This window comes from Aplidium turbinatum, chromosome 3 (assembly GCF_918807975.1).
Source record: "Aplidium turbinatum chromosome 3, kaAplTurb1.1, whole genome shotgun sequence".
In the NCBI taxonomy this organism is placed as follows: Eukaryota; Metazoa; Chordata; class Ascidiacea; order Aplousobranchia; family Polyclinidae; genus Aplidium; species Aplidium turbinatum.
In genome coordinates, this window is record NC_137474.1 from 12,296,957 (window position 1) to 12,369,045 (window position 72,089).

General features: G+C 38.0%; 3 protein-coding genes and 1 pseudogene across 3 annotated transcripts; 1 reads left to right on the forward strand and 3 right to left on the reverse strand.

The window, feature by feature from the left end:
- Positions 1-5,473: 5,473 nt before the first annotated feature.
- LOC145766552 (intelectin-1a pseudogene) lies at positions 5,474-9,465 on the forward strand (annotated as a pseudogene).
- A 2,292-nt stretch (positions 9,466-11,757) lies between these two features.
- On the reverse strand, positions 11,758-24,182 carry LOC145766553 (5-hydroxytryptamine receptor 2B-like). The gene is made up of 7 exons (XM_082578273.1): positions 24,074-24,182; positions 21,190-21,393; positions 14,837-15,094; positions 13,984-14,584; positions 13,622-13,763; positions 13,279-13,397; positions 11,758-12,336 (listed from the first exon to the last, which is right to left on the reverse strand). The coding sequence occupies exons 1-7, from the start codon at positions 24,180-24,182 to the stop codon at positions 12,087-12,089; spliced, it is 1,683 nt and encodes a 560-aa protein (XP_082434399.1). The 3' UTR covers positions 11,758-12,086.
- Positions 24,183-37,788: 13,606 nt separating this feature from the next.
- On the reverse strand, positions 37,789-46,700 carry LOC145766554 (intelectin-1a-like). The gene is made up of 4 exons (XM_082578274.1): positions 46,637-46,700; positions 46,086-46,268; positions 38,786-39,423; positions 37,789-38,019 (listed from the first exon to the last, which is right to left on the reverse strand). Exons 1-4 carry the CDS (start codon positions 46,698-46,700, stop codon positions 37,789-37,791), a joined length of 1,116 nt encoding a protein of 371 aa, XP_082434400.1.
- An 18,455-nt stretch (positions 46,701-65,155) lies between these two features.
- Positions 65,156-66,937, reverse strand: LOC145767549 (intelectin-1-like). The gene is made up of 2 exons (XM_082579392.1): positions 66,410-66,937; positions 65,156-65,426 (listed from the first exon to the last, which is right to left on the reverse strand). The coding sequence occupies exons 1-2, from the start codon at positions 66,920-66,922 to the stop codon at positions 65,196-65,198; spliced, it is 744 nt and encodes a 247-aa protein (XP_082435518.1). The 5' UTR covers positions 66,923-66,937; the 3' UTR covers positions 65,156-65,195.
- Positions 66,938-72,089: the final 5,152 nt, after the last annotated feature.

Here is a 72,089-nt window from a genome sequence, read left to right on the forward strand (position 1 = left end):
ACTGCTTAGTGGTACGTGCACAGAAAAAGTTTTGAAATCACTGGTTTACATCAATGGGTTGCGTCAACTACGCTGCACAGGTATTAGTATTAGCAGACGTGGCGTGTTGTATGTCGAGACGCTTGCTCATATATGGCCGTCCGTGCGACGACAACACCCCTGGGCACAATGATGGCAAGGGGTGATCAGAATACACAGTCTTCAATATTCCACGTTCTACAGTTTATTTCGAATACCAGGTGTGAAGACGAAATGCAGCGCCATAACCACAATGTTAACAAGCAGAACTGAACTCAGTGAAAGGAATACAAAGCAGAAATAAGCAAAGGTTGACCGATCCAACATCGAAGTTAAGCCATAATCGTTTTCAACCGGCCACAAAATGAAACCACTAACTAACAACACCAGGACTAAAACTAACAATACTAAAGCCAGAAGCTAGCAATACTAATTAATGCACAAGTGGTTGCACCTGCTTAAGAACCCTGTTTTAATTATAGGTGGATCGCTCAAAGCATTTCTAATCAAGATACACAGCTTACAATGCGGTAGGTAAAGGTAAGTCCCATACTTGATCCAAGCATCGGAGAGATGAAAAGATAAGGTTCTCATTGTACTAAGGCTTCGGCACTAACGAAAGTTGGGTGGTCAGTTCGTTTCTCTCGACCGCCTCTAGAGGTGAGCGGTGTTTGTCAACAACCAGCATAAGTCGGGAGTCGAATAAGGATCGCATGATTGGAAAGCGAGCGCTGCGCCATCTCACTACACAAAAAGAACGCAAAATTACGTACATATGTGTATCGAGGTTCTGATTGCAAGAATACGATTAATTATTATGCGCCAGGATTTCAAATTCTAACAGTGACAGGAAACAACAAGAACGTCGTAAGAAAATGGAAATGACTTACAGCAAACCTAGAGGCTGTGCACTGTGCAGGCTTCACAACAGCAATGAGCATGAGAAGCAACAAATGTGAAAGTAAAAAATGACGTGAGCAGAGCTTGCAGGAGCTACAGACACCCCACAAGAAGGAAAACGGTGCGAGCCGTTTGACTGTTGATGAGATGTGCGAACTATTACTAATTACAGTACAACGATACGACAGTACTGAGTTGAAACGGTGCAAAACGGTGAACACGATTAATGGAATAGCGGGATCTGATCCCCCCGCAAGGCGAGAGAGCTAGCAGTTCCTCTATTTCCAGTAGAGCGGCTGGTCAGTTCCAACAGTTGGGAGAGGGAGAGGTCTCTTGCAGCGGACATCCGGCCAGCAAAAGAGCGGACATCTGGCTAGCAAAAAATTAGCGGACATCCGGCCAGCAAAAAATTACTTATCAAGATCATTTTTTCTAAACTTGAAAATGAAGTTTTTGATCAATGATGTCGCAAAAAAAGTTACTGTAGGCAACCTGGTTAAAGGTAGTTGGTATTAACTACTTTTAAATGCTGCTTTTAACTACTCGATTGCTGGCCTAATAAGTTAGTTTTTGTTTGTCGTATCCAGGCGTACACCCAGTGGGTGAAGATTTAGATTAAGTGGACGGGAAGGCAAAGAAGCCAATTTTCGTGACCTCCTTCAGGCATGTCTTTAAGTGTCTTGCCAGAGAAACCTGAGCGGTGTCGAACCGGCACCCCTTTGATTGCCGTTCCAGAGCTCTCACCACTCGGCTATGCAGCCGACTATAAGTTAGTGACTGTTGCTAATAGCCCTATCAATCGTTGTCGTAGTTTGCTTAGAATCGCAACGTCACACCCAAAGCCGAGGATACAATTACAGTTCTGATAAAGTCACAAAATGTGCAATTAGTTTTATGCTTTTTATTTGAAAAAAAACACACCTTTGAACTGCATTATTTTTCACCAAATGTTTGTCTGGTTTATATGGAACGCTTTTATTTATGTAACTAAGTAAAAGTAATAAACTTTCTTTGGGTTATATTAATGTTGATTGCACCATTTACCCATCTGGCAACCTTGATATTGTTGTCTGCTATCAAAAACGTTTAGAGGTTAGCGGTTCAGATAAACCGCTCCAAACGAAAATACAAAGCTATACAAAAAAGAGGCAGCATATCTTTTTTTACATTTAATATGTTTGTTTATACACAGACAGTAAACAATTCTTGGTTTGGTTCAGGTGAATACAACATTTTAGCTATCGTCAGCCGTAATGTGTGTTTGTTTTAAATACGGCGGCCAGTGAGTTTTACGTATTTTTATAAATTTACGATAGTATAGGAAAAGGAGTTATTCAACTATAATGACTCCCTTGGTCTTGCATGTTTGCAGATAAAACTGCAAAGTCAAATATCTCCGCTAATACCATTAATCTTATTTGAGACTCCAGATTGCCGTCTAACAATCTAGTTCGGAGCTGGTTCTTGACTTTTAAAAATGCTGCTTCGCAGACGTAACTGCTTCCAAAAGGAACGAGAGTTTTTCTTGCCAGTTTTATTAGCATGGGATACTCGATTGCACGTTTCCATGTGGTAAGCAAATCTTCTTCGTATTTGAACCCGCTTCGATAACTGCTCGTTATTTTTCAACTCCACCAGCTCCATTTGGAGATGAAATGGACGGTAACGACTAGAACATCACACAAGTAAGGCGAAAGAGCCACGCAGCTTGAGTCCTGTCTTTGTCATGAGTTACCAAGGGGGGGTGGGGGACTTGTATACCGGGGACTGGTATACAAGTCCCCTCCCACCCCCCTTGGTAACTCATGACAAAGACAGGACTCAATGGACATGGCTCTTTTGCCTTAGTTGTGTGATGTTCTAGTCGTTATCGAAATGGACAACTCTCGATTGCCACCAAATGTGGAAAAGCAACGGGTGTTAATGTTTTTGAAATCTTTTCAAAATCTTGAAAGGAATTGAAAAAATCCTGCAACACCGCCTCAAAAACTTAAGAGTTCAATAGAAATAGTGTCACCTTGAATTTCATTGCTAGCAATTAGAGCCGTCAGTTGTTCAAAATGGAAAAAAAATACGCTGCTGGAGATCAGTACTGCACGAAAATCCAGTACTGTTTTGTACATGAGACAAACTGTTGTAACTTTTTCTTGCAGACTTTTATTCAGATTGTTAAGCATTGTGACTCTTGTCTTTTGCGTTCGTCTCATTTTGCTTCAATTTAGGCTAGCATGGCCGCCAAATCCTATATTTCAAACGACTTGTGGAAAGCCGCACATTTTTTAAATAACGGCTGCATGTTGTGCACTGCTTGCTGGTTGATTTGCTGCAATAAACTACTTTACATGACCAAAGTCGGTTATAGAGTCCAGTTGTTTAGCACCGCCATTCTAAACTTTTTTAACATCCAAAATTGCATAAAAATGCAAATGTGTTTTTAAAATTCACAAAACAGAATTGTGAACAAAGTTGAATCATTTTTTATCATAGGACTGCGTCAACATACAGTATATACGGAAGTTGACTTATTTATTATAATTTAGTCATTATGACTAACACAGTAAACTTTTTCAATTTTGAAATGGCAACACTGACCAAATTAGATTGAAACATGGCGACCAAGATTGAAACTTCAAATCGACTTTTCTTGGACACGTATCATGTTAACAGTAACTTTATCTTAGTAATTACCTCTTATTACTATGTTTCTGTCTAGAAAATAAACTTCAATTTTTAAGTGCCCATCATGCCCATCTCTATCTATAGCATGAATTGCATCTGGCAGATTAGAAAAAAATACAAATTTTTAATGCGGTCACGGGTAGGATATAAGAAGCAGTTTTGACTGTTATCTTGGGCCGCAGGTTGCCCACTCTTAGTTTAACTGCTAAACATTCAGTTATAAAAGTCGTTATATTTTATATAAAAACTATCGTTTGAAAAACAACTAAACTTTTGCCAATTACCGTATATTGCAATATCTATTTGCTAGGCTTCCTGGTGGTAATGCGTAACTATAATACGGAAGTGTGGGGTTGCTTCTTTTACTTGTTTTCATCACTGGAAACTCGCAAGAGCACAGGATAGTTCTACAATCATTCAAGACAGTGCTGATAGATCTATCATTTTTGACGTTAGTGTGATTTTAAATAACGTTAAAAATGTTAAAATTAAGACCTTGTTAGCGTTAAGTGAGAACTCAACTCCTACGCAAGTTATTTTAAAATGAAGAGCCAGATTGCATTAATTGATGATCTGTTAGTAATTGGTTCTTTTCAAATCTTAAAAAAGCAGAAATATGTTGTATAATTTTGGAATTTTTTTTTAGTCCTGGGCAAAGATCAAAACCCTAACCTTAATCCTAACTCTAACCCTTCCTAACTTTAATCCTAACTCTGGCAACAACTGAGCTGATTATAACCATGGCAACAAGTGTGTAAAAATAGCCATTTTGTTATATTTTTTTTGCTCCAAGTTTAGTTCTAAGCCGCAAAATTCGAAAACTTCAAGGTGGAGGAAGCAACAAAAAGTAAATGCAGGTGAATAGTTAAACTGATAGGTAATAAATTTATATTGTCTTATTTAAATTCGTGCCTGCTTTAACGATTACCGCAGTTGAAAACTCCAGAATTTAGCAAATGCTACTGTTGACTGCTGAGGTCATAAATACGATGCAGATTAGTATACTTTGTATGTATCACTGCACTACATTATTTTCTATCTGTTTGTGTAGAAATCCTACCCCAATCAAGGAACTTCAAACATCCTCCGAAACCAGGCAACAATGAGCGACTTGGCAGTCGTGACACCCCCCTTTCAAAGGTTAATATGCTTGCCTGTGGCAGCAGGGGACCTGGAGCCACCGGAAACACATAGGCTTAACAAAGTCGGCGTTGCAGCAGTATTCATCATCTTTGTTTAATTTTCCAAAAAATGAATATATACGGTCTTATAGTATTGGCGATTCCATGTAGCTTTATGATTTTTAAATGTTATAGTGAAATGTTTACGTTACGTTTTATCAATGTTTGCATAATTTTCCTTACCATATACTCAATTGGAAGGGGCTATTTTTCCACACTTAATGCCATGGTTACAATCAGGTGTTGCCAGAGTTAGGATTAAAGTTAGGAAGGGTTAAGGTAAGGGTTAGAGTTAGGAATAAGATTAGCGTTTTCATCTTTGCCCAGGACTAAAAAAATTTACAAAATTCAAGTTTTTGTTTTCAACAGCTTTAAACTTTTCTCAAATTAAGGCAGAATTCCTTATCTGGCAACACTATTGAGGTAATTATTACACTATATGGTGTAAATATAGCCACAGCTTACTCAATTTTGTGCTGAGTACCCGTAAAAGTTGTTACATGAAACAGAAAGACGTTTAGATGTTATCTTTTGTCGATTTTTGTTTCAGCGGTAGTAACCCTCTTAAGGCCCATGCCGTTTTTCAGTCGGAAGTCCCCTTCTCTGTAGTCCTGGACCCCTTAGGCAAAATCACACTAGTACTAATCAAAGTGTTGTGACTTGTGCCTGGCCAATGGAAAAGTCTAGCAAAAGTAATGCTGAATTTCGCTTTGGTATGTCTCTTGGTTTGCGCTGCTGTGGAACATTGTGCTTCGCAGTTAGACCCATGCAACAAGTTTTGTGGAAGGGAACTACCTTCTGTATCTAACCCCCTTAAAGGGAATTCAGGACCTCCTGGGAAGCGAGGGGCTAAAGGTGAGCCATGCTCTCCTCATCATTGTGATTGCAGCGTTTCTAGTGGATCAGTTTGCGACAAGATTTCTCAACTACAAGCCCAAATAGGTAACTTGTGTACTGTATTGAAACTGAATAATTTTAATTAATAAACAATTAAAATTTGAGTTATTCTGGTTTATGCACTAATCTGTAACTAATGCATGTGATCACATTTTATTTAGTTATCTTTGTATCAGACCCGGATTTAGGGGGGAGGGGCAGAGGGTGCAGGTGCTCCGGGCTCCCCTTTTAAAGGGCCCCCGACGTTGAAAAATGTGATTTTGTGTTTTTTTTCTTTCAGCCTTTGAAGTTTCTGCAAAATGCTGTGCAGTGCTGGATTAATGCTACTGTAGATGTAGAGGTCGGCGGCGTGAAATATTTTTTGTACGGGGGCTCCCCGATCTAAAAGTGCCCCGGTCCCCCATTAGCTAAATCCGGCCCTGCTCTGTATCACGCAATTTGTTAATAAAATGTAATGCTGAAAAAAAATTGATTCGTTGTGCCAAGCATTGTGGTGATTTTAAGTAGGTTTCTAACACAGTATATTGTATAAACTTTTGGTCCCGTTTTTTTTTTAAAGATTCTATCAATGCTAACAAAGCAAGCCAAAGCTGTTCTCAAATCAAACAAGATTCTCCAGACAGTGGTGATGGTTTGTACAAGATTCGAGATCTGAATGGGAACGATTACAATGCTTATTGTGACATGACAACAAATGCAGGAGGATGGACTTTGGTCGCATCCATCCATGAAAATAACATTGGACAAGGAAGCCAAGGAAAATGCACAACTGGAGATAGATGGTCCAGTGAGCAGGGTAACAGTGCAGCAAGGTTGAGCGGAGATGGAAATTGGCAAAACCGAAATATATTTGGATTTGTCACAGCCGCCACAAGTGATGATTACAAAAATCCTGCTTATTTCGAAATGGAAGCAAGAGATGTCATGATCTGGCAAGTTCCAAACGACACACCCCTTCGACATTTCAATACATCTTCTTATCTGAAATATCGTACAACCAATGGATTCCTCGCTCAGTATGGAGGAAACTTGTTTCATCTTTACAATAATCATTAACCATTAAAAGATGACGTTTACAACTTCCCTGAAGACAGTGGTCCCGCCATCCCTGTTGTGTTTGATCGAGGAGACAGTAGAACACTTCTCCAGCATTTCCCTCCTAATGCCAAACGATGGATCGAACCTGGGTACATTCAGGTAACAAATTAAATGTTTTAAACACACTATTTTATTTTGTTCAGTCAAATCCAATGACTTACTGTTTGATGAAGGATAAACTTGTCCGAATGGTTTCATTCAGCGTTATGACTTTTTGGTTTTGGATATTATCTTTACACAATGGTTAGACAGAAAATTGATGGAAAATAAGATTGAGGGTTCACGATCACACCAGCATCACACGCATCGTCTACGCATGATTTATTTTAGTGTTTTACTAGCATCGCAAAGTAGTTTCGGATAATAAAGTTTGCAGCTTCATCCTCATTAAACGAGAAAAGTGTTTGTTGAGAAGTTACTCGATTGAGCAAAATTTACTCCATAGTCTGTACTGTAGATCTGGGAACTTCCGAAAAGTTTTGATTTATGAGAAAAGTTACTTCAAATCAGCTTTTCACCGAATTTTCTATTTCAGTTTTGTTTTTTGGTCACAAATGTAGTCTATAAATTTGAAATGTATGTTCAAATCGAATTCATGACATCTTTTAGAGATAGTTTGGATGCAAATCATAATAATAAAGCACAACATTATTTCAAAGATTGAGATTTGTTTTTTTACTGTCACTACACAGAAAAGCAATCTTGTTAGAATAGTAAAAATATGCAATAATCATTTCTGACCATCACACTTCATAACCAGAACAAAGCTTGTCGTAAAGCTTGTACACCTTTACTGACGTTTCGCGCACCATTACAATTCGCATCTTCAGAGCAAATAACATACAAAATAAAATTTACAAAGTTGTATACTGCAGTGTGGCTGAAAGCAAGAAAAAATGAAACACACTTTATTTTAAAGGTTGGCCAAAGATGTGTGAGTGGTTACTTGTCACGTTAAATTACGTAAAAAATTTCAACATTAAACATAAATTCGAAGCAGTGGAGACCAACAGAAATTCGAGACGAAATTAAATTACAACAACGTTTTCAACTGTGTTCAAATAGGCATGAAAACTGAGTATCAAGACAATAAAGATTCATAAACTTTCGGTAATAGATTTCCATCGTTCCGGTTGAGTACATTGCATTGTTTTGACGTAATGTTGATGAAGCAACTTTCTGCCGTGGTGCGTTGATAATAATAATTTGTTTCTTTTTTCAAATATTTTGTTTCTGACCAGTTAATTCTGTGATCTTCTTTTAGCATGTGTGAACAAAGAGCTAGCTTTTCATCTATAATATGGAACTATAACTAAATAAGGAAGATGTAAGAGTCAGCTTTTTGTTGGTCTCCACTGCTTCGAATTAATGTTTAATGTAGGAAGTTTTATGTAACTTAACGTGGAAAGTAACCGCTCACACATCTTCAACCAACCTTTAATATAATGTTGGTCACAGCGGTAAACCATAATCTCTTCGTGGGAAAATTGTAACATAAGATTCTCGAATCCGTTCGTCTGCATGTAATGACCGAAAAAGAAACACTCCTTTGAAACGCCTATTCAAAATTGTATTTCTGTAAAATTAGCCACCTGGCTGTCGAAAATGGGATGTAACGCCGTACACCACTAAAACTTGTCACTACAGAACAGATTACTTGGATAAAAGACGGAAATTTTCGTCCAGCTGACAAGCACTAAGCAAAACAGTTAAACGTGCGACTAACTCTCAAGCAACCATTTCACGAATGACCAGAATAGATATCAATATCTCAAACTCACGTACGCAGTACTGTGACGTAATAGTGAAAGACATTGTCACGCAATTCAAACAGGTGTTCAAAGGTGATGATGCAATATTTCATGTTTAAACAGGTTTGACACAAGTCTTACGAACGATGGTGCAATTTTGGCTCATTTTTAGGAAAAATTCCATGACGTAATACGCTAAGATTCAGTAGACCTGAACGGTTTTATATGACGTTTGATTAGGTGAACAATTGTCTGGAACAAATGTGTGTTTCATTTTTTCTTGCTTTCAACCGCATTGCAGTATACAACTTTGTAAATTTTATTTTGTATGTTATTTGCTTTGAGGATGCGCATTGTAATGTTGCGCCAAATGTCAGTGAAGCGATAAATCAATCTGTTTGTTGTTGCTTTTACTTTCACTTTCATGAGATGAACTTTGCAACTATAGTGCTCGATACGAGGCTATAGCAAATTTCAAAAATAAGGTGGAAGCGACACATTTCGAAAGGTAACATGTGATTGAAGCAAAGTATGTTGGAAACAATTTGTTTGATTAAAACATAACATAAACTTAAACATAAATTTAAATAAAAAACATAAATTTAAATAAAAACTAAATCAAGACAGAAATTTTGCTTTAAAATAAAGTTGCATTGTTGTTTAAAAGCATTAGTTGATGCTAAACCTTTAATCTTGATATTACATTTTTAGTTCCGCGCAATTAGCATGCACCAAGACGCCTTCGCTTTCTGTCCTGGGATAAGAAACAAGCCTACTTTCAAATATCCAGCACACTCATGTCTTGGATCTACTGGACAAACAGCATCGCCTTTTACTGTGGAGATTTTTCTGGATTTGTCCACGACGGTAGTGCCATTGGTGAAGGATGGAGTGCTGACGAAACAATGATTACTTCAACATTTCTCATCTTTTATCGATAAGATGTTGATCAAATTATCAACAGTTTGTAAAATAAAATTATTGATCATGTTGAACCATTGTCTTGCCATCCTCATCATTAGCTTACATTAAATAAGTTTTCAAAACTTATCACAGCATTGACGCGTGATGGTGTGATTGGCAATGTTTGATATTTCTTATTGTTTACCTATCAAGCATTATTCAAATTATCAATCTATTGTAAAATGTGATTAATAAACACGATCAACTGTAATATTGGCTTTCACCTGAAAATGTTTTTCCTAAGACAACACAAGTTGATGCAAAATAGTGTGAGCTGGTGTTTCTTGTTCTCAGGATTGCGTACGGTACTAAAACGTTATTAAAAATAGAAGTGTTTTGTTCTTGTCAGTTTTTATGAAAGTTGCCGTTTTAATTTGGATCGCAACTAAAGTAAAATCATTATTTTTTTAAATATAAAAGCAAAAACTTAAGAAAAAATCTGGCAACCCTAAAAAATCTGGCAACACAGAAGCCGGAGTCGGAGTCGTATATTTTTCGGCCAACTCCACAGCCCTGATTTCTTGCAGCTTACTCATAGCGTTAGTTGATCGATCAGTAGGCTATATAGCAATGAAACTGAAAGTAGAACAACAATTGGCTTCTCTTTTACATGATTCTTAGAAACCATTCACTTTGTCGCCCTCTGCTTTAAGATCACATATTTTCAGAAAGTAAAGTAGGGTGTTGCACAGCACACTCCCCATGATATTTAAATTCTAATCTAAACTTACTTGACTTTTTATGTTTTGTGTTAATGAATATTGATCATAAATCCAAAGTTTGAAAAATTTTTATCAATGTTTACCCGACCCACTGGGACAGTTTTTGCGACCGAGTTTGTAAAAAAAATCAACGAAATCAGTAAATCTCACTTCTCCAAATTTTCTTTGAAAACCGACAACGTGTATAAAAGGAGAACCATCGTCTGCAGCAAAAACGTAAGGTGACTCATTCGATTGGGGAAGTACTCCAGAAGCAAAAATATTTAACTTGACATGAAAATTTAGCTTTGCTTTAAGATTTTTTTGGTTTATGCCTATATAACATTTAAAATAAAGTTGTACGAAACAAAAATATTTCGAAATGAAACAAAATACACAAGAATTTGGGAATTAATAAAGTGTCGAAAACTCATACTTCAAAGTAAATTCGCATAAGTTTCTCAAAACTTGCGTTGAGTTGTTTTTATTTGTCTGAAATCGCACTTTTGTTATTACTGTGAAAAACTTTGCAAACCACTCTTGCTTCCCTAGATTTGAAGGTTTTTGAACTTTACTTTCTTTATCCTGCATCTACCCTAAAATAGCACACCTTGGATTACATTTAGAGAGCGGTGGCATATTCATGTTTATGTACAAGCAGTCACTTGATAGTTTGACGTACTTGCAATTGTCTGCAAGTGGTCTAATGTTTCACTACGAACACTCAAGTTCACTGCGTAGCCTAAATGACCCGATAAAGGCCCAGACCGACATTATTACATCATAGATCAGACAATTTCAAACGAAATTTATTTTACACTGATTGGTTTTTCAAAAAAAAAAAAACTGACAACATAAAAGAAATCTGCTTTGTGTTTTGTATGCCCTATTAGGTCGGTCAAAAAAGATTTATTTTATCACTGCGCATTTTGCAGTTCGTCACTGCGCAAAACGGTTATCACTGCGCCGTAGAATCAGGTATGTATCCAAGTCTACAACCTACACCCTTCATCCGCGACTGAAGCAGCGTCTTCGTCTTTCTCTAAAATTGAACTTGCTATTGTTCGCACGATATCTGTGTTGTTGTTTTTCTTGCTTGCCTGCTGCTCGCCTTTCTCTGATAATCACGTGACTGTGATTGACCTAAGTTACAATATTTGACCACACGCTGTCCAATGATGAACAGGTACCATCGCTTGACGAACAGTCGTCCTTGTCATTCAAGCACGTCTTGTCGCGAGGTAGACTTGCCAATCTGCATTACATGTTGGGCATCGAAAAAATCATACTGTATCTCAATGAAGACTTTGACTCTACAAATTTTCGGAATGAATTTACACAGCTCTATAAATTACATAAAATACAGTATGGCACGGTGTGAGATCATCTTACTTTGCAACACAAATCGAGGTAGGCTATTGGAAAATGCAAGCGCACATGTTGTTACGTATGTAACGTATTAACATTAAACGTACTTATCAATTCATAGAATTTTATATAAAGGCTACACAACTTCTGCAAAGTATCGTATCTGCTGTTATAGTTTGTAGCTTTAATTGAGCGTGGCTATCTTTTCTGTTTGTTGTAGAGACGACATCGCTTTCTAAAAATATTTTTCTGGGTTCTTGATTGGCTTTTTTAAATCTGAGTTCATAGGATGCAAACTAATTCTGTTTAATCGTTCCTCATTGGTCGTCATTGTATAGTCAGGTGACGTTCGTTGTTGTTATGAGCTCTCATTGACGATTGCCAGACTAGGGTGTTTTCCCATGGTTTTAGGGATTTCTTGTTTTGTTGAACCTTTTTTTCCAAGAAGGTATCTTCTCACTTATCGGAATTTTAGCGTTATTCAACCACACATAATTTTTACTTTTACATCGTGATTATGACTTATTTCACTAATGGGATGCTGCCAACCGAAAAAAAGTTTTCGAAGATCGTCTTTGACCTGAGACTACTAAGGATCTTGCGCTACGCATGGAGGATCTCGAATTGTGGTGGCTTGAAACGTTACGAGCGAACTTTTGTTGATTGATCTCCCCGATTCTGCATTTGAGCAGCAGGTGGAAAGTGTCGCGAAATCGTCGACTGAACATGGTATACACGATCGGGTTAACCCCGGAAGAGACATATCCCACCCAAACAAACCTGCAACACAAAGGATAGGCAACGTTAAGTCTTTGTCTTCATTTAGCTGCCTGCCACCTATCCACAGTAGACAGCGGTGCTTTGACCAAACTTGGCAATTGCATCTTTGAAGGCAAAAAGATTGGCTTCCCAGTCTTCTAGTAACTAGTTGACTTTATGTAATCTTTCCCCAACGGGCATTAATTTGATGGGTGATGATAGGAAAAATAGTATTAAACCATGTCGTAGGTGTACTGTACACCTACGGCTTGATTTTGTATTTTTAAAAATTTGTCACTTTGGTTTATTTCTGCTTCGTACTTGAACATGTCTACAGAATTAAGCACTTTTAGCAAAGCTGTGGAGTCGGGCAAAAATTATACGACTCCGACTCCTCGATTTATAATTAATTGACTCCGAGTCCGGATTCAGTGTTGCCAGATTTTTGAGTGTTGCTAGATTTTTTTAATGTTTATAAGTTGTATTTTCATTTTTACATTTAATTTCACTTAAGTTGTAATCGAAATTAAAACGGTGACTTTTATGACAGGAAAAACAGGTCTATTTTCTAATAAACGTTCAAAGCGCAATACGGTGAACAAGAAAAAATATTTTGAAAAAGAACGACTCCGACTCCGTAGGCTACACGCTAAAATCCTTCCGACTTCGACCCCACGACTTCCACTCCGAATCCACAGCCCTGCTTTTCTATTAACAAAAATTTCTCGTTTCATTATTTTAGCGTAATAATGGTATGATAATGAACAACCTTAGAAAGCTAGGTTGGTGGAAACACCCCTTGGCAAATGAAGGTCAGTAATCTAAAAGTTTCTAAACTAGTCAAAAAGCTTTATACTTTAGCAGCAACAATGTTGTTATCATTTCAAGTTGATTGAACATTAGTTTTAAATTAATTCTACAGTTTTTAAAACTTATCGAAATCTTGGCTTTCTGATGACTTACCAATTCATAAGTTGGCCCATTAGTTCTTGATTGCAGGTGGAGCAAAGGCGGCTTAAAACATTGGTTACGAAAAAAGGACACCAGAACAAACAAAACAAAACAAAAATCAATCCAAGAACCTGAAAAGCACAACAATGACCGATTGATGACAGTTTAATGACCAACAGTGATCAATCACTGCATAATTATTGTATGCAGATTGCAGTGCAAGCGGAAACGCACAGTATAGTATCCCTTTCATGAATGACCTCCATAACACTAACTGCGAGTACATTAATAAGTTAATTGACAAGCACAGAATCTTATGCTAGGCTCTTGTATTGCAATGTTTGCACCATTTTACCTTTGAAGCTCTTTCTTCTTTGGTAATGCTTGCCATGGCTTTGTTTTTAAATGAACTTGAAACCTGCCTCATTGACAATTTTTGCTTCCGAGCAAGAAAAGTTCGTTCGCGATCTGAGGTATTTTGTTTCGGAGAAGAGGACCTGAGACAAAAGTTACAATTTGATTTGGAGTGATTGAAGAAAATAATTATATTTTTGCTGTGTATAAAGTATTAACTACGTTTTAAACTGAAAAAAAGTTTTACAAAAACGGACCAAGGTTTTCGATTTTTATTTTAGGCTACTTCTTTTTCAGTTTGATTTTATTTTATTTTCATTTACGCACCTTAGAGTGTTCTCGACAAACTATGCTATTACTCACTGCTGTGTATCTGCATCTCCTGCAAGATTTGATGGAATTTCCGCTTGGCAAGTTCGAAGGTTCCCAATTCTCAGAATTGATTGTATTTGCCGAAGCGCTTTTGTCACTTGTTTCCATTCAATCGAAATGGAAGATGTATTCTTAGCACCATTTTCTTGACTTAAACCGCAGCTTTTGCACATGGATTGACTATTTGGCAACTGTCGATATACCGCCTCTGTCTGTCGGTTGTTGGTGGGAGATTCTTCTTGCTGATCCGGATCGTGTTGCTCGAACTGGCTTGTCGTCGATGCAGATTTGCCACAATCAAAGTTGTCCGAGCTGGCAGGCCGATGCGCATGTCGCCTGTGTGACAACTTTCTGCTCAGGTAGTATGATGAGTGTTTGTAGTTATGCACCAGCATGCCCGACACCAGTTTTGCTTGCTGACGCAGTGTTCGTATTGTGAGAATGTACATTATAAACATAGTAGCTAGAGGCAAGAAGAAAGCCAACAAGGAGCCAAAGATTTGAAAGTTTGGTATGTTGATAGTGCACATCTTTCCATAGAACAAATTGTCTCGATTTATCATGCCCAAGATTGGTAACGGAATAGCAATACCTAAACAACATAAATAATTTTTGTAATGTTACATCATAAAGCCATTAAAATGTATTCAAAAAACCACTACCAACCAACAACGCTTGTTTCTATTATTACTCATCATCATCATCGGCCATGCCATGTTGAGAGATTTTTTAAGATTTCCAAACGTGGACGCCCCCGGTGCCTCTGAACATTATTGCTAACAACGTTTAAAATGTTTTCTTGTTCGTTTATTTTAATTTTAAAGTATGGCCAGACCGTACTTACTAAGGGCTACAACCCAGACAAGAAGGATTTTTACGGCGGCACGTTTTAACGTCCTCGCCTTTCTCTGTACTAAATATTGCAACTTTCCCATGCGAGCATTGCCGCCTCCAGATGTATTTCTGTAGTGGAATGGACGTGCGAGCGCCACGTAGCGCTCGAAAGAGACCATGCATAAATGAAAAATTGAAGAAGTGCTGAAGAAAACGTCCAGCATCACCCATATTCCACACATCACGTCGCTGAACGGCCATTCGTAATCTAAAAGAATTTTTCTGTGAGGAGTAGCAGGCCTAACACAAGCTCAGTTCATGCAACAAACATTATTTTAAAGGCCTCTTAGTCGACATAAGATTGACAACAAAAATTGAACGGTTTATTACAAGAAATCTTTTTGCGCTTCCATTTAGGATTACAGCATATATCTCTTTCTGTTGGTGTTGCTTTTAAGTACTGGTTGGGTGTTTTTCATTCTGTTGTGCAAGTTTGTGTCTGTAATGTTCTTATGGCGTTTCTGCAAAAAATATGTTCTACGAAAATTATCATTCATGCCTTATCTCGGTCAAAGTGTATTGGCGATTAGCTATGACTGCAGTGGCGCCGGCAGGGGGGGGGCAGGCGGGGCAGCTGCCCCCCCAATGTTTTGGGCATCATCTTTTTAATTTTTTTTTTTTTTAATACATATTAATATTATTTTTTTAATATTTGGATCCCAACCTCAAGTAAGTCAACTCAAGTTGCAAGGGGGGGGGGGGGGGGGGAGGGGAGGTAAAAGCTCTCTCTTTAAAAAAAAAGTATGGAAAACCTTGATGACTAAAGTGTACAGTAGATAAAAAGATTTTCTACAGAAGCAAAGATATAGACTTTTTAAATTTTTAACTAACGTCACATTGATGTAGAAAAATAACAACCTGTTAAATTTTTGATACCTCACACTCCCATGACTTCTTCCGCGCGCATTTTGGCATTGGTTGCTTGCAGTGATTCTTTCACTTAAACAAAACGTTTGTTTCAACAGTTTTGAGTTGTTCGATTCTTAAGTTGTAAAGGAGACTCAATTTCTCCAATATTTATCATTTATGTTTCTTCTTTAATCTCAGCAGAGTATAAAACTTGTAAAAGTTTTTCATCCATACGACGTCATGAATGAAATTATATCTCAAATCGGCGTAATGACGTGACATCATCTAAACATTTTACCGAATAATAAATTAACAAATTCGATCGTCAAAAGTGGTTTGGTGGTGGTAAATATTACGTAATGAAAAAAATGTGATAAGGTTGGAAGACATTACGTCATGTATTTTCAATACAAATATGAAGTTTAAAACTTATTCTTTTGTTCATAGTCGTAATCCTCCTTCAAAGCGGTACTACAAAGAGCCATTTTCGATAAGGGGGGCATCAAGAATAATTTGACATGACTTTTAACCCTTAGAAGGTTGGGCTCCTGGAGTCTTGTTCAGTTTGGGGGGGGGGCTGTCAATTCTTCTTATGGTTTAAAAGTGATATCTCTGTTAGTTTGGCACGGTTTCAAAATTTGGGATTCACTTTGTAAAATTATTCACGCTGAGCATATCCGAAAATTAAAACTATGTGAGTCTTAGAACTGCTCATATACGTTGAAATGTTGAGGTCACTTATGAGTGTAATTTGTAGCGTGAGTTTACACATTATTTTTTGGTAGAGTAATGAAGAACGTGCATAGTAATGTTGTGATTAATTTTTTTACATTGTTTTACATACAGCCAATGCCCTTCACGCTGTGAAACAGTTAGGATTAACGAGACATGGACCAAATTAATTACTTGCATCCAGCTGGTGGGAAAATGTTTCACAATAGAATACGAAATATTTCAGAGGATGTGCTGAGAAATGCCTTATATCTTTCAATTTATAACCTTTATTTGCTCAAAACTTCAGCTCAATAGAGGTGAATAAAAGTTAGAAAAAGTCAAGAAATCTCGTAGTCGCAGCCTCAGTGGTTTTAGATATACAACTGTTGATACAAAAAAGTTGAATTGACAGGCCCCCCCCAACCTTCAAAGGGTTTGCATTGAGTCAACAGATCTATGCCTTAAGGTTTACGTCAGCTCCGGAGATCAGTAAAATATAAGGTTGTCATCTTCAATGCAACAAGACCATTGATTGATTGGTTTAGTGAGGATTCGTAGTCCCATTGCTTTCATTTTGAGTGGTCATATTGATTTTCAATTTATTCCTACAAGACGTTACGTAATGAAAAAATATATAGCCTAACTAAGGTTGGAAGACATTACGTCATGTCTTTTCAATTCAAAATGAAGTTTAAAATTTATTCTTTTGTTCATAGTCGTAATCCTCCTTCAAAGCGGTAATACAAAGAACAATTTTCGATAAGGGGGGCATCAAGAATATGTCGACATGACTTTTAAAGGCATACTAAAGGAAAATTTCAAACCGGAATTAAGCATTAAAATGAGTAAACTGAACATTCAAGAATACATTTCAAAAACAATTACCCAAAAAAATTTGTTTTCAATGGCGCTGGCAAGGCCCAAAGTCCAGTGTTTCATTAATTTTCATTTTTTTCAAAATGACCAAAACGTGCAAACACAGCTCAAGAATACGTCATAAAGTCCAGCAATAACAAAAACCACGTTACCAATCTGATGTTTTGAGCAAACTGTTTGCTGTTTTGATATTAAAATGTGCTGTTTTGATGTAAATACATACATAGCCTACAGTCAAATCGCCCGTAGTAACAATAATTGCGTGATCGGTTGATTGCTAGACTTTATGACGTAGACTTTATGACGTTCTTTACAGTCGCACGCTTCGTTGCTCAGGCCAATCTCGTTTTGAAAGCTCTGACAAAAGCACGCGCACAATGGTGGTCAGACCGCAATGGGGCAAAATTTTATTGAAAATCGTTTTATGGTAGCATGTTAAACACAAAGAACGTGGAAAATCGCCAAGTCAGGTTTTTCCTTTAATACCCCTTTAAGGTTTACGTCAGCTCCGGAGATCAGTGAAATATAAGGTTCTAATTATCGTGATTGTAAGCCGCGGGAAATTTTTCCTCTAAAAAACAGATTCCCGGGAAGCTAAACAGTTTTTCCAGCCCTGGTAGAAAACAAGAGAAATTAAATAATATACCACTGTCTTGCATGTCTTGCACCAGTGGCGTAGCCAAGGGAGGGGGGTTCAGGGGTTTCAACCTTTCAAATTGAATTTACGGATGTTAATACATTGTTTACAAGAAAAGTTTTAGCCTATGATGTAATTTCTCGTCAAACTGTGCAAGGATGCAAGCCATCTGCAACTGCTCACTGCTGAGATCGCTTGTTCGATCTAGATTAACATCTAAACAGCTATTCGTTACACAAAACTTGAATTTATCAGAAATAGCCTAAAGTAACTTCATTGTCTCAAAGCTTTTTGTTTGACACTCATCAAGATGTATGACCTCTATGACACATTACATTTTCTAAACTTTGGGTTGACTTCAGAGCATAAAAGCTAGTTACTTACCTGAATAAGATCGTTTTTTGAATCAACCAAGGAGAAAATTGATAAATAATAAAACTGTAATAATCTCGCAAAAAAAAGCAATCAACCTATGTCTCAAAAACAAAGTTTGCCTAATTTTAAACGAAACTGCATTAAAAGAGCGAGTTTTGCCAATACCAAACATTCAAATATCTCAGTCTGGAATTAGCAACAAGAAAACATAGAGACTTAGCTTTATTTCCGAAAAATGCCGAAGAAAACATGATCTTATCCTTTTGCTATGCCACCGGACAGCACCATTTTATAGAAATATTCATACCCACAATTTTGTTGAAAATGCTCTCAAAATGCACCAAACTGAAAGTAATTTTTCAAAATTTTCTGGGGGAGGCCCCCCAGACCCCCCGCCGCTAAGTGTCGCCTTCGGCGAACACGCCATCGGGCTTCGCCCGCCGGCTGTCAACACCCCTCTTGCAAAATTTTTTACTATGCTACTGTCTTGCACTGTCAATATTTTGCCCCCCCAATGTTGAAGGTCTGGCGGCGCCACTGGCTATGAGTCACAAACCTGGCCAATTATTTTTGTTTGGACCCCAAACTAGGCAATGAAGTTTTTTGCCATCAGACAAGAACTTCCCTTTCCCAGTCACTGAGTTTCAAGCTTGTCTTCGCAGATCATGACAAGTTTGCTTATGTGATTCGCGTGAGTGTTATATTAATTTCTTTGTTTATTATTTACGTCAAGATTTTTGTCAAGCAAATTTATGGATTCAAGGAAATGAAGGTTGTACCAGCAAACAGCTATAGGATTGGCCCATGGTACAACAGAAGGATCCATAGAGGATACAAACTGATATGCACAAATCAACAACTGAATAAAAAAATAACAGTAATGTCACAAGTAGGCTACATGTAGCTCCACACAAAGTGAAATTTGTATGACTTTTGACTCTCTTTTTATTTCTTTAAAAATAATGTCTACAAAGACACTATTAAAAGTAACTACGGACAGTGACCAGTGTTTCGATCTTCCGATCTCTTCATCGTAGTAAAGTGAAAGTAAAAAGTTGCTTTGAAGTTTTGAAATGATGGTTTCTATGAGTGATTTTAATAAGACAATTAAATTTTTAATTTCGGACTTCAGCGAAACGTAATTTTATCGCCAATTAGAAAGTGTGATTTTTTGGGGAAAAGTTGTGGTAAGTATTGATTGAAATTTGTTAAAAATAAAAACTTGAGAAAAAGACAGAAGTTTGTCATTAAGCTAGCACATAACAATCATTTGAGATGATGATTGTTATGTCCTAGCTTAGTGACAAATTCCTGTCTTTTACTCAAATGATTCAAAAATCCTACCTATTCAATTTTCACTTTTTTTCAATTAATCAAGGCAGTATTTTTTCACAGACATCGGAAAAATTAAACTCATCATTGCGAAATTAGCGATTTTTGTCCTGAAGAGTATAATAATGAATGATACCCTGATGCATTATCAAATTTGGCTGCCTGGGAAAAGAGTTTAGACACCCCTACTCTAGCTATGTTAATGTGATTTACAACCATTTTTTGTAACTGCAATGTAAAATTTACTTCTGAATAGCATTAACGCAAGCTAATTGCTCGACAACTTATTTTTTTACACAAAGAATACCTTCTTTCAAGAAACTTTTTCAAGTGAGTTTGAAAAGCTATTTTTGGTTCCATCATTATTTTCACACTGTGTTTTGAATATTTTAAGTGTGATGGTTTAACAGTAGAAACAAACATTCTTATTAAACAAGAACAACGATTACCAAAATATGTACGTCATCAGTGGTAACAACTTGCCTTACCAAATAGTGACTATACCATGCTAATTAGGAAAACATGTGAAAAGTAATGTGAAAAATGTAATGTGTAGTAAAGTAATGCAAAACAACCTTTTAATGTAAAAGGTCAGGGAAAGTGTTAAAGATGATATCGGAAATTGCTCAGATTTGTTACTGTCTAAAAATCCGGGCTTAGAGCCCAATGTAAGCTTGCGATTATTCTATAGCGATCTGCATACACTGGCCTTGCCTACGTGCAAGTTGAAGGCAGATTTAATTTCGATTTTAAACTCTCAGCTAAATTTAGCCTACTTTATATTCCCTTAAAATAATAGATTTGAGAATCCTAACTGCTAAAGTGTGATCACTGAATCTCAAATCAATGCAAAAATCCTAATTTTACGTTAAAAAAAATGACAAATCTTTCTCTAATACCAATGTTGCCAGACGCTTGTTGGATTTTTAGCACAATAGCACAAGTGCTAAAATCTTGTTCATTATTTGTATGGTAACAAAAGTAGCTCAAAGTCACACAAAGACTATGTCTATTAACAATTACTCAAACTATCAATTTATACAAACAATAAGGTTACTAACAGATTGGCTTTCAATCAGACTTGAACCTCATGTGGGCATAGCCTGTGAATAAAAATCGCCATGATCTATTCTAATCACACTAATACAAGAGTCTCAAACTCAAATTGCTCTGAGGGTTAAATGAACACTTGTAAATTAACCCGAGGGCCGCAATACCCAATAAGAAGTTAATAAACAAATTTACACTTTAAAACGCACTAAAAAACTAGTAAGAACACACCAACAACGCTAGATCGCAAGTATTGTTAGCCTACTGTATTGTTAATTATTCCAAAGTTTAAATTGCATCGCGTTTGAGACCCTTGCTCTGATATAACACGTATCTTTATCTTATATCAACTTCTGTGGTCAATTTATTAATAAATTTGGAGAAAGAAAAAGTTTTCAGCTTTTTCAACTTTTACTAAACTTAATCAACATTAATGACTGTTGCAATTGAAAAACTTTACAATTACTTACTGTTAACAATCATCGCCAGGCTTGGTATCATGACTGTCAAAGCCACGAGCAGATCAGCCACAGCCAAAGAACTTAGGAAGCAATTGGTGGCGCTGCGTAGTTTTGTGTCCAACCAAACCGCAATTATGACCAGTATGTTTCCCATAGCAACAAATAATATGATAGGAATGATAGCCAAGACAACGTAGTTCAATTTAGAGTTTTCTGTGAATGCACACATTGTTTTGTTCAGAAACACTGCCGATCAAAAGGTAGTATATAGACACCTGTATCAGTTGGATGTAAAATTTCTGAATTGATAATAATCTGTATTTTATACTAAACCAGTGGTTCTCAACCGGGGGTCCGCGGACCCTAGGGGGTCCGTAAAAGTTTCCGAGTTTTCAGCATGATTGATAAATTGCAAAATTTAAAAATTGTTTGTGCTTTGTTTCTGTATTAACCTACAGTGATTCTCAAACTGTAAGTGGCAACGCACTGGTGCGTCGTATGAAATCGCAAAGGACATTGCACAAAGGTTTGGTTTCTTAACTAAAAAAAATCATGCAAATGACTTAAACCTTTTGATAAGGCTATGTTGGCTATCATCGACTTAATTCTTTTGAAACAGCGGATTGTTGATCAATGTTTAACTTAATGCAAACGTTATTCAGCAGTCTATCACCACTCACAGTTTTGCAATGACGGTGATTATGAGCAGTGCTGGTCTTAAGGGTATTTCTGTGCGGAATATGCTTTGCGGGCCCCAATGACAATGATCCAATTTGGTAGCGCAGCTAGGTATTTTGAAAGGGGAAGTGAGGGTTTTGACGGCCGGCGGGCGAAGCCTGACGGCGTGTACACCCAGCGGCGGTGGGTCTGATGGAGCTTCTCCAGAAAATTTTGAAAAATTACTTTGAATTTGATGCATTCTGAGAGCATACAATTTTGGTAGATAGGTGATTTTCTTTAACCATAGACAGATAAAACCAAGCAACCACACGGCATTTAACATCATATATTAGAGTGAACATAAAACTATAAACTTAGAACGTTTTCGGCAATACTCAAGTTAGCCCTTCTCAAGTAACGAGAATAACTGACTTTACAATAACATCTACATTTCTAATAGCATGTTTAACAAAACTTTGAGTATGAATATTTTCCATTGGAAATGACAAAAATCACTGCATTTTCTGATTAAATTGCGGGCCCTGTGCGATCGCACGGTTTGCACACCCCAAAGACCGGCACTGATTATGAGGAATAGATATTGATTGCAAATGGAAAAAGGAAGAAGTTTTTTAAAGGTGGCAAGTATTCTATTAACTTTTGATAAAATTTATCAAAAAAAAAGCATTAAATCAGCATCAGCATATAGATTACTGATGTTTGATCGTGTGTGCCAACATGGCTCATAACATAATTTGTTAATCTCATCAATCGTCAAGTGCGTTGCGCATTCAGTAAATTCTTCTAACTGTGTTGCTTAGAAACTTATGTAACATATGATTCCATAAGGAGACGCGAGTAGTATAGAAAATATGAATGGACTTGTAAATGTAATAACCTTCGGTACTAACCGGTAATAACCTGCCACAAACACATTTGGTTTTATACCACAAGCACATTTGATTTTATGTGAGAAAGGTAAATCGCAAAGTACAAAGTTCGAATTATGTGCAACAAGCACATTTGATTTTATGTGAGAATTCAAAACCTAAGTGAAGCGATATAATTGTGTAACCGGGTTCGCTTCATAATTTTCACGATAGGATACTGATAAAAAGGCACCTTATTATGAAATAAGCGGGGAATTGAAAAAATGCTCATAACATATTATATACAACAGAGATAGAGGCAGGCAGAACAAAGCTTGTGTTCTATAAAGAGTGAGCAGATTCAATTTTTTTACTCTGATGTTTGTATTTAAACACGAAAGCAATACTTGCTCATGACGTCACATTGTTATCCTTAATAGCTTTAACTGCAGACTAATCAGAGTTCTCACCATAGTTTATGAGATTTATGCTTGAGGAGCGAGTCGAGTTATAAAAAGTATTGTTTGAACTAGCAGGAGATTTTTGAAGATCATCACCATCCGGTCTCATCACACGCTGAAGCTTTTCATAAGACATTCTTTTACCAAGTACTCCTTTCGTGTTTAAATACAAACATCAGATTAAAAAGATTGAATCTGCTCACTCTTTATAGAACACAAGCTTTGTTCTGCCTGCCCCTATCTCTGTTTTATAACTTATGTTATAAGCATTTTTTCAATTCCCCGCTTATTTCATAATAAGGTGCCTTTTTATCAGTATCCTATCGTGAAAATTATGAAGCGAACCCGGTTACACAATTATATCGCTTCACTTAGGTTTTGAATTCTCACATAAAATCAAATGTGCTTGTTGCACATAATTCGGACTTTGTACTTTGCGATTTACCTTTCTCACATAAAATCAAATGTGCTTGTGCTGGTATAAAATCAAATGTGTTTGTGGCAGGTTATTACCGGTTAGTACCGAGGGTTATTACATTTACAAGTCCATTTATATTTTCTATACTACTGACGCGATATACTAAAATTTCAAACAGAACTTTTTGGGGGTCCGCAACCGCTTCAAAGGCACCAAAAGGGGTCCACCAAGACAAAAAGGTTGAGAACCACTGTACTAAACGTTAAACGTATCCAACTATCCATGGCACTGTGTGGGCAACAACTTACCTGAAGTGAAGTGTAATATTATTTATCCTTTGAGCATGTTAAATTGTCACAAGTTTAAATAGCTCTTTTAAAAAGCTTTTAAGAATGTTTTAAAATTTATTGTAAGAGCTACAAAAGCAGTTGTACGTACCCAAGTATACCCTTTCACTTAGCCTTAACTGAAACAAAATCTCTTACCTGGTGTGCTTGGTAGCAATGATACATTTGCTACTTCTTGATCAACATACGTAAAATTGTTGTTCAAAATGTTCTTTTCAGTCGTTACATCTGCTTCTTCAAAGTCCATTCTTAATTTTAGAGTGGGTTCTTGTGTTGCTACTAACGAAATAGATGTTTTTTTTATTACCAATCTCTATTCTTAGTTGGTGTGCGCTATTGCAGGTTATATCTGCCTCAAAGTTTCACCATTTGCATTGAGCACTACTTCGCAATAACAGCAATGTCGTTCTGCAAATGAAAATCTGCGTAAATTGTAAAATTCAACCGCTTATGTCTTGACCTATCCCGTAGGAAGCTTGTCATTTTTTAATTCAGGGATGTCCAACCTTTTATTATAGTGGGCCGCATTGTCACTTGAAATAATTCAATGGGCCACAGAACCTATTATATTTCAAAAAAAATAGGTACATAAAAAAAACAATTAAAAATCATTAATTTCATCTCTGACAACAGAAACAATTAACACACACATGAAAAGAAACTGAAATTTACTTCTACAGTATAATATGAAGTCAATGGGATTTTTGACATTGTTTTCCAGCTAAGATGTTATCAACATTCGCAATAAAGGACGTCGTCTTGATTCTGAGGATGTTTGCTCGGTGTTTGTCGGTCGGCCTGTTTCTCTCTGCAGTTTAAATGATTTTCATGGGTAGAAATACCTGCTCTCAACAATATGTGCAACCCCACATGTGCCACCGTACCATACCTACAAGTCGCAGTGGTGGTGTATCGTGTACGAAGGCTGCTGAGGTGCGGCATAAATCTCAGGAAATTTATGAGATGAAGCAAAATATTTTTAAATGTTAGTGGTTTTCATTTTTTTTGCAATTTTGCTAAAAAATAATCCTTGAAGTTAAAATGGCTAGCGGGCCTAACATCTCAGGCGGGCCGCAGGTTGGACATCCCTGGTCTCTAACTTCTCGACAGCGCCGTCTTTTATAATAAATTTCGGTAGGTTAAAAGGGTAAAAAGCAGTTCGCCTTAAACAATTCTCAATTAAACAAAATCAATTGAAGTTACATTAATTCAACGCTTGCAAACGATGAAGTAATGTAAATAGAACTAATTTCGTTGGCTAGATTTTTTCTGATTGTCCAAACTGGTCGCTTTTTTTCGTTCGACGTTTGCACCTATGCTTGTGTGAAAAATAATACTCTGGGAATTTGGCGCATGTTTAGGCCCAATGAGGCCTATGTTCTTTTTATCAAAACCTACACTTTGTATGTGGTCAAAATCAACAAATTTGGACTTTCGTAAACGTTTGAGTTAAGGTTTTGGTTCAAAGTCGAAGTTACGTTTTAAATTATTTTTATTTACAACCGCAAAATGACTTCAATAATTTACTGTTGGCAATTTCAATAACATGGTGTCGACGCCGAGACTGCGGTTTTCTCAAAATTGTGTAGTTTTTTTTCTCGCTCGATTTTAAAATACAAAAAAAAGCGAAACTACTTCCCCAATTAAAAAGAATGAAGAATTCAATATTGTTTTGTTCTGAAAATGTAGATCTTCAGTTTTATGTTCTTTGTGTTTATAAACGTTTCTCCTCTTTCAGCAGGTTGCCTATTGGCCAGAAGAAAGGTAGGCTTTCGTTGTCAGGCCCGGATTTAGGGGGGGGGGCAGAGGGTGCAGGTGCCCTGGACCCCCCGACTTTTGAAGGGCCTCCCTACGTGGAAAAAATGTGATTTTGTGTTATGTTTTTGCTTTCAGCCTTTAAAGTTTGTGCAAAATGCTGTGCAGTGCTGGATTAGTGCTACTGTAGACGTAGAGGTGGTATTTTGCGCCGTGGGCGCGAAAATTTTTTTTGCACGGGGGCCCCCAGACCTAAAAGTGCCCCGGGCCCCCCATCAGCTAAATCTGGCCCTGTTTGTTGTTGCTTAATATTTATTTGGAGTAGTGATCCAGACAGCAATGATTCAATGTCTCCAAACCTTGAATCAATGTAGAAAACGGTTGATTTGCAGTCTGGGAGCCCAACTCGAGTCTTTGTTCAGATGTGTGGCCTAATTGCTATTTGTACCAGCTCAAATCTTGCAAAATTATCAAGGTTCAATGCCGCAGTGTAACTCCAATTACGACAGAAACTGTACTCCAGTGATCTTTTAATGCATTGGTGTTGAGAAAACGTATTACAATTCAAAGCATTAAAATTTCTATTTTGAAGAAGAATTTTGTAGAAGCTTCACTCTAGACTACTTTTAATAGCTAATGAAGTGAGCACTGCGTATGCTTTTGTAGAGGTGAGTGACTACAAAAGTGTGAGAAACTCGCACTCCAGTTGTTTTTAGGTCTAATATCTTTGTAAAACAGGGTGGAGGGAGTCTTGTTTAGCATAAGATTTCAAATTCAAATTTAACCTCATTTCAGATACAACAGAATATTTTAAGATATTTAGTATATATTTTTTAAATTTTTACCCAAACACTGCTGGTTTAAGCAAATATATTCAGTATAGTGTTAACAGGGGGTGTTACGGATCCCCTTCAAACCTGAGCGTTCTTGCAACTGTTAAACTCTTTATCGATTGTCGATCAACTAATCTCGTGACGTCTTCTCGCGGTCGCTTTGGAACTGTCTTTTAGATACTGACATCGCTAGAGTCAGGACGTATTTGGCTGTCTCTTAATTACTAGACAGTGGTTGTTTCAATAATTGGTAATCCTTTCATCAACCTCATCACTCGAATTAAGTTGGTCATTGTTATTCCTTTAAGTGTTTATATCATAGGCTTGAGCCACAATTATACTGTGTTACCCATCTCCTTTCGTGATTTAACTGAGTGTGGTATTTTAGACAGTGTGGGTGTCAAGTCAGGAATAATTAGGTACAGGTTGACGACTGATCTACCAGACTATCCACTAAAATTAAGTAGGCGAGCAGCGGCGGTAACAGGGGGTATTTTTAGCCCCGGGCCCAACATCATTTTAGGAGCTCGGAATTTCATCAGAGAGCCTGAAAATAAAAAACTCATTGTAGTTTTTGAAGTTGTATTGTTTTTCTTGAAGGTTTCTTGTTTTAAGGGTCTCGTGCTTCCCATTCATAAGCTACCAGGCTGAAACTGTTCTCTCAACGGCCCCTCGCATATTGACTTGTTTTTGATATGTTTTTGCGGCAACAACCAATTGAAAATCTTAGTCTGACAACTGGTGCTTAAGATGCTTCTTATTAAGAAAATTGAGTGTCAACTTGTTGTAATAGGTCGTTGACAACGAGGTGATTGCGTGATAGATACACCCGAGGCTGTGCACGAACTGGGAAGTGAACTTTCAGGAACTCTTATCTTAAATACCCTTGCAATACACGTATTTACACGCTAGGCAATTAAAAACAACTCAGTTCAGTTCAGTTTGTTTTTATTTCTGACCATCGACAATGGGTCAAGAAAATCACCTCTTTACCAAAATGGTATTTCTGACCATCACAACAAGAAACAATACATGCCAAACATAACAAAGGTCCAGAAAAAGGTAAAAGCGACAAAACGCGGATGTTATAACATGAATAATACCAAAGCATGACAATCAGTTTAAAATATGGCACGGTTGCAACACTTTATTAGAATTTTAAAAAATTTAGAAAAAAAAACAAAAAAAAAAGATAAGTAAAGTTTTCTTAACAATTTATATGACTAGAAAATATAAATCAAAAAATAAAAATGAACAAAAACAAGACAAAAGGACAGTTGTTTTGTTGAATCAATGAACTGTTTCTTCTTAAACTTATTTTTTGAAAAGTTTGTTACCTTCAGGCCTCTAATACCTTCAGGTCTCTAATATGAAAAATTATGATGTTTTACTCCACGGTTTTTGGTTAATTCGAAAGAATTGTTGATGGTTGAAACTTTCTGTAAATCTTTAAGCTTATCCTCTATTGAGTGGCTCCAAATAAACTGATGAGCTCACGTTGAGCATATGCACAAGATCTTTGTAGATTTACGCAATAGATCACAAGATCACCTCTAGAGCCATCACTTAGTTAGCTCCGAGATTGTGACTGGCTACATCATTGAGCTTGAATGTAATTTCCTCTTGAATGTTCTTGGTTTGGATGTCTTACATTGATGATAACAAATAGGACATTCAAGACTGTCATTTTTGACTTTCTTTTGTCTCAGAAAAATACGATAAAAACAGAAAAAAACTCAATGTTTGTTAATCACAATGCCCTGAAGCTTAAATAAATCTTCTTGCAATCAATTTTGTTTGAGTTTGTCATCGTTAAAACTTAATTTATTCAAAAAGAATGTTTACAATTTTGTTTCTGTCCATTTTACGAACAGTGAAATACACTCAAGGTTTTTTTTATACACCAGTAGAAAACCAGCGTGAACCTATATCCATAGATGCACATTGAACTTGATATAGAATTACAAGTAGGCGATTGCCACCGATGACTTGCATTTAAAACTTTTCTGTTTTCAAAACTCGAAGTCGAATGCAAGACAAGAAATAGTAGTGATATTTCAAGAATATGTCACCAATGGAGTTGGTGTTTTTCGAAACAATATGACCAACAAGTATTGACAAATGCGTATATGACATCATTATCGTCTTTCGGTCGCATCAGAGTAGCCTGCTGTGCAGACCACTAATTTTAAGGATAATGGTATTTTTATGAGCTTCTGTATTACTAAAACCGTGATGAACTGTTTTATTTTGATCAACAGCGCTCGAGTACAAAATAATTGACACGGCGAGAAGAACACAATAAACATAGCCAGGTCAGAGACTTTAAACAACCGGCCTGCCACGCTCCGCGGCAGCACGGAGCGACGTGATTATGGGATGACGATGCACCCGGAAGGGAAGTCCATCAGCTTAGGTCGCGGGGGCCAGGCTGGGAAGTCTAGGCACCTGTGGAAGGAAAGTCTGGATTGAAAAATTTTATACGACTTATCCGCAAAACTTAGACTAGCGGCCAGGAAGACAGGCTTAGCTTTCCGCAAACTCAAAAAGGTTGTCCGTGGTGTGGGGCGACTGGTACCGACAATAGTTTTAAAGCTGGGCAGCGCCCATGTGTCCATCACGTGACCGTAGCATGGGTACTTTTGACTCCTGGTCTGTCCTATACCAGGTCTGTCCGTAGGCAGAGCGGATAAACTTTGGTGTCTCCCACGAGGAAGAGCAGCTCAGCCACAAGGAAAATTTAGATTCTCGTTGGAGACAAAATTAAATAAAGTCCGGAGCGAAAGCTCGATTAATTGGTGTAAAAAAAGATAGGTGGGAATATATTGTATACTTTACTTACTGGAGAAGTGTTGTCGTTGAACCAACGAGCACGGATGTGCACTTGCCAGACGTCGGAGCGGATTCTCCCAGCTGGGTTGGGGGGACTAGCGATCGAAGCGCAGATATGACTATAGGCTACGTTACTAGGAAAAATATAGAATAGTGGGATGAAAGTTTGGAGGTTGCATCGAGTTGATCGGGAAATCATGTTTATCGATGTGTGAAAAGCAACGCGAGGTTGATCCGAGTGGGCAACAGCAGCATATCAAGACAAGGTAGTGTGTGATATTCCAAAATATTGAAAGATGAGAATATAGATTCAGTGTTATCAATGATATTACGTAATTGATAGATGATATGAGTCCATTCACAATATGCAATAAATATTTAATTCATTTATTTAGCCTACATATTTTTTTTATTGATGATGATTGTATTTTTCATTGGGCTGCAGCTTGCTGATGAAACGACAATTGTTTATCGATAAATTGATAATGGAACAATGAATTTAACATACTATGACAATTACTGGTCACATAGACACACAATTACTGGCAGGTTGTAAGTTTGCTGTCTTGCGCGCTCGGATACTTACTACAAAGCTTCTACTGTTGGGAAATTGAGCTTCTGATCGCTGGAGTCGTCTTTTCTATGACGTAGCTCCTCCACGAGTAAGCCGGCGTTCCAAACTTTCCAGACACGGAGGAAACCTTCGATTGAGAGGGTGGTAGCCTTTATCCTTGTTGGTTCAGGAGTCAACCGCACCCATTGAGTGAAATATCTGAATTTTTGTCGTTTCGTAATTGCTATTACATTATTGCATTCTTATTTTATTTATCATTCTTTATCAGCGCTAATTTAATTATTAGACCTAAATGTTTTTGTCTGCACTAAGGTTAAAAAAGACAGAAGTCTTGTTTAGACAACAGCAACTATAGCCAAGAAATTTTATGTGACGGAACAAAAAATAAAAATATGTGTTGCTGGTATCAAAATTTCTAATTTTTTGCCGACTAGTAAACTGTTTGTTCAAAAGCTTATAGTTGGGCTGTATGCAATATTAGGCTACTGTAGACCCAGGCAAACCACCCGCTTGAATAAGCTTAATAGGTATATTTTTCTCTCGTGGTTAATCTAATTTTTAAAGGGCTACAATTTTCACTTGTATTAGAACAACTTGCTTTAATTTCAACATGACCAACTCTTTTCAATGAGGTCTGATTTTGGTGAGTTGGTTATTGGTTTTTTGTGTTGATAATCTTTCAGACCTACAACAAAATTTCGTTGCCTCTTGCCTTTTGATAGATTGATATTGTGCAAGTTTAAAATTTCATAACATCACCATGACGTCATTGTCAGAAAATAATCTGGGTGTCTTTCTGTCAAACTAGACCCGCTAATAAATTGCAAAACATGTGTATATAGGTAACCTGAAATCAGCAAAATTCATATTCACCACTAGTGACGCTAAGTGCTGCTTTCTCATCATCATCATCATCATAATCCATCGTCGGTTTGTTCCCCACTAGTGGGGGTGGCCGATTGTTTCCGCGCAGCAATTGTTTTTATCCCTTTTCTCCATTTCACCCTGTCCCTTGCATCTTCCTCCTTCAGTCCGACTTTTTTAAATTCATCCTTCACTTGTTGTTTCCACGTTCTTCTTGGACGACCGCGTTTCCTCTTCCCATCCACCTTTAGATCTAGTGCCTTTCTAAGAAAACTTCCTTCCTCCCTCCTTATCACATGTCCATACCATCTTACTCCATTTGCCCTTGCCATTTGGTCTATGGTCTCTCTCATCTCTAGCATATCCAACAATTCTTCAGTCCTTTTTTCCCTTCTCGTTTTCACCCCACACATTGCTCTCACCATTGACCTTTCCGTTCTTCTCAGGATTGCTAGTTCACTCTCTCTCAATACCCATGTCTCGCTACCATATAGCATTGCAGGCCGCACACAGCTCCGATATACTTTTCTATTCATCCTTAGTGAAGATTTTCTGCCATACAACATTTCCCCACATTCCCTGAACTTTGCCCAGCCCAATCTTGCCCTTGTTGTCACCGCTGCTTCACATCCACCACTTCCATCTATCCGATCACCCAGATAACAGAAGTCTGTCACTGTTTCGATGCCATGGCAGAACTCATCATCATGGCCTTCCACTTCATTCCTTCCTTTACTGCATTTCCCACAAACAAAACACTTCGCCAATCTTGTTGCGGCTCTCTTGACATTAGCACATCTTGCATGTACCCACTTTCCACATTCCTTGCATTGCATTGAATTTCTCATCACTCTCTTGCCACATATTCCACAGGGATCTACTTTGCTCTCAACAACTGTTCCTTCTGCTCCACTCACCATCACTTTTGTTTTTTCAAGATTCACCTTCATACCCTTGGTTTCAAATGCTTCTTTCCATTTCTCAAACTTTCTCTCCAGTCCCTCCATACTATTACTTGTCAAGACCAGGTCGTCTGCATACAAAATTTCACTCAATAAGCCCTCCCTCACTCCTTCAGTTACAACGTCAACCACAATAGCAAATATCAGAGGTGACAAAACTGATCCTTGGTGTACACCAACCTTCACAAAAAAACTCGTTTGAATAATTTGATCCAACTCTCACTTTTGTTCTTGCATCCTCATACATAGACATCACAGCTCTCACTAATACCTCTGGTATAGCCTACCTCTTTTCCTCATTGCCCACTCCATCACTTTCCTTGGTACTCTGTCAAATGCCTTTTCTAAGTCGACGAAACACATATATAGTTTTTTCTGCTTCTCTCGGTATTCCTCCTGCATTCTTCTCAATATAAACAGAGCATCCACTGTACCTTTTCCTGGCATAAATCCAAACTGCATATCATTTAATTTCACCAATGTTCTCAACCTCTTTTCTAGTATTCGCTCCACAATTTTCATTCCATGCTCTAGTAGTTTTACACCTCTATATGCACTGCAACTTCTTTCTAATCTTCTTAATCCCCCACACTTCTCAAAATCATGTTAAATATTCAAAAGTTAATTTTTACGTAGGCCTATCAGCTATCAGTAAGGCTTTAGACAAAAGCGTTTTCAGTTGAAATAAAGAGTTCAACCGTCAGGATCATCGCTTAACAGGCCAAACATGCCTGGTTGATTTTGGAAAAAATGATAAAGTTTCAAAGACCTCTTGAGGCAGGGTATCATCGGCATCATCCGAAAGTAAAACGGTTGTCATTTTCGAATTTCTCATAGTCAAAACCATGGGAAACAAAGCGAGAAGTTCAAAAATTTGAAAACTTTTGAATTTTGAGCAGGTTTAATGGTAGGTGCAATCCAGCCAAATCGTAGTCGTAGTGGAAGAAGCAGTTTGTAAATTAACAAGTAGGCCTAGGCCTAACCTTTCACAAAAAAGAAAAACGTTGTCTTCTTGGATTTTGCTGGAGAAAACGTGAGTACTAATATTTGAAATTCGCTAATGTGATTCAGCAAATCTTTTTCTGTAGCAAAACAAATACTTGAAAAGAATGTCTTTAAACGACTCTGGGAGACTCGAAGTCTCAATTTTCAGCTTCGAAAGCTGACATCTTACCGATTGGGCCACAGGGTCAGCCGTCGCGTGATGTTCAGACAATAGTTTTAAGTCTAGCGCAAAAAGTAAAATTAAAAAATAGTGTATTAATTTGGTCATGAATGGCAAAGGTTTTGTTTTTCGCTGCCAGACAGTAATTTCCGGTGTGTTCTTCAACACAAAGTAAAAAAAAATTGCCTCCCTGCGTGTTAGTAGGCATGCTATAAATAAAACAGCCTGAAAGCAACAATATTTCGTGATGATACAGAACGTTTTGTTGGTTCTAAAATGAGAGTAATATTACTTCTTGTCAGGGCAACTAGGGACGATATTCTGATATATACCTTTATTAAACAAGCATATGAACCAAACTTAGCACACGGGAATTTAGGTAGCGGTTTGCATACTGATTTATTCACACGTTCTGTGTTGTAAGAGTTATTTTCATTGCTTTTCCTGGAAGCATTGTCATTTTCTACCAACAAAAATAGTTCATTACATTGCTAATTTCTTTGCACGCGCACAGATGTCGGTTGTCCTACGGAAGCAAAGAGTGACTTGTTCAACTTATGTTTCGTATACACTACAACAGGGGTGTTCAAAATCCGGCCCACGGGCCAAATCTGGCCCGCAATCTGTTTTCGTATTGCTCTTGCCTGTTGCTGCAAAATGTGTTATTATTGGCCGGCAGACACACAGAAATCATATCAATTCAACTTGCATTTCATTTTAAATTAATAAACACAGCATTTTCTCACTGACAAGAGAAAAGCTGGCGAGAAAAGTTTAAATCATTTTTGCGTCATAATTGCGAAAGCAAATATTATTGTTTTCAGGAGTACAAGAATAAGTGATACCCTGACGCAGTCGAGCATTCATTCATTTCCTTGCTAGCTAATCGAGCTTCACTGCGATGCCGAGTGTCGAAGCCCACAGCAACACTTTCCCCCTGACCTTTTACCAGCAGCTAGATAAAACCAAATTTCCAGAAATGCAAACGTTTGAAGAAAAAAATGTTGAGATTGTTTGGCTCAACTGAGCAGACATTCTTGAGACAACAAAACTGAGCTACTCCCGCTTTCGTGATGTTTTAACTAACCTCGAACCAGGCTTGACCTGTGTATTGAAATCAAGACATCGGTTTCATTTTTCACATTAACACAGGTAGGCCTACGCTTTACAAAGTTTCTGGATGTTTCGATTTATAATGGGAAAACAGATAACTTATATAGCCTAACATATCATATCTCATGATATATACGAGTAGCCAGAGGTGGGCATGCGCTACTTTAAAAGTAGCGCGCTACCCCCTACCGCTACTCAGGCTAAAGTAGCGCGCGCTACCGCTACTTCTCGTGCTCCTTTTGTCTTTACTGACACGAAAAGCTCTTTATTGTGACGTCAAAATTACGTTAAAAACGAATGATATCATTCGTTTACACTGCCATTTTAACGTCGTTATAGTAGGGGAGAAGGGAGGAGGGTTAATCGTTTTTGTTTTTTTTTAAATCCAAGTTTAGCCCTGGTTTTAGGATAAAACAAAACCTTTTAAGACCTCTGAAAAAAAATTTATTCCCCTTACCCTGAAAATGACTTTAGACGTTTAATTGCCTAATATTGCATAGACGTTACTTTTGTTTATGGCGTTTAAAGTTCAAATATTATTGGCTATTGTACTAAAACACTTATGTTGCAAGACTGCCGTAAACACTTTTCTGGTCTTGGTTTTATCATAAAACACGGGAAACTTGTCATTTCGATTTATGCGCATGACTGCGCGCATGCGCAAGGCGTTGCAAACAGTTTGTATGAAGCTGGTTGTATTGGAGCTGCTGTAAATTGACCAAAACTTATCTCCAAAAACTATTTTTCAGAAAGTAAAGTGGCTTTTAGCTTGTTTTGTTATGATATAATTGATAAACCATATTGGCTGCTGCATGCAAAAAGTTACTTTGCATTTTTGATTCAAGCCTTTATTCTGAGATTTTTCGTTCAATCCCTTTCTATCTATCTGTCTATTTCATCCGCTAGTTTCAGTTTAATCTCGTAGACTTGCTTTCCTTTGGTATGCTTCTGCAGCAACAACCAATTTAAAACCTCAGGTTGACAACTGCTCCTTCAGATGCTTCTCAACTGCAAGTTGTTGGGATGGATGGATGGTTGTCGACGAGAGATAGTTGTTGAAAATGCTTTACCAAAAGGACCCTAGACAAATGGGCCAACATGTGAAGTAAACTTTCAGAAGGTTTTTTCTTTCAATTCTCTTACAATGCATGGCATTGCACTCCAGGCAAGAAAATGCAACATTAATGAATTAACTGTTTTTTCTTGAAACAGTACAACCTTATACGTCAACATTTGTCAATAAATCAAGCTAACAAACTAACTTTCTGCATAATGCATTCGGTTCATAATTAGAAAACGATTAGGCAGCCAATGCTTTCCAAAAGTAGGCTATGTGTATATCAGGAGTATGAACACCATCTCGCCTTCCCCCTCAAACCCTACTAATAGTCCTCTATGTTTAGTGATGGCTGTTAAAAATAGGACCAAAAGCTTTAGGTTTTGCTTCTCCAAATTAAGTTTTCTTCGGAATAATTTTGTTTCTTTTCAATTTAAATCATTTTACCCTTGACAGTATTTTGTTTCATTGCAATAAAAAAAAAACGTTTTGAACAGACCTCATTTCAATGACATGTTATTTTTTGAAATGCGTCCCATCTACTTTTTTCTCAAACTCAGTTATATTATGACAACAAATTATTCAATTAAAAACTTTTTTCCCTGCTCCACTTTGTGCAGTACCGGTACCGTATTTCCTATGTTGGTTTCTTCCACTCATCTCCAATGAGGTAACCTATTTTAAAGCAAATTCTCTATCCGTGCTCTATAAATGTTTTTCTACGTAACATTTTGTTGTTTTTGAACTTTCCCCACGTATTAAGTATGCAGATGATAGCCTACATGTATGCCAAAATGATTTGCATTCAATACAAAATATCTGTCTAGTTCATATAAAGTTCAATCCTCTGTTTGCGTGTAAGAATTTCTCTTCTTGACTTGTGCATGGCTACTGATAGAAAGATATGCTGTTATCCTTAAAAGCTCTAAACTAACCTGATAAAGTCAAAACATGAGTGGCAAAGTTGTAAAAAATGTAAAAGTTTTTGACAGACAGTGTCACTTAATAAGCGCTTAGTGTTAGCCTTTATCATCTTGTAGTACTGGTAATCAATGCTTTGATACTGTTTTATTTTTCCTGCTTGATCACATAGTAGGCTGTCGGCTGCATAGCCGAGTGGTGAGAGCCCTGGAACGGCAATCGAAAGGGCGCCGGTTCGACACCGCTTAAGAGCATGCAGCTGTGTCTTTGGCAGGACACTTGAAGGCATGCCTGAAGGTGGACATGAAGATTGGCTTCCTTGCCTTCCCGTCCACTTAATCTAAATCTTCAACCACCAGATGTAAGCCTGGATACGACAAACAAACAAACAAACAAACATAGTAGGCTAAGCAAAGTAATTAGCAACTTTTATTATAAAAATGTAAACTCCAAGTTTTGTCAAACCGAGAGGGAGCTGCTTCAGAGGAGCTAAAAAGCCACATGCGGTTGCAGAGCCGCAGGTTACCAACCACTCTCCTACCACCTTTTCATATCAAGCTGGGTTGGATAAAAGATTTTGTTACTGCATTGGGAAAGTGCAATTCTAATGAGTTCGCATTTCTCCGAAAAAAGTTTTCCATTACAAGTCAAGCAAAATTACAAGAAGGAATCTTCGTCGCCCATAAATTAGAGAAGTGCTTAAGCATCCACATTTTGAACAGTCATTGTCAAATTTAGAACTACGTCCTTGGCAGGCATTCAAGTGGTTGTGTGTTAACTTTTTAGGCTGACAAAACAAAGTGACTTTAACGGGTTTAACATAATGTATTACACACAAAAAAGAATATAACATAATAAAATAAACTCTAACGTTTTCGACACGTACTTGTGCCCTCATCACGAATTACAAATCTGCAACATACATAAAATAAAAATTAACTGCAGACAGGACGTCACTGTTTCGCCCTTAAGGTCTCCTCAGTGCAGTAAATCATACACTAGGCAGGAACGCCTTATTACTATATAAGTAATGCAGCATGGGATTTTTCCATTTAAAAATTATAAGATAAATCTGACTATGCACTATAACTGTAACGTCACTTCGAACTGAAAAGCACAAACTCAACAAGTGATTCAAGAATAATTACGAAAAACTAATACGGCGGAAAACAGATCACATGAAGTGCAAAATACAAGCATGTAACAACAGTTAGAACACACACAGAAGAACAGACGAGCCACAGTCAAACAAATTGCCTGTTGAGAGACGGATCATTATGTTTGGTTCTTAGGGCTTCTATGATCTTGATCTGGTATTCAGATCTGCCTCGAGAGAAGATTTTGAATTGATCGATCGGATCTATTATGATGGTCTACTGATGAACTGCGTTGACATTGAATTTTGGTAGCAAGACCAGTGTCTGGGCTGGCCTATCAAGGATTTCCCCACACCTCGTGGGGAAGCCCTTAGAAAAGGTAAGGTAAACATCGGGCACGCAATTTTTATTTCGCCAGCTTGCAGAGGCTGGCAAACTACCTACTTAGCGATCGACATGCACACAACAGCTAAGGTTTTTTAGCCAAAGGAATTATTTTTAATTCTATATCAAATTTACAGATTTACGATATCATCACATTATTACCCGACTTATTTTCTGTGCTTTATGCAAGGAAAAACACAACAGTACAGTTTTTAAAATCTTCGGTTTGACTCGTCTTGAAATCGATCTCAGATCTACCAGCAGCACCAGAGCCAAGTAATAGTAGTATCAACATCTTATCGATAAAAGATGAGAAACGTTGTAGTAATCATTGTTTCATCAGCACTCCAATCTACACCAAGAGCACTACCATCGAAGACTAATCCAGAAAAATCTCCACAGTAAAATGGCGATTCTGTTTGTCCAGTAGATCCAAGACATGAATGTGATGGAAGCTCGAAAGTAGGCTTGCTTCTTATCCCAGGACAGAGCGCGAAGGCGTCTTGGTGCATGCTAATTGCGCGGAACTAAAAATGTAATATCAAAATTAAAAGTTTAGCATAAACTAATGCTTTTGAACTATAACCTAACATTGTCTCATAGAAAAAAAATTTTGTCTTGATTTGGTATTGCTTATTCGAATTAAGTTTTCTTCGGAAAAAATTTGTTTCTTTTCAATTTAAATCATTTTACCCTTGACAGTATTTTGTTTTACTGCAATAAAAAAACGAAAACATTTTGAACAAACCTCATTTCAATGAAATGTTATTTTTTGAAATGCGTCGCATCTACTTTTTTCTTAAAACTCAGTTATATTAGGACAACAATAATTCTGGTTGTGAAATGTGATTGGCAAAAAAGATTGCAATGGCAAAAAATTACAAGGCTTTTGCAGCACACTAACTTGCAAAAACTTGCAAGCCGTGGCACAGAGTTTGGAAACCCCTGTCCTAGAACATGCATTTTATTTGGTACTTAGTATATCAGCCGTACATAGTAGGTACATAGTACTCCAGCAGATATTCAAGAATGACATGGTCATCAGTTAATTGTTCGTTTTTCACTTATGTGTCACACACTTCGCCCTTGTGTTGTTCACTTCAAACTTGCAAGGTAAAGGTCGCTAAAAGACGTCAATTTTCATCGTAAACTTAATGATCCTAAATAAGATTATTTAGGATCATTACGTGCAATCGTGCATTATAGGATTATTACGTGCAAGAAGCAATATATTAAAAATCATTGGTTTTGATTCTGCATACAAAAGATTAGTGTTTTTAAAACGTTTTTTACCTGAATGTATCCAGGTTCAATGTGTGCTTTTATGATGGGAGGGAAATGCTGAAGAAGTGTTTCATTGTTTCCAAGATCATACACAATAGGAATAGCAGGACCATTGCCACCAGGGAAGTTGTAAGCGTTAGATTTTATTGGATAATATTCATTGTAAAGATGAAACAAATTTCCTCCATATTGAGCGAGGAATCCATTGGTTGTACGATATTTCAGATAAGAAGATGTATTGAAGTGTCGAAGGGGCGTGTCGTTTGGAACTTGCCAGATCATGACATCTCTTGCTTCTATTTCAAAATAGGCAGGGTTTTTGTAATCATCATTTGTGGCGGCTGTGACAATTCCAAAAATGTTTCGGTTTTGCCAATTTCCATCTCCACTCAACCTTGCTGCACTGTTACCTTGCTCACTTGACCATTTATCTCCAGTTGTGCATTTTCCCTCATATCCTTGTCCAATGTTGTTTTCATGGATGGATGCGACCAAAGTCCATCCTCCTGCATCTGTTGTCATGTCACAATAAGCATTGTAATCATTTCCATTCAGATCTCGAATCTTGTACAAACCATTTTCACTGTTTGGGAAATCTTGTTTGATTTGTGAACAACTTTGGCTTGCTTTGTTTGCATTCATTGAATCTGTAAGACATTAGAATTATTGAGTGGTATGGATAGGTTGGTCTGGAGTAAATTTTATGTTTGAAATAACAAAGATAGCCTACTGCATTATACGCTGAACGGTAGAACTTGTTCTGTGGGCTATGATTGGTGCAAAATGTGTTGTGATTGGTAAATCAATGCCGGTTTTGAGCGATTTATATTCCAAAAAAACGTAACAAGTAAAATCAACAGTTTGATCACAGTTGACACAAAGGGATGTCTTGAAGTCAATTGTCGGTCATCGTGGGTTTAAACTTGATAATTATTTTATGTCCAAGACATTTTAATTGTTTCACAAAATCTTGTTCACTTTACCATATCACGTCATCTATAATTTATTAAACTTTTTTGTAGGCTACAGTAAATGTCTTTTAAAATGCTGACAGGGAATACAATGTTTTAATAAGCTTTAACTGAAAGAAAAAAAAAAAAAAATACTACAGTATTTGGAAACCGGGTTTAATCGGAACAATTTTACTAAAACTTCAATCAATAAAGTTCAGAATGAGTTTAAAAAACTTTATTTGGTGTGGCATTAGACCACTATATTGTGCAACTTATGACAAATAATTGAACCGAAATTTTTACAGGCTTTTTCTCAAATTTAATTATTTCAGGCATACATCACATGTTTCAACAAACCTGATGATGGGTGGGGTTTTTGAAGCACCATGTGGGTTTAGTTGGAGCATACATCATTTTTTTTTTAATTTTTTGCCTACAGCTATCAAATGTGTCAGCCAATCGATGCTAACTATCAAAAGTGTTTAATGCCAATGAATCTTCATAGATTGGATCTTGACAAGTTGACAAGGAAGACATGTAGCTATTTGTTAAATGAAGTTTTCGAAAAAGTCTGTCAATCAATGGCAAGATTTTTCCATGTCAATCAATCTAAGTACAGCATCACCAAAAAAAAACGAAAGATATTTCTAAACTCAGGTAAAATTTAATAGTGCAGGCCCTTAGGGGAATCTTTAGGCTAAACGTGTTACACGTTGTTTTTTTGCATATTTTTGCACTTGATCAACCCAACTTTGATTTTAGTGGGTGCCGCAACTTTTTGGGTCACGTGATCACCCCCAAATCGGGGATTTCCCCAGAAATCACGTTTCAGCTCTTTTTACGTCATTTTTGTGCAATTACATATTTGATTTTTGTATATTTTAACTTAAAAAGCACATACAAATAAGTGAGACAATATAAACACAAAATAATTTGATTGATGACGTCATTGTGACGTCATCATATATATTTTTTTGCTTTTTTAACCTATTTTTGTCGTTTGCTGTTGGTTTTAGTTGGAGTACCGGTTACTAAAACCATTTCACAATTCCTAAAAGTAGTTTCGTCATGATTGCATCTTTTATGACGTCATCATTACATTATTAAAACTAGACAACTTCAAATTCAGGAACCAAAGGTAAGTTTATTCCGAAAAAAGCGATCAAATGCTCTCATTATAAGTTTTGCAAATGCTTAAAATTTTACAATTGCAAGCAATAACAATAATTCCAGTACAGTTTGACGCAATAACGACGTCATCAAGGAAATAACCAGAAAAGCAGCTACCAGGGGTGAATTTCCCTTTTGGTCATGCCACTTTAAAATTTAAAACAATATGTAGGCCTAATTATGATTTACAAATCAAATTAATACACGACCCCAGATGATGCAATGTCAGAGTCTTAACACTGTTAATTCTAGATGAAAAAACTAGCGGTTTTCGATGTTAAATTCCTACCATACGTAATTTGATGTTAAAAAAATTCGTGTACGACAAGTTTTTTCAAGTTACAAGATAGAGTTTAGAAAGTCAAAAGCATTTCTTGAATGATCAGTGTGGATTGGAGATGAAACGTCAGAGAGGATTGGATATTTTGTGGTCGAATTGCATGTTTCGTACTCGCATGAACAAAGACTTGTGCATTTTATGGATTTTTTCTTACAGGAACATCGAGAGCCACAAGTAGACTGACAAAACGGAACAAGCTGATTTGCATCATTATGTTTCCAACCCCAAGCTAAAGGAGAAGGTAGTTGCTGAACATTTACGAGGCTTGATTTCCGTATTTCAGCTTGATGTATCGCTCTGCGTGTATGTTGCATCAGAGCAGCTGACGTTGGTGGCAGCTTTTCAATAGTGCAACCATTGGTAAACATCATATAACGGCATTCGTCTACATCCGTGATAGTAGGACCATTGCCATAAAAAGCTATGACATACTTTTGTATGTCATTTATAGAACTAGGTGAGCTTGAGAAATTCAGAGAGTTAAATAAGCCACACATTGCGGTAAGATTAAGCATCCAACAGTCCCAAGCCCTTTTTTCCAAAGACGAAACAGTATCACAGATTGTGATAGCATAAAACAAAGGTAAAGAAGCGCAAATCATCGGAGATTGAGGTAAAGATGAAACAATATCATGGATTGGAATGAAGCAAGTTTTTTCTCCAACTCCAAATTCAACCCATAGTTTACAGATTTCTAACTTGTCAAAACACGAAATTGCAAACAGCAAAACACGAACCACTCGGCAGCCGTGGCCGAGTGGTTAGCGCGTTGGGCTCGCAGTCGAGAGCCTGCATGTTCGACTCCAGCCACCCGCACTTGTTGTTGTTTCTCTGGGCAAGAAACTTAACGATAATTGCCTCTACCCAGTGATCGATTTCGAGTAATGGGTAGTACTAAATTTAAGTCATAAGTAAAGTAGACAACTGGAAAACAGACATTGCCGTCGGCTGCAGCGTGGGTCAGGTGTATGTCGGAAGGCGTACACCGATGCATAACGCTCAAGTCCGCTTTCCCGCAATGCAGGATAACGATAAACAAACAAACAAACAATAATTACCACATTAGTATCTACTGTTTTGACTATGGCATTGGATTTTCCATGTTTCACATGGAGAAACATACGGGTGTCTGCCTCTTCGTGATCACATGGGGAAACCTCAGACATGTCCAATGTTTGATTGTTAAGAGCTGTATCTAACGATGTTACAACAATCGTAAACAAGTTTGGATCGACTGAAGTTATCACAGCTTGTTGAACCAGTTGATATAACGCAGTTTTGTTGCTGCCATTTCCCAAAAACTCAGACCAGTTGAGAGGAAGACGAGTATTAGGCTACTTGTGACAGCCACGTAACATCCAGACCCTGTTTCTTGCAGAAGATAAGCCTCAAATAGCTACTGCCATCACAGAACATGCCAGCAGTGTGATGTCAGCCGATTATGAAGTAGTGAAAGAATCTGCCTCGAAAACCGATCACTACGTCCTTGATGGAGGGTTCTTGTTGCATCGAGTGCCATTGAAACTGGAGACAGTTATGGGTCTATTGCACAGTCGTATGCAGATTTTACCATTCGTCATTATCGCTTACCAACGGTGGTCTTTGATGGATATGGTGGTCCGTCTATCAAAGACAATACCCATCAAAGACGCGGCATGAACGTCCACCCGGTTGTTCACTTTACTGTAGATACCAAGTTCATTGGAAAGAAGAAGCAGCTCTTGCCTCGAGCTTCCAACAAGGAAGGATTAATTTCTGCTCAACTGAAGAATAGAAGCTGCAACGTGACGAACGCTCCAGGTGATGCAGATGTTGACATCGTCAAGACGGCAGATGGACAGCCCTCATCGACATAGTACGACTTTAATTGGTGAAGACACGGACCTTTTAATATTGATACTACGCTATGCTGACACTGACCCAGACATTAAAGACCTCTACTTCCGCTCCGAAAAGGCTTACGCAACCGAGATACACGACATCAACAAACTTAAAGCAATCATCGTACCAGACATAATTATGCTTACAACTCCTCTTCATTCATGCATTCACCGGTTGTGATTCAACGTCAAGGATATTTGGTATCGGGAAGAAGACGCTTTCAAGAAACTAGTGAAAAGTCAACCAATAATCAAAGAATCTGCAAATTGCTTTATTCTCCCAAATCAGACAGACCACATCATTAAGGATCTTGGAAACAAAGCTATGACCGTTATGTTTGGCAACGATGGCAGTAGTAACCTAGAAACACAGCGATACAATACATTGGTCAAGAAAATTAAAACAGCCAAATCCTTTGTTCACCCTGAACGTTTGCCACCTACATCATCCTTTACCAAATTCCACTGCCTCAGAGTTTACTACCAGATTATGGTCAGGATGGGTAGGCTACTGACGATGGTATGGATGCTCTAGACTGGGGATGGAAAGTAGACAATAATCAGATGGTTCCAATCATGACAGACATGAAAGCTGCCCCGGACAACCTACTGAAAATGATCACTGCAATTGCGAATCGTGTTCACCTCACTGTAGTTGCCGGAGATATGTGCTACCATACCATGCTGGATGTGGACCATGCCAAACTGGTTCATGTGTCCATACAGCAATCGCATAATTACAGACGATGACATCGAGAGTGACAGCGATGAGCATTAGTAATACTTGATCCATTTGCTTTCTTTACGCTGATTATGTCAAGAGTCTACATGACCACATCGTATGAGCTCTTTATGTCTGCTCAGTTAACCCAAATATATATAGAAATCCCTGTGATAGAAATTTACCGGGTTTTTTAATAAACAATACATTGTTATTGTACATTTTTAATTGTTTTGGCAGCCATCTTGGATTGCCATATTGAATTTATAGGCTATCAGATAATTTAACAATTCTGAGAATGGTTTCATTGACTTTACAGGGTATAAAAACCTAGATATAGACACCAAAACTACATGCTTTGGTCATAGGATGACCGCGTTATGGTCAATTTACTGTTATTTTAATGGTTTGGCGGCCATCTTGGATGGCCATATTGAATTTATAGGCTATCAGATAATTTAACAATTCTGAGAATGGTCTCATTGACTTCACAAGGTATAAAAACCTAGATATAGACACCAAAACTACACGTTTTGGTCATATGATAACCTAGTTATGGTCAATTTACTGTTATTTTAATGGTTTGGCGGCCATCTTGGATGGCCATATTGAATTTATAGGCTATCAGATATTTCAACAATTCTGAGAATAGTCTCATTGACTTCACAGGGTATAAAAACCTAGATATAGACACCAAAACTACATGTTTTGGTCATATGATAACCGAGTTATGGTCAATTTACTGTTTTGTTCAATGGTTTGGCGGCCATCTTGGAAGCTATCTTGAAAATAACCACTTTCTGGAAGTTGGATTCCTTAAGATTTTGAATATGTTAGTACTGACACTCAATACTAATTAAATCAGTTGAAAAACTATTGGTAACTTATTGTAACCAAAAAAGTAACACCAACAACAAACAAGCGACTACAATAAGAAAAAAACAAGTAAAAAATTAATACATGACGTCACAATGACGTCATTAATAACATAATTTTGTGTCATTTTTATCTCGTGTATTTTGTAGTGGCAGTCAGTCCAAATGTAAAAAAATAACGTATCTAATTGAATAAAAGTACCGTAAAAAGAGCTCAAAATTGACCTGGGGGGGAATCCCCGATTTAGGGGTGATCACGTGACCCAAAAAGTTGCGGCACACACTAAAATTGAAGTTAGATTCATCAACTACAAAAAAATGCAAAAAAACAACGTGTAACACGTTTAGCCTAAAGATGCTCATTTTTGCCCCTAAGGGCCTGCACTATTAAGCAGAAAATTTAAACAGTTAATTTTATGGCTGCGTTTGAAAAGTTTCTTTTATGTAACTTATTTTATTGTTAAAAAAATCTGTATCATCACAAACAAAATGAAGATTGCTACAATGTTGCTTTAAAAATTTAGAAACAAACTAAACTTTACATAATTTATGGACAAATTGAAAATGGCCACAATTGGCCGCATGTGAAAAATTCTATAGCCGATTCTTTGACAAACTGCTCAAAAACATACTCAGTCTGCAGCCCTGTATTTAATCAATAAACTGAAGTAATCTATGCATAAAGAAGAGCAATTGGGTCTGGCTTAATAGACCATTCATTTAGTTTTTTAAGTTTCCGATAAAACTGTTAAGTTTTATTAACAGCTGTTATCTGAACAAATAAGATTTTTGTGTTTCACCTTCACCGATTAAAAGACTTTTCAAAGGAAAACATAGTCCAATGCTACCGTAGGCTACATGAAAACGATCGATCTACTGTAAAGACATCGCATACGCTCGTTTGAAGGGGCACATAGTTTTCAAAGTGGAAAAAAATGACATAGCTTCCAAGTTTTTTGATTAAAAGGATTCATAATCGCTCATTGAATATTCAATAACTTATTAACACAACTCCTTTCATGAAATGTCACTCTAGCTTCAAAAGGTAGCTGCTTTCCATTTGCTAATATGGATATTTAGTTCTTTGAGAAATACTTTGCATTCTGATTAATCAAACTCTATCCTAGCGGCAAAGACACTCTATACTTTACAAAGCATTAAGCACTAAATACAAAAGCAGCTTTGTTTTTAAAATGTTTGCTGAGTGTGAGTTATAAATATATTTGAATCAAGAATTGCTTTGACGAAATGCAGCTCTACAACACAGTAAATGGACAAAAGATAAATCAAAATGATTCTTGAAAATAAACACTTTGCAATTCAATCCTAACATTTGCAATATCATTATGCGTAAACTGCAGACATTTCACCTTTCATTCTGTCATCAATTATCTCTTGAATCTTATTCTCATCGATTTGTATTGCAGGATGTTGATTATCATCGTATTTTTCCAAAATAACGCTTTGTCCTTCGCATTGTGGCAAATCTCCAGCAGATTGTATTTGATAGGTACGACATACTGTGGCTTTCTGCAAAGCACTTACTGATACAACTATAGACACAAACACGGTACATAGCAACATTGTACTTTGTGTCTTCATTGGTCTTTGTCTTAAACAAGTTTAGTTTAACAACAACGATTTTGTTTTTAGTATTACACTTTATATCTGCAAATATTTCATGTGCGTCACAACATACGTGTGTAGTGACCGAGTTACAGTCACAGCAAACGATGGTTCTCTTTTCATACACGTTGTCTGTTTTCGTCGAAAATTTTGTGAAGTGAGTCAACGTTACGGACTCAAAACCCCTTCAAGTTTTCAGTTTCGCAAAATCACAAATAGAAAACACAAGAAACGCAAAAAGCAAGAGGATAGGATTATTTCTTCTATGAACTCTAACAAAATCGAATAAATTTACTGATTTCGTTTAAACTCAGGGCCGTGTGAACCTCTCCCGTGCTCTCCGGCAGGGGAGTACTCATTTTCGTCCGGGAAGCACTCGTTATCACTCCAGCCACACGCCTTAACCCATTCTTGAGTCCATTTTCATCAGTAGGCAACCCGCATCACCGAGATGAGTTCACGGAGAGACTATAGGTATAACCTGGCTCTATCCCACAGTTTCTGGGAGAAAGGGATCTCTTTTTATTTATCTTCTCTGCAAGGTAGAAAAAAGTAGGCCAGTTTGAGGGAGAACCTAAAGCTTGGCCAATTAGTGGTGATTGGTTCTACAGAAGATATAACAGAGAGAGGGAGGTACCGCCTGGTGAGTCGATGAAATCATCTCTCAAATTAGGAAAGGAAAACCGATTGTCAGGCGCGTCAGGGTGGCAGTCTCAGCGGTGGATGAGGCATTAGATGAGGTAAAAATCGATCTGGCCTAAGGGATATATCGTGCGTTGCTCCTGTGGGGAATGCTTGACTGCAACTCTGGGCCCAGCTCCCCCCCCCTGGTCTGTTGTTAGCGGATGTTGTGGAGGCACCTGTACCACCCTTGCCTTTCATTTAAATTTGTAGTGTATATTGTGAATATGTATTGTGCAAATCTGTTTTAACCTGTGTCTTTGTATGTGTTATCCACAGGGCCCCGATATCCGTAATTCGACCACATGTCTTAGTAGCGTTTGCTACAGCGATCTCAGTGATTTGTGTCATTATAAGTAGCTGGTTAGTCAGTTGTTCAAAGGCTGTTAAGGCTGTCAAGGTTGTTTAAAGGCTGTCAGTTGTTTAAAGGCTGTTTAGTGCCTTTAAATTCAATACAATAATTACATGCAGGTAGGTCTCTACGTCTGGCCTCACCACCGCGCGATGCGCCAACAGCAGTCGAGTACTGCGAACTCCCTGACGTCACATTGTCATGGGGTTTACCGACGTCTGCCTAACCGGACATGAAGGCAGTTTTCCTTTGCCAAATTTTTTAAAATGCTGCGACTCACCAGAATTGCCCATTAGCATAATGCTAAAATCAGTCTACTTGCGCGTTTCCTTTCGTACTACAAAATCAAACAAACTCTGAAAAGTAGGCTCATTAGTGCTCTCAAACCGATCACCTAAAAAGTCAAAATACCGCTGCTTGTCGTCAAACGGGAGTCGCTTAGCCAAATCCAAAACAAAACGTCCTTCTAATTTATCGCGCTGACCATAAGCTTGCGCGTAAAGCAGACAAGGCGACAATTCATCTTTAAACTCTTTCAAATCACTAGATGAGATCGAAGTCAATTTGCTACCATAGCGGTACTTCCTAATTTCCGGAGTGGCAAAAAGACCTCCACGAACTCCAAAACGTTGGGACAAGCGAGCAAACGACATTTCTATCCTATCTTCCTCTGACAAGCCAGGGGTGTCGGAAACCAATTTAGCAAACGTTTGCGCAGCTGTTCTAACACAAGCTGCTTGTAACAAAGTCAAACGAGTTCCCTTTAAAGGAGAAGCTGCCATCAAAGCCGTAACACGATTTTTAAAGAAGACCAATGGCATATTATTACAATCATAACCAATCAAGGCCGCTTTATCGAAAAACGTCCTACTATTTTGGTATTCAAAAAAGCAATCCTGCTGTTGAAAACTCAATTTAGCAGGAAAAGACAAGCTATATCCCTTAAGGGGCTGAGAGAGCTCAGTCACATGCCCGATCACGTTCTTCACACACGTTAAATTCAGGAGACGCGATACGTCTCTCACAACCACCCAAATTACGTGTAGCTGGGCGATCAAAACCTAGCGGTGCAGAAAACTGCAAATGGGCAAAACATGACTTCTGATAGCGGCCCCGTGACCTGTACGCTCTGGGGGGAGGAGTTCGGCTATAATTCGCAGGCCTTGGCTCTAGAGCCTTCGGAAGACTCTTAGCTGTGATCCCGAGGCCTCCTAAAACAGCTGGAAAACATATGGATTGTACTGGTCCACTTACGGATTGAACAGGCATCTGAAAAGGGTTATGTAAAATTAACCGCGAATGAAGTTTACTTCTGGAATGCCTAGAAGAGCCCTTCTTAGAGCTACGCCGGGAGCCCACCTCTTATCGATATTCGGCTTAGGCTACCTCCTTCCGTTGTTCAGCTCTCAACTGGGCATCTTTGAGTGCGAACTCAGCAGCTCTCGCTTCGGCCTCAGCTCGTATGGCCTCAACTCTCGCGGCGGCCTCAGCTTGTATCTGGAGATCTTCTCTTCTTAGATGCAGGTTGAATTGTGCAACTATCGGGACGAGCCCCTAGACACTCCAGTGCTGACATTTGAGGCGCTATCTTCAGGATGTATGTCAGCATCCAACATATTGGAGTAGCCTAGCCTACTCACTTTCTTTTTGTTCGAAGTTATTTTTTAACGAGTTAAATTCGGGATCTAGACCCTATCACAAAATTCTGAAAAAATTGCAGAGTTAAAAATTTTACTCAAAAGTGCATGGAAATGTTGTAAATCTTCTTCCAAAGTAAATAACTTGGATCGAAAAATTAACAATTCCCGCTTATCACCCAAAGAACCTAGGGCTACAGAAAGTTCCCCAGTTTGAGTCAAAATATCCCTTCTAAGATACCGGGCATTCCTGACTAACTTAGCCTCATCATTACTGGGTTCCTTCCCAGAATGGACTGCCCGTCCGCAAAGAACATCATCAGGTCTAAACACAATCGAGTCAACCGCGGTCGAGTCCTTGTCGCCACCGAGTGTAGACATGTTAAATAAAGGGCTTACCAATTAAAATTAAGCTATATACACGCACAAATAATTACAGTATAGTGACACAAACTTAACTGCAATGACCGTAAAAATAAAAAAAAAGAATATAAATGCACCTAATTGTAGGGGTATATGAAGTCCAACCCCTTCTGGAGTCTTTCTGTCTAGGCTACTGAAAGTTCCACACAACTTGCTTGGATTCGTCCAGTTGAATCTTCAAGCACAAATCGATTGTCTTTTATCTTCTTTCTTACCGAGAACCAACAAAGAAACGTATTTAATTTCTCGCCTGAAGTGCTTCTGTACAATCACTAGAACCACGTTCTTTATTTTCTTGCTAGTGCTTCCGTACAATCACTAGAACCAAATTTTCTTTATTTTTTTGCTTGTGCTTCCGTACAATCACTAGAGGAACGTTCTTTAGTTTTTATGGTCACAGCGGAAAACCACATATCTCCGTGGAAAAGTTGTAGGATAAAATGCCCAAATTCTTCGTCTGTATGCGATGACTTAAAGAAACACTCTTCTGAAAAAGTCTTTTCACGAATTGTATTTCAGGACACAGGACAGCTACACGGGGTGTTACAAAGAGATAGCGCAACACTTATGCACTACGCATAAAACAACTTGTCACCACAAGACAGATTTCCGGATAAAGAACGGAAATTTCGTCTAGCTCAGTGGTTCCCAACCTTTTTTGGTGTCGGGGCCGAATTTCAAACTTCAGAGTACGTATGGAGCCGCATGAAAACACTCAAGTAATTAACGTGTGCTTTAGCGGATAGCCTATGTGTGCTTTAAGCGTGCTTTGTGCTAATTGGTATTGATTGCAAATTATTGGGCTTGTCTTTGTGTTGATTTGCCTGTTTTGGGCTTGTTTCTTAGATTCACTTTCTTGTTTTCAAAAAAACAACCTGACATCACTGTGTAAGATTTAAAATGAAAATTTCACTGACAATGCAACCTCTACGACACAACGACAATACAGTTTGTAAACAATTTTGACTTCGCAAACAATTTTGACAAGTCATAAAATAATCGCCCTAGTTATTATAAATAGACTTTTTTTTATTTTTTGGTGGGATTTTCAGGGGTCAACGAGAGCCGCAAGAAGGCTAGCTTGGAGCCGCATGCGGCTCTAAGAGCCGCGGTTGGGAATCACTGGACTCTAGCTAGTACGCAAAGTAGAACGGTTTAATATCTGACCAGCTTCGTCATCGACAATCAACAAAATGATGAAACCGATTGCCATATTTCAAACGCACATAACTTGCCTCTATGATGTAACAGTCAATAGGCTTGTTGTGTAATTTCACACTACAGTAGTTAAATCTGGCTGATGCAATATTTCATAATTTGGAATGATGCAAGACCTCGTCGTTTACAGAAATATTCCATGACGTAAGACGCCAGGTGATGATGATGTTCGCCCTTCGTTTCCGAAGATGGCCAATGAGACTGAGATCAAACTTTTTTAGTGTGGGCTTTGGCAGGGGCGCCGGAAGCGGGGGGGGGGGAAAGGGGGGCGGATGCCCTCCCTGCCCTCAATTTTTCTGCAGATGGAGGGGCAGGGGGGCAATGGTGCCCTTTTAAAGTCATGTAAGCTACTGCACATTTTGCAATATAACAATTTCTGCTATTCGCTTTTAGCCTAATTATAATCTTTCATTTTTGCCTCAAAATAATATTTACGGCACAAAATTTTGCAACACAGCACAGGCCTTAAAACTCGCTTTTTGTTTTGGCAGCCATCGTGGCCTACCGGGAGCTCCTTCTCGGCGGCCAAATCTACGTGCTTGGAGGCCAAAATAAAAATAACGATAGAATTAAACTTGCAACAATTCTAAAATGAAAACTTAGCGTTGTTGAAGTCTGGGCCTGGGCGACGTCTTACAATAGAATCGTTGCACCACGCAATAACTGCTTTATCGGGATTGTAATCCAGTACTGCGGGACCATCTAACGCAGCGGTTCCCAAACTTTTTGGGGGCGTCACCCTTTTATAACATTTGCCAAGTTTCGGTGACCCCAAGGATAAAATTAGTTGGGTTGATCCTCCTTCACTGCACCTTTGGAGCTAACTAGTAGGCTAGCCTACTAGGCTATATATTAAATTTGACTTCTAAATAAATAAATAAACCACAACAAATCAACACAACAATTTGTTCAGTGAGAAGGCTGTGCTTGCTTCTTTTTAGCCAGATCTGAAATCCTTGGAGCAGCCTTTGCAAGAGCACAACGCAGATCATCTTCTGCATCAAGTCTGCTCCTCTAGGCTATATTAGTAGATTTGATAACCAACAAGCTTGAAAAGCCTGTTTCACAAAGGTATGTTGTTGGAAAAGGAAGAATCAGGCGCAGTGCGATCTCAGACAGAACGGGATGTGACTGCAAACTTTTGATCCAAAATTTGGTAACTGACATTGAAGAAAAATCAGTTTTTGCTGCATCGCTGGTAATGAGTTCAATGAACTCCTCTTGTGCATTCTAAGAAACATCTTCAACTCTGATGGTGAATGCACTGTGCAGCCTGTCGCCCCCTTGCAGCCTGCCGCCCTTGGCGCAGAGTCAGAACCGCCAAGTGGCTGCTACGCCACTGAGCCTACACTGGCTTGCCTAGGCTATCAACTGATGCAGAAATAATAGCCTAGCTCTCAACTTGCGTCCTAGCTGCTCAATGTTTGAAAATTTAACTTTTTTCTCACAAGTATCAACAAAAATCGCGACCTCAAGTCCAACTTTTGCTTAAAAAATGGATTATTTTTGCCCAGGGTGACATGGTAAAATCGCGATTTTTACTAGACTCTATTAAAATCGCGATGCACTCTGTGCCACAGAGTTTGTGGTGAGCTGTCCATTGTTAAGAGGTAACTTTCTAAATTTCTAAACTAATGAAATTCTAAACTTTTCAGAAGGTCTCAGGTGACTCCAGGCAAATTGTCAGGCGACCCCAGTTGGGGTCGCAACCCACAGGTTGGGAACCGCTGATCTAACGACACTCGCACGAGTGTCTCCAATATGGCTGATTTCATGAAGTTCGCCACTCCCCTAGAATTATTTTTAGCAACGAAAAGCAACGTCCGACATGTGTTGACGATGACGGAAAGGTAATAAAATAAGTATTTCAATGATGTGAAGGACATTACTAAAAGAAATATAATTTTTGCAAAATATTATCAAAAATGTTTTCCCCTCGGATGTCAACTAACCTAGATCTCCTTTTTAACAACGATTCAATATCCGACAACATCGAATCGACATAAAAAGGACAATATTGCCAGCCGATGTACCGTACTGTAAATTAGCACTTCGGATTAAGACTTTGTTAAAATAAACGTCGGGAATTACAAACAAGACTTAGCCTACAGCGCTGGTGATCGCAGATGGATATATTCCATCAATAACAGATATTCCCACACTATGCAACAGTGGCGATTATGACGCGCTGACCTAATTTTGCGTCACTCTTTGATACTACATATTTTCGACAGTTAATCCACGATCATTCTATTGTGAAATTAAATAATTGGCTAGAAGAAACCGGCGGCTAAACTTGGCCGATTGAGGAGGTAGCACCGGCGATCATTCAAGCACTACTTAAAGCACTGCTTTCAGGCTTGACAGCAGGTTACATCATTATAGCATAGCATGATGCCCTTCTTTGTCTACCGGACACTTGTAGGCTATCATTACTCAATACATAGTGAGCTGATAGATTAGCATTATCGCTACGGTATATCTTATCTTAAAACTTGAAAAAAATTGGCCTTTTAGTAAACAAAAGTGCCCTTTTTTCGTAATCTTGCCCCTCCCAGTCAAAAATCGTTCCGGCGCCTCTGGGCTTTGGTCAGTGTAGGCTACATGAGTGTAGAGATGGCTGATGAGGCCTATCTGTGCGGTGAAGCTTCTACTGCAGGATGGACATTGGAAGGATGGTTGGCTAGGGCCAGGGTAGTTTGAGGCTCGAGCGATGTTCTCGTTTTTTTGACAGCAGATAGCGTACGATGTTTCTCAGCTGATTCTGCGCCTTGAGAAATAAATAAGACTGCGTCATGTTGGTCGTTCTGCGGCTAAGTCTTCCCACGAATCCACGTCAATAGCAAATTCTTTTATGGAAGCTTTTAAAGTGTCTATAACACGTTTTCTTTGACCACCTACATGGCGTTTGCCGTTAGTCAGTTCTCCGTAAAGCAGTTGTTTAGGAATGCGATGGTTCGGCATCCGGATGACGTGGCCTGCCCATTTTATTTGTAAATTATTACTTATCAGATAAATTATGACTATTAACGGTTTTATATTTGATCTGGAGAACGATTGTCCGTAACAACTTAAATCCAAGCAACGGAGAATGAGAAGATAAGGCTTTGATTATACTAAGCCTTCGGCACTATCGAGAGTAGGGTGGCCAGTCTTACTTCAGCAACTACGACCACCCAATTTATTACACCCTGGGTAGAGGTGAGCGGTGTTTTGTCAACAACCAGCATAAGTGGGGAGTCGAACCAGGATTGCATGATTAGAAAGCGAGCACTTTACCCGCTGCGCCATCCCACCGCTAATGGTTAATACAATAGGTTTTAGAAAAATATATAAAAAATTTGAAAAAACGTAGTAGAAAAAAAGAGGGCACTTGACCAAGTGTCCTCCCCTGGATCATACATGCAATCTCACAGGTTTCTCACAGTGTCTCCTTCGAGTTTTGTCTTAAGTAGGTTATGTTCAACAATAACGGTTTTCATTTCTGGTATTGCACTGTATATCTGCTAATATTTCATATAGGCCTATGCTACGTTACAACATGTGTAGGCCTATGCAATGAAAGGGTTATAGCAGCAGTCATTTATGGTTAACAGTCACTGCAAACAATTGTTCTCTTTTCATATATGCTGTCTGTTTTCGTCGAAAATTTTATAAAGTGACTTGGCAATAAAAGACAGAAGTAGGTGAGTAACACCCAAGGCTGATAGCAATCAAGGTGAGTAACAAACCAAAAAAACGACTCAAGCTTGATACAAAACGATGAACAATAAAAATTGTAATGGCAATCTTCTTTCAAAATATTGTAAGCTTATCTTATTCTCCGTATTGCGCTCTAAACCTTTACCAAAAAGTAGAAGTGTTTGTTCTTGTCAATCTCTGTGAAAGTCGCCGTTTAATTTTGTTCACTACTGTAAACTTTAAAAAAATGAAACACACTGAAGCTGGAGTCGGACAGTTATAAACCGAGGAGTCGTATATTTATTGCCCGACTCCAAAGCCCTGGTAACAATGCGCAGTTTTAGGTACTTCCACATTCGTTTCTGTTGATCTTAAAGCAGTAGGCGACAACAAAAATCAGGGATGTTCAAGTACGGCCGGTGGCCAATTACAACCTGCAACTGCAGGCCAATTTCGGCCCCCGATACGTTTCAATATGGCCCACGACTGCTGTTTGATTGATTGAATAAATCCTTATTCTCAGACTGAGAAAGTATATTTGAGAGCTCAAACCTGGCAGCAGGTTTGCATACTTGTGGAGGCTTTAAACGACTGATGCAGGCCCGGTCGCGGATATTGTTTCCCACGAACTTTTTGTCTCATTTGCATATTTCTGTAAATGTAGCCATTGCTGGTTATGCCGCGAGGCTCACGTAACTGTTTTTACCAATTTTCGCTCTCCAGGTCCAAATCTAAATATTGAACTTGAAAAAAACGTAGCCTGGAGACACACCTAGTCCAGTCAAGTTTAAAAAAGTTGAGAAAAGATATTGATTCTGCTCACTAGTCTAAAATTAAGATTTTCCGAATTGATTAAGAATTAACCCTAACCCACTAACCCTAACCTTAATTTTTGAAAAGCTTTTGTGCACGGCAAAATTAATGTAAAGAAGAAAAAAATTGACTTCGATAGGCGTCGAACCAATATCCTCACGAATATAAGGCAAAAGACAAAACCACTGAACCAAACATGCCAAGTGCCAACGAAAAACGTTTGCATTCACACGGTATAAATAAAAACTCCATGCAAAATAACAAAAAGTTTGTGGGAAAAAAATTTCGCGGCCCGGTCACCGAGATTGACAAAGTAATGTTTTCGCTTGTTGTTGAAGTGTTGTCTGTTTTCCATCCTCTGGGTGAATGGAGACTGGAGAGAGCTATTTGTTTTATTTGCCTTCCCAATACGAGTCGAGAAAAAGAAACACAATCAGGCTACATAAAAATCAAAATATAGCAATAGAAAGGTCTGGTGGCACCAAACAACCAGTCAAGGTGCTGCCTGACATCAGGCTTCATACATTGCATCGTCAGACATTTCAAATTTTACATTAGCTGAATCACTAAACAGCATGATTGAACAATAGCTTCGAAATCGAAATAAATCATATGAGGTTTCATAAGACATTGAATCAAGACCAGCTTGCAAAACATGAGCACATAATGGAGAGCAGTTCTTGGAAAGTGTTGCCCAAGCGCACACTACGAAAATCGAACCAGCGCCGCTTGATCTTGAAGTTTCTTCGTTCATAACGTCAGGCAGAGCTATAACGTCAGGCAGAGCCATAACGTCAGGTAGAGCTATAATATAGGTCGATACATCGCATGATTGCACTACTCTGCATCAACTTTGTGTTGTTTTTGCTGAAAACATTTCCAAGTAAAAGTAAGGTTACAGTTGATCGTGTTTATTACTTACATGTTACAAAAGATAATGGTACCCTAATTGGATCAATGCTTTATTGGAAAATGATGAGAAGTATCAAACATTGCAACCACACCATCACGCGTCAATGCTGTGATGACTTTCGAAACTTTATTTATTGCAAGCTAATGATGAGGATGGCAAGACAATGGTTCGGCGTGTTCATTAATCTTATTTAACAAACTGTTGGTAAAAATTTAATCAATATCTTAACAATAAAATTGTTGTAATAAGTCAATCATACAACAACAAACAGTCTCAATTGTAATTGTTGTAGTCGCCATTTAATGTACGTTGATATTATGTAACTCGTGACCAGCGTCACCGCATAATCACCTTCAGCGTTTTCTGGTACAGACGTTGGAATTGATTAGCCTACCACCGCACTGATGTTCGTCGAAATCAATTATTAGCGTTCTGTATCACATTTCTCAGTTGCATGCCTTGCATTGCTTTCTTGCTATATATTGCGTTGTTTTTGTACACTCAGTTAAGTAAGTATCAAGAGGTCAATGGATTTTCACTTACTTGGTTGGCTATAATTGTTATCACTACGTTTTGTATGTCGACAGTTTATATGTCACTGCGACCTTACTTAGGCTACTTCAATTTTATTATGTGTCTAAAAATACAACAGTAATTACAATTACTGTACATGAAAATCTGTAATCAATTAGATTCAATTTCAATTGCCCCAATTCTGGTAGAGAAGTTACCTAATTAAGCAAAACCTACCCTGGTGGGCGGTTCAAGACTGCAGATTTTTCGAAAAGTTCCAACCGACAAAAAGTTACTTCCAATCAACTTTTGACTGTTTATTCTGGTTACAAATGTATTCCATATATTGCAATGTATATAAATCAGAACTCATGGTATCATTTAGAGATAGACTATTTTGGATGCCATTTATATTAAGAAATCTCAGCTTCCATTTTATTGATTGAGGTTTGTTTTTTATTGATCTTAATGCAAATCATTGATGTTAAAATAGTAAAAGACATACAATTATTATCATGTTTGATCATTACATTTTATAAACAGAATAATGGCCGCCATAATACAGTGCAGTAAAGGTTAATAAAAAGGTAGAAGCAACAAATTTCAAACGATAACGTGTGATGGAAGCAAAATTGTAAATTGTATCGTGGGTAAAATGATTCAAAATGAAAACCATAGAAAAAGTGAAAACCAAATCAAAACATAAAATTTGCTTTAAAATGTAATTGCATTTTTGTTCAAAAGCATTGGTTAAGGTTAAATTTTCATTTATGATGTTATATTTTTAGTTCCATGCAATTAAAATTAACCAATACAGAAATGCCTTAGCGCTCTGTCCTGGGATAAGAAACAAGCCTACTTCCAAACATTCATCACAGTCATGTCCCGGGTTTGCAGGGAAAACAGAATCAAATAAATATTGTGGAGATTTTGCTGGATTGTCCTCGGTGTCACCGACGATGATTACTGATTATGTCATTGGTAAAGGCTGAATTGTGGACAAACCATGCTTACTTTAACATTTCTCATTTTTTATCGTTGAGATATTGATTAAATTTTTACCAACAGTTTGTTAAATAAGATTAATGAACATTCCGAACCATTGTCTTGCCATCCTCATCATTTGCTTGCAATAATAAGTTTTCGAAAATCATCACAGCATTGACGCGTGTTGGTGTGATTTGCAATGTTCGATACTTCTCATCGTTTTCCAATAAAGTATTGATCCAATTAAGCTACCACATTATTTGTAACATGTGATTAATAAACGCGATCAACTGTAACCTGGTTTTTACTTGGAAGTGTTTTCTGCAAAACAACACAAAGTTGATGCGGAATTGTGTAATCATGCGATATATCCACCTCTATTATAGCTCTGTCTGACGTAATAGCTCTGCCTGACGTTATAGTTCTGCCTGAGACTTCCTGTGACAGCACCAAGTATCGAACCCGGGCCGGTGGAGTGAGGTGCCAAACGCCAATCCACTAACCGCTACGCCACTCCTTGCCCAATGCGATTGTAGCCTTTTATGAGTTAAGTGAGACTTCCTGCGACAGCACTCAGCATCGAACCCGGGCGGGTGGTGTGAGCAGGGCCTCGGAGAGAAGTCAGCACTGGTCGGGAAACAATACGAAAAATGGGCCCCCTAATATTTTTTAGCAAATATACAACTAATTAGTATCTTGCGTTGCATGTTCGTGTTAAGCTGAAATTAGCCTACTTTCCTCAGCATGAAAAGAACTTCGTTCAATGTAAAAATCATCAATAATCACTGGAATACACTTGCAGCAAAAATGCCATTGAGGCAAACTATTTTGTCTAGAAAGCTTTGTAAACGAATAATAGGCAACCTACAGGCAACGAAAATAGTTCAACCTAGCATTTAATTCAGGAGTGTCCAAACTTTTTCCCACGCGAGCCAGATTTGCTAATAAGTGTTCGCGGGCCAACAGCCACAATAATTTTTCTGAAAACTGCAAGTTGAATTTATATGACTTTTGTGTGTCTACAGGCCAAAAATAACACATTGTACAACAACAGGCGCGGGTCATACAAAAACGTCTCGTGGGCCGGAGTTGGCCTGCGGGCCGGACTTGGGACATCCCTGATTTAATTCAATCCTTTCTGGGACTTTTTGCAATGCAAAGTTACGGATCACAGCATCAAATAATAAAATTTTGCGACGTCTGAATTGATGCACAACATGTATAGTCAGGCTTTTCAATCGGTTTTGAGTCATAGGCCTACTGGAGCGCAAACGATTCTTTACAAATTTCAGTAAATTGCTAAAACCACGTTCTCAAAGCGCAACCGTTGGTGGTAGCTACCGGAACACAAAAAAAAATCATAACAAAACTATTTGGAAAAACCTTTCGAAATATGGGGTGGTTCTTTCTGGTTTGCAGCTGAAGTTTGCTGTGTGGCTTTCTGTCAAAGGTACCAACTCATCCAAAATGTCTTGAAAAATGTCATTGTTGTAGCCTACAAATGGTTTAAATTTGTCCCACATGCCGGCAACTGCACAACAAACATACGATGAAATTTTCATGGAACTTCAAACTCATCGACGATATGTTTGAGTTTGTTGATACATTTGTCAATTCCAACAACTATCGAATCCCCTTTGCAATGTATGGTAGAATACATTTCCTTCGAATGATTTAGCTGGTTAAGTGGAGTTATAAAAGCGTTCTGTCCTCAGGAAAAGAAAATCATTTTCTTTTAAATTTATAATTTCCACTGTAACTTTAGCTTGCGCCTACTCTTCTCAGCTTTCTCTTACTTAGATTACATCTTCCTTTAATTTCATTAAATTCATCAGTGAATCTTGTTTAGGACCGTAGTCCACATAATGCAAAGCAGTCACAACTTTAAAACTGCTAGTTGTAGGCAGTGGCGTACGCAGGATTTTCTCAAGGAGGGGGAGGCATTGAGAGTAGCGTAGCCAGGAATTTTGAAAGGGGGGGTTTTGACGACCGACGGGCGAAGCCGGACGGCGTTTTCGCTTAAGACGACACCCAGCGCCGGGGGGTCTGGGGAGCCTCCCCCAGAAAATTTTGAAAAATTACTTTGAATTTAGTGCATTCTGAGAGCATTTTCAACAAAAATGTGGGTATGAATATTCCTGTAAAATGGTGCTGTCAGGTGGCATAGCAAAAGGATAAGATCATGTTTTCTTCGGCATTTTTTGGAAATAAAGCTAAGTATCTATGTTTTCTTGTTGTTAATTTTAATTTTTGAATGTTTGGTATTGGCAAAACTCGCTCTTTTAATACACTTTCGTATAAAATTAGGCAATTTTTTTTTAGACTGAAACCATCATTCCCAAGCATAAAAAGACTGAAAGCATCATTCTCAATATCGTGACGTCACACGCGTGCCAAGTGGGGTAGTGGGGTTGTAACCCCCCCCCCCCTTGGCTACGCCACTGGCCATTGATATCCCAGACGTCTTCATGGTATCCCAGTATGGTTTTAGTTCAGAGGCTAAACTTTAGACTATATCCATTTCTCTCTCACTAATCACTATAATAGGCTTACAGAACACTATGCTACAATGGCATACCTGAGGTGGTTTAGGTGGATTGGGCCATGTATTTCGTATTGGTTTAAGTCTATAAAACAACTTTGTTACAGTAATTGCTTTGACAGAGCAAGGCAAAACATATTAAATGCCTTAATCTACGTCGTTAACTACTAAAACATTTTTAAAGGAGGGGGGGCATGGCCCAATGCCCCCCCCCTGCGTACGCCACTGGTTGTAGGCTACTTTAGCATTGACTCAGCTTCTGATCAAGGTTTTGTTGGTTCCAACTTGATGCATTTAAGAAACGTCTTTAGAGCTTCAATTGCAAAAGGGTAATGTAAAGCATTGGGTTTAACTGCACCACGCCTTGATTACCCTCTCGAAGTCAATTTTCTTTGCAAGATGATAGGACAGCTTTCTTTAGATTTTTCAGAATTTTTCCTCTGACTAGGCTATAACTTTAAAAATGCCACAAGCTTACAGATAACACTGGTCTACACGATGTTTGCTCTATGAACTTTGAAAACTGATTTAGAGTAATTTTGGGGTGCTGAATCCCATTCTGACCTCAGATTTATCCTATCACGTCAGGTTTGTAAGATATGATAACAGCAAATTGTTACTTTTGTCAAAAGTGGAAGATTTAATGTTGCGTTTATTGCACATACACATTGTGCAAGATCCAGAAATCCCAGCCATGTGGTGCAGGCCCGCAACCAGCAAATATTTTCGGGGGGGGCATTTAATTTTTATCAAAGAACAAACATTAAAATGATGCATTGTGACATTTTTATGTTAATGTCCACGCCCATTGATAGAGTGTGTGGCACTACCATGCTACGGTTCAGTGGTCATAACTTATGTCAATCACGTTTTTGTTTAGTACAGCATTAAAGGAAACTAGCCTTTGTAACCTTTTCTCATTTAGCTATGATTACCCAAGGAAGAAAATTACAATATCACAGTAATGTGTTCAGTCGGTTACAAATAAAATACAACATCTGTAGGCTACGGTACGAACTGCATTGGCACGACTGGAGTCATAAATTAATCAATAACATATATTTACATCAACATAAACCATATCCCTGACACAAACAAACAGATACATATGAATAAACTCAACACGGTAATTACAAATTACAATCCTGAAACATTTTGTTGGCTCAGCAAGTTTTTATGTTTGTAGGCCCAAAGAAGTTGACTTTGCAAATGCAAAATGACATTTTAATTTAGAGCATATTGTCTAACTTTCTACTTGATTTGGCAAGTTCGTTTAACACCAATTCCGCGCTTGGAATTTGAGTACGATGGATTTGCATGAGAGCTAGTCCAGAAAGCCTGTCCTGCTCCATAGTGCTTCTAAGGTAACTTTTCAAGCGTCGTAGACAGCTAAATGTTCTTTCTGCAGAAGTAATTGTGACTGGAAGTGTAGCCAAAATTATCAAGAGTTTGTAAATGTTTGGATAAAACTCTTTTTGGGATTCTATTGCTGACACCGCATCAATCGCACTTGCTGGCCTTTCACTTTCAAGAATTCATTTAAAATCAGATTTACAAATGCTTTAAGCCCAACTGAGTAGCTTATTCACCACGCTATCGCAGCTGCTTTTGATCTCGAATCATTTAGTTGTTTTTAAACGCTTTTTATGGTGATGATGGATGCTGACATTATGTATACGCTAACGAAACAGATAATGAGGATGCCAGCCTAATTTATCGAACAAAATTGTTAGCATAGCTTCCAACCAGCGTAGCCTACTTTAGGTTTCGATAGTCTACACTGTACAGTACGTGCATGGACATTTTGCCAAAAGGACATTTTGACGAAAGACATTTTGCCGAAAGGACATTTTGCCGAAACTCATTTTGCCGACAGGACTAATTACCGAATTCTATAATTTCGCCAATTTGTCTAATCGGCATTTAGTCCTTTCGGCAATTAGTCTTTCAGCAAAATGAGTTTCGAAAAAATGTCTATTTGGCAAAATGTCCTTTCGGCAAAATGTCCTTTCGACAAAATGTCCGGGTACCCTACAGTATGGCTGTACGTGTACGACGTATAGTACGGCCTACATTTCATACTGCATAAAACGCTTAAAAATTTTTCAAAAAATTTCGGGGGGGGCAAATGCCCTCAATGCCACCCCCTGGTTGCGGGCTTGATGTGGTGCATATGTAGCTGAAATACACCCACCAACTATAATTTTGATACCAATTTTTTTTCTAAGCAACATTATTAACAAGGCAGTAATAACAAGCTAAAAGTAGGCTAAAACTATAACTGACCCCCTCCCCCCATCAATGTTTTGCATGAAACCACAAACATTTAAGCAGGCCTATGGCATTGCTTGTCCAGTAACCTTATTTAGGCTGTTTTGGCCTGTCTAACACTAACCTTTCGTTATGGCACTGCATATGTTGGTGGTAAACGCAACGCCAAATCTTCCACTTTTGACGAAAGTAACAATTTGTTGTCATCATATCTCACAAACCTGACGTGATAGGATAAATTGGAGGTCAGATTCGGATTCAGCACCCCAAAATTACTCTAAATCAGTCTTCAAAGTTTATGGAGCAAAAAAAATTCTTTTTTTGTAGACTAGTGTAATCAGTTACCGGTACTTCAAAAATGATAAGACATTTGAGCAACGCTGTCTGTAGGCAACATTATGAATTCCAACTAGATTTAGCCTAAGCAACAAGATCCATAAACAAAAACCTCAAATAAAGAAAAAACTCACTACCTTCCAAAATCACATCATGAGAAGCATGACCACGAAAAGGCTACTTGACCACACGAAAACAGAAGATCTTTTAACTATGATAAAATTACATCCAATTGCAGCAATAATAAAATCAAAAGTTTTAAAACTGTTCGGCCACACTAAAAGATCACAATTCGGAATCAGCAAAGTTTGCACAGAAGGAAAAGTAGAAGAAAAAAGAAAACGTGGCAGACAACCAAAACGATGGCAAGACAACGTCCAATCATGGACCTGATTCAACTTGGCGACACTGAGCGAGCTGGCTCAAAATCGCCACTCTTGGAAGCAAATAACTCATGTTAATGCGCAATCTGCTGCAGGCGGAGATGATGACTGATAATGATGATGACCCATAAACAAAAAGTATACAGGATTTACTTTCTTTAATCGTGCTTGGACTGATACCTTTAACTTTCCCAGATAACTTGTGTTGAATACAACTTCCTATGCCTGGCCAACGCAGATTTTGAAGTTAAGGTTCAGTTGTCAAGCACAAATAGTTCCCGCTTAGCTAAAACAGCACCAGTTTTCAAGTTGAAACTATCAATACAATCGAAACCGTTCAGTGATGTAGAAATCATTTCAGCTTCAGATTTACATCTTGAAGCTGTTCAACATCGCCTACCTTAACACGAAAATGATTTGTTCTTGGTGAGAAGCATCGAGAGTGACATTTACAATGATTGAGAAATACTTGGAACTACGCACTTCATTTAAGAATTTGTTGATTATCTAGTTGGTACATTTTTACTTTAGTACCGTACTAAAAATGGGCCCCCCTCAAAAGTTCAAAAACAAAAAACTAGGCTACTCGTTTTTCCTTTACAATGTTTTGCTAGGGGGGAAACTGGCCCGACTTCCCCCCCCCCCCTCTCGGAGCCACTGGGTGTGAGGTGCCACTCCACTAACCGCTACGCCACTCCTTGCCCAATGCGATTGTCCCCTTTTATGATTTAAGTGGCTGTCCTGTCACCATTATATTGAAAAAATTTCAAGAATAAAGAAAAGAAAAGTATGCTTGGATAGCGAAGGTAGGTCTGAAGACACATCACTTGATCCATCGAGCAGATTCAAAGAAGACTCATATTTGCCAATCATTGACCAAATTGTTTTGTGTATGAAATCTCCAATTGCTGCATACAATCGCTTTCGAATAATAGGCTATTTTCGTTTCTGGCGGAATTAAACACCATGTGTAACTGTAAAATCGAAGAGAGTGCTAAAACATTGCTTTACTAGTATGCAAATGATCTAGAAGAATCACTGCCTGAAGAGATGATTTTTGGAAAAAATAGACACCGAAAATGTTATTAACAGCTTTCATGTCATTTAACTCCATTTGATCCAGAAAACATGTCATTTGAATGTGTTTAATAAGTAAATACTGTAGGCTACTTCGGGTATAACTTAAAGTTTTGTTATTTTAATTGTGATTGGTAGCCTACAATGACGGGGAATGAAATATAGGCCTCAGATTACTCTATAGCCCCAGGTCCATCAAAACCTTAATCCGGCCTGGTCACACGGCCGTAGCCCAGGGCGTCATGCAAGCTCTTGCTCTATCGTTGAACTCGGCCAAATCCTGTGCAGAGCACCTTGCTTTGAGGTCAAAGCATTCGAGGAGATGTTGCATCGTTTGCTCCTGTCCGCATTTGCAACTTGTGCTCCCCATGGAATATTCCCAGTGTCTCATCAAAGTTTTACACCTGCCAATACCAATTCTTAAGCGGTTCACGCTTTCCGGAAGGAAGGCCCTCCGTAGGTGTGAGCCCCATATTGGCCAATTTCGGTCCGACTGCCAGTCCTTTCTGCCATAGTTGAACCTGCACATTGGCGGCGACATCGTTTTGATCTAATCTAATGGGACAACTGAGGCAAGGAAACTTTTTCTTGACTTCATTGATTCATCTATGATGATGATCTACTGGTCAACTGCGGTGACATTGAATTTCGGTAGCAAGACCAGTGTCTGGGCTGGTCTATCAAGGATTTCCCCACTCCTCGTGGGGAAGCCCCTAGAAAAGGTAAGGTAAACATCGGGCACCGCAATTTTTATTTCGCCAGCTTGCAGAGGCTGGCAAATTACCCCCTTAACGATAGACCTACACACAACAGCTAAGGTTTTTTAGCCAAATGAATTATTTTTAATTCTATAAGTTATTAGATTTACAGGTTTACGATATCACCACATTATTACCCGACTTATTTTCTGCGCTTTTTGCTAGCAAAAACACAATCAGTACAGTTTTTAAAGTCTTCGGTTTGACCCGTTTTGGAATCGATCTCAGGTCTACCAGCACTAGAGCCAAGTGATAGTTTGATCATCATCTTATCGATAAAAGATGAGAAATGTTGAAGTAATCATTGTTTCGTCAGCACTCCAGTCTACACCAAGAGGGCTACCGTCGTGGACCAATCCAGCAAAATCTCCACAGTAAAAGAGCGATTCTGTTTGTCCAGTAGATCCAAGACATGAGTGTGATGGATATTGGAAAGTAGGCTTGTTTCTTATCCCAGGGCAGAGCGCGAAGGCGTCTTTGTGTGAGCTAATTGCGCGGAACTAAAAATGCAATATCAAGATTAAAGGTTTAGCATCAACTAATACTTTTGAACAATAACCCAATTTTGTTTCAAAGAAAATGTGTTGTCTTGATTTGGTTTTGCTTCTTCGAATTAAGTTTTCTTCGGAAAATTTTGTTTCTTGTCAATTTGAATCATTTTTCCCTTGACAGTATTTTGTTTTATTGCAATAAAAAAAAACATATGCCTATGCTTCAATAAAAAAAAACAAAAAAAACAACGTTTTGAACAGACCTCATTTCAATGACATGTTATTTTTTGAAATGTGTTCCATCTATTTTTTTCTTAAATTCCGTATATTATGACAACAATTATTCTGGTTGTGAAATGTGATTGGCAAAAAGATTGCCATGGCAAAAAATTACAAGGCTTTCGCAGCACACTAACTTGCAAAAACTTGCAAGCCGCGGTACACTATTTGGAAACCCCTGTACTAGACCATGCATTTTATTTGGTATTTTGTAAAAAAAAAAAAACATATTCAAGAATGACATGGTCACTTGGTCAGCAGTTAATTGTTTGTTTTTCACTTACGTATCATACACTTCGCCCTTGTGTTCTTCACTCCATACTTGCAAGGTGAAAGCGCTAAAAGACGTCCATTTTCATCGTAAACTTCATGATCCCAAGTAAAATTATTACTTGTAAGTAGCAAGGTACCGGGACATTTTGCCGAAAAACATTTTGCCGAAACCCATTTTGCCGAAAGACATTTTTTCGAATGGACAAGTTGCCGAAATTCATTTTGCCGAAAGGCTAAATGCCGATTGGACCTTTCGACAATTAGTCCATTCGGCAATTAGTCCTTTCGGCATTTAGTCCTTTTGGCAAAATGGGTTTCGGCAAAATGGGTTTCGGCAAAATGTCTTTGGCAAAATGTCCGCGCACCAAGTAGCAATATATTAACAATCATTGGTGTTGATCGTAAACACAAGAGACTTGTGTTTTTAAAACGTTTTTTACCTGAATGTATCCAGGTTCAATGTGTGCTTTTATGATGGGAGGGAAATGCTGAAGAAGTGTTTCATTGTTTCCAAGATCATACACAATAGGAATAGCAGGACCATTGTCATCAGGGAAGTTGTAAACGTTAGATTTTATTGGATAATGATCATGGTAAAGATGAAACAAATTTCCTCCATATTGAGCGAGGAATCCATTGGTTGTACGATATTTCAGATAAGAAGATGTATTGAAATGTCGAAGCGGCGTGTCGTTTGGAACTTGCCAGATCATGACATCTCTTGCTTCCAATTCGAAATAAGCAGGATTTTTGTAATCATCACTTGTGGCCGCTGTGACAATTCCAAAAATGTTTCGGTTTTGCCAATTTCCATCTCCACTCAACCTTGCTGCACTGTTACCCTGCTCACTTGACCATCTATCTCCAGTTGTGCATTTTCCTTCATGCCCTTGTCCAATGTTGTTTTCATGGATGGATGCGACCAAAGTCCATCCTCCTGCATCTGTTGTCATGTCACAGTAAGCATTGTAATCATTTCCATTCAGATCTCGAATCTTGTACAAACCATTGTCACTGTTTTGGGAATCTTGTTTCATTTTTGAACAACTTTGGCTTGCTGTGTTTACATTCATTGAATCTGTAAGACATTAGAATTATTGAGTGGTATGGATAAGTCGGTCTATATGGAGTAAATTTTATGTTTGAAATAACAAGGATAACCTTCTGTATTATACGCAGAACGGTAGAACTTGTTCTGTTGGCTGTGATTGGCGCGAAATGTGTTGTCATTGGTACATCAATGCCGGTTTTGAGCGATTTATGTTCCAAAAAAAAAACGTAACAAGTACTGTAAGTTCAACAGTTTAATCTCAATTGACACAAACGGGTGTATTGAAGTCAATTGCCGGTCATCATGGGTTTAAAATTGATAGTTATTTTATGTCCAAGACATTTTAATTGTTTCGTAATCTTGTTAACTTTACCTTATCACATGTCATCCTTAATTTATTAGACTTTATTGTACAGTAAACGTCTTTTAAAATGCAGACAGGTAATACAATGTTTTTGTAAGCTTTAATTGAAAGAAAAAAAATGCAACAGTATTTGGAGACCGAGGTTATTCGGAACAAATTTTAGTAAAACTTAAATCAATAAAATAAAGAATGAGTTTGAAAAACTTTATTTGGTGTGGCATTAGACCACTATATTGTGCAACTTATGACAAAAGATTGAACAGAAGTTTTCACAGGTTTTTTGCACAAATTTAATTATTTAAGACATACATCACATGTTTCAACAAACCCCATGGGCGGAGTTTGTTGAAGCAACACACGGGTTTAGTTGGAACATTCATCGATTTTTTTAATATACTGCCTACAGCATTCAAATGTGTCTGCCAATCATGGATGCCAAATATCAATAGTGTTCAATGCCAATCAATATCTGTGGATTGAAGATTGACAGGTTGACAGGGAAGACATGTAGGAATTTATTATGTGCAGTTTTCGAAAATGTCTTTCAATCAATGTCAACAATCAAGATTTTTCCATGTCAATCAATCTATGGTGGATTGTAGCCTGACAAGTTAACAGAGAAGACATAACCTGCAGAGATTTAAATATATGTAGTGTTCAAAATTGTTTGTCAATCAATGTCAAAAGTATTTATCGACCTATTGTAAACAATAAAACCTGTTTTAATCAACACCATTCAAAATGTTTCAAATAATCCCATATGCGTTTGAAAGTGGAAACGCACTGTCATGTATAGCCACTACATCATGTAATTTAACTTTCTCTGCTTTTTCTAGTAGTATGGCACCTACAGACAATATACACCACAGGACTTTCACTGATCGCTCTAAATCAGGGGTCACCAAATGGCGGCCCGCGGGCCGCATGCGGCCCGCCACGCCGTATCGCTGCGGCCCGCGGAAGGTATCAGCTTAGAAGTATAACCAAAAATACTTTTCTTGAGGAGTCAATGAGCATGAAGGTAAAAAATACTTTCCAGGAAGCATATTTTCGCTTTGCATACGATTCCACCGATCGACCGATCAGATTATAGTTCTAGATGGGGGTTGCTTAAAGTTATTCCAATGCGATGTCCAGCCACACTGTCCCAGTGGTTGATTAAAACGTCTGTTTTCGAATTTCGAAATTGTCTGTGAGCATAGGGTTGCTTATTTTAAGTTTGTAAGTGTCATGTAAACACTAGTGTGCGTTTCACCGTTATTGTGTTTCACAAGCAGTGTTCCCTTTAAGCAAGTTTTTGTTGGCAAAATAGGCCGGTGTGCCAAGTCAATTTATAATAAATTGACAAAGTATTATATATAAATTTAAAGACATTTTCTGGTTGTATTAATAAAATGAAATATCTTCTGACAGGTGTTGTTTGTATTAATTCTGGTTGTATTATGGTTGTATTTTCATAAGACAACTTCTGGTTGTATTTTCATAAGACAACTTCTGTTTGTATTATGGTTGTATTTTCAAAAGACAACTTCTGGTTGTATTTTCATAAGACAACTACTGGTTGTATTATGGTTGTATTTTCAAAAGACAACTTCTGGTTGAATTATGAAAATATTTAGTTTGGTACTGCAAAATGTTGTTAATCAACTGTTCTTGCCATGCTGACAAGCACCGCAAGTAACAGTTGTCTAATAATCAAGAAATACGGTTTTATAGACTCTCACAAAAAGATGAAAAACCAACTCATTGCTTTTTTAGAGGGAACACCGTTCATGAGTTACGATAGAAACGTTTTTTTCGGTGATTTCTACAAGCGTTTGTTTCATGGTGCCTAGTTTCTTTCTCCCCGTTATTGGAGCCTATTTTTCGCTGATATGTTAGCAGCATAGCAGGTCACTGTTGTTGCCTGTATTGCGATGTGTCAAACATTTCTTTGGTTACTGAAACTGTTAATTGCAAGATATCTTTTGCGAAGCAAAGTGACATCACTCTTGCTTGGCGATGAATATTCTAATGAAACCGTTCGCCTCGCTACAAGTGCGCAAAACAAGTGGCCTCGTTTACTAGACATTGCTAAATAAGTCAAAAGTGTTGTTAAAGGAGCTTGGCCTGGCGGTAGCGTTGTTCGACTAATTTTGTTGCTGCGGTATTCTAAGATAAATAGTAACAACATGTAACGCAGAATACTGGGTACGAAATGCGTTCTTTTCTTGCATAAGAGTCAACCTGCCTAAAATTTTATTAGTGCGGTCCGCCACAGCTCTCCTTAGTGCCAAAGTGGCCCGCATGCAAAAAAGGTTGGTGACCCCTGCTCTAAATCATTACGGGGAAAATATTTTCTAACAAGCTCGAATTTTGGTTCAAACCTTAAAATCAGAAAAACCTGTAGCATTTTCACACATCCGATCAGAACCCAATGAAATTTACGTGGCTGATAGATATCTTTGTGATCAATCGCCAAGAGGAAGTAAGGATTTATAAATATGTTTGGGGAGTTAAAAAACAGCAATGTTTCAACCAACCCGGTGTTTGAACAAACCCCGGTCTCTCCTACGTTCGAATGCGTTTTTTGATTAAAAGCAAAATAAAATTATTCTGAAATAAAAATAAATATGTTGAGAATTACAGTATCACCAAAAAAACGAAAGGTATTTCTAAATTCATGTAAAATTTAAACAGTTAATTTTATGGCTATGTTTGAAAAGTTTCTTTTATAGAACTTATTTTATTGTTAAAAATATCTGTATCATCACAAACAAAATGAAGATTGGTACAATGTTGCTTTAAAAATTTAGAAACAAACTAAAATTCACATAATTTATGGACAAATTGAAAACAGCCACGATTGGCCACATATGAAAAATTTTATTTTGATGTCCGCTTCTTTGACAAACTGCTCAAAAACATACACACCTGCTTTTAATCGATAAACTGAAGTAATCTATGCATAAAGAGTGAGGCATTGGGCCTGGCCTAATAGACCATTCATTTAGTTTTTAATAAGTTGTCGATAAAACTTTTAAGTTTTATAAACAGCTGTTATCGGAACAAATAAGTTTTTTATGTTCCACCTTCACCGATTAAAATAATTTTTAAAGGAAAACATAGCCCAATGCTACCGTAGGCTGCACGAGAACGGTCGATCTACTGTCCTACTGTAAAGACATGGCATACGCTCGTTTGAAGGGGCATATAGTTTTCAGAGCGGAAAAAAACTGACTCAGCTTGGAAGTTTTTTGATTGAAAGGATTCATAATCGCTCATTGAATGTTCAATAACTTATTAACACAACTCCTTTCATGAAATGTCACGCTATCTACAAAAGCATGGGCTCCGTTAGAGGGCGGGCGCGGGGGTGATTACCCCCCACCAATTGGAGTGGGGGGTAACTAACGCAAAATTACCCCCCACTAATGTAGAGATAAAAATTAAATTTTTATATTTTTTCTGCTTTTGTGTTTTATTTTCATTTTTTTATTATATTGTTGCACAACTTTTTAGTTGTTTGCTTGGAAACTCCGACTCGCAAGACAACGCAAATATGCAATAGAGACCTGCATAATGCTATGGAAATTGTTCAGGAGCTAAGTAGTTTGCAAAATCAGTCTGGCAACTTCAAAATCGCCCTGCAGGAGGAATCCCACCATGGCTTGCACACTTTGTGCCAAACAAGATGGCTGACACGTGTACCGGCCATTTCTTCAGTGTTGTCAAACTACGAAGCCTTGCTAAACACACTTCAAAATTTTAACGATGCGAAATCATTAGGCCTTTATTCCCAATTATTGCAAGGCAACACATACTTTGCATTGCAGTTTTACCAAGTTTTATTCAAACCACTTGAAAAGATAACTGGCCTGTTGCAGATCAAGTCTTATAGCCTACCATCAGCGACATGATGGAGCTGGTTGAAAACTCAAAAGTTAATTACAAACAAGTCAAGTCACTTTATTTTGTTATAACAGCGCCATATATTAACAAACAAGCAGAGTACATGTAATTGTCAAAACAATGCATTGTACAACTGTTGGTTAGATTATGGATGACACGATTATGTAATTACCAGAGTCTTAGAAATGAAGAACAATTTATGCAGTTATACAAGGAATTTCAGTAGCAAGTAGATAGCTTAGGCTTAGCTAAAGTCCAAATTTCAAGAAAGCGCTGTGAGCAAAGTGCTTCCAATGACCTTGCTTCTCATTACAGAAGGCAGTTCTATGCATCTATTGACAACATAGTGCAAGGCTTCACCCATCGCTTCAATGGTGAAGAAATTAAAACTCATCAAATGCTTGAAGTTTTAGTATCTGGCACAGTCAACGACAGTGCTGTTACAGCGTTGGAACGATATGGCTTCGACGTGAAAATTTTGGGCCAAGATTTAAGCCACTTCCATCAGAAATTTGGGCCGATCAAGTTGTGTGCGATGTTCGAAACAAGTTAATGGGACTTAGGCCTATTATTGTCAAAGAGTTTTATGCCAGTGTGGAAAAACTTGTAAAATTGCTATTGGTCAATGGCCCTTCTGCAGAAGCTGAAAGATCGTTTAGCTCGCTAGCCACTTAAAAACATGGCTCCGAAGCACAATGACTGTTTCAAGACTCAATTTCATTGCCATGTGCCATGGCAATTAAGTGTATTTGGATGAACTAAGTGTAGATGAAATCTGCAAAGAATTTTTTTTCAACAATGCACAAAGATTTAA

Excerpts from the sequence above, each read along its gene's own strand:
- LOC145766553 (XM_082578273.1), bottom strand. The coding sequence starts at position 24,182 with ATGGACTTTGAAGAAGCAGATGTAACGACTGAAAAGAACATTTTGAAC. Across the intron at positions 15,095-21,189 it reads CCTGGCGATGATTGTTAACA|ATTACGAATGGCCGTTCAGC; the intron begins GTAAGTAATTGT and ends AAATTCTTTTAG. Across the intron at positions 13,398-13,621 it reads AAGAAGAAAGAGCTTCAAAG|GTTCTTGGATTGATTTTTGT; the intron begins GTAAAATGGTGC and ends TGTGCTTTTCAG.
- LOC145766554 (XM_082578274.1), bottom strand. The coding sequence starts at position 46,700 with ATGAGTACTCCCCTGCCGGAGAGCACGGGAGAGGTTCACACGGCCCTG. Across the intron at positions 39,424-46,085 it reads AATTGATGACAGAATGAAAG|ATTCAATGAATGCAAACAAA; the intron begins GTGAAATGTCTG and ends AATGTCTTACAG. Across the intron at positions 38,020-38,785 it reads TTGAACCTGGATACATTCAG|TTCCGCGCAATTAGCATGCA; the intron begins GTAAAAAACGTT and ends TTACATTTTTAG.
- LOC145767549 (XM_082579392.1), bottom strand. The coding sequence starts at position 66,922 with ATGACAACAGATGCAGGAGGATGGACTTTGGTCGCATCCATCCATGAA. Across the intron at positions 65,427-66,409 it reads TTGAACCTGGATACATTCAG|TTCCGCGCAATTAGCTCACA; the intron begins GTAAAAAACGTT and ends TTGCATTTTTAG.